General features: G+C 46.2%; 1 protein-coding gene across 1 annotated transcript; it reads right to left on the reverse strand.

The window, feature by feature from the left end:
- Positions 1-14,378: 14,378 nt before the first annotated feature.
- LOC119100594 (procathepsin L-like) lies at positions 14,379-27,625 on the reverse strand. The gene is made up of 4 exons (XM_037223677.1): positions 27,605-27,625; positions 27,180-27,320; positions 26,590-26,649; positions 14,379-15,284 (listed from the first exon to the last, which is right to left on the reverse strand). The coding sequence occupies exons 1-4, from the start codon at positions 27,623-27,625 to the stop codon at positions 14,379-14,381; spliced, it is 1,128 nt and encodes a 375-aa protein (XP_037079572.1).
- Between the last annotated feature and the right edge of the window lie 44,464 nt (positions 27,626-72,089).

A 72,089-nucleotide genomic window follows, 5' to 3' on the forward strand; every position in this document is an offset into this window, starting at 1 on the left:
CGAAAATGGAAATGTTGCACTGCAAGAATATGAAAGCATATAAATGCGACGTAATAGCTTAGAGTATCTAGAAAAAGGACAGCATAATTTGATATTCTTTATGCATGCTAATGCCAACTAATTTCTTTACCCGAAGCGAACTTTTTTTAATGCCAGCACAAGGTCTGGACGCTTACGACGCCAAAGTCCAAGACGAGCCCCAACACATGTCTTTCTTATCTCATAAGCCAAACGAATGTGACAAAACAGGAGGCATGTGTTAAAGTGATGCTGTTAAGTATGACACTTTAAAGACGGCTGTTGTCATTGAAAATAGTGGTTCGTTAGGACGCAGCACAATTTTTATCATTCGGTCCTCGTACGTCGCCAAAACCGGTGGCAAATTAGGGTGGACTTTTGGCCGAGGGCATTTTTCCTCATACAGCGCCAAACAGTCCATTACCAGCGCCAGTGCCATTTCTGACGGAACGTGGCACGGGACCCAAAACGAAACTATCCCGACATGACACTTTTTCTTCATCATTTGGGGAGGAGGAGGGGGGGGGGGGGGGACTGCGTCGGAGCAGTCCGTCATGTCAAATAGTAAGGTCATGCCGAGGGTCCATGGAACGGCGTCTCATACGGCCTATCATGTGGAGACGCCCGCCCCAACAAGCGAGGTGAGCGCATTCTTTGTCAGTATGGCCTCGATTTCGAACCTCCGCTTCCAGGAGCGTAGTTTATGAAGAAGGCTGTATCCTGCGACCTGCAACCTATGTGAGAGAACGCGCGCACCCACGAGAAATGGTCGCTTGGACGATGTCATGCTGCCTGTAAGGACATTAACAGCTCCGGGCTCCTCTTGTCGGGAGCATTTGACGTAACTGTCCAGGCATGGCCATGTCGGACAGAAATACAATATACGATGTTTACTAGTGACATCATAACGCGATCAGCTGTTTTTTATAGGCCAGCAAACAGGCTTGCATCGCAATTATATATCTATCAATGCAAATCTCAAATGTCTTATTGTTCTGTAGCTAGTGTCTTTTTAGTGTTTGTAGAGTCCGCAATAAGCGCGTTTTTCCATGGGAGAAGGATATTTCAGCAAATTTCACCTACTACTAAGCGTTGATGACTTGACCAGGGTTCAGTTGTGAAGAAATCTTTCGAATTACCGGATATGATCGGCGACAAAGATGGGCACATTTGCAATCGGGACAAAATCGCGAAACTGGAGACAAGTTACAATGGAGCACCCCGGTCAGGCGGCGCACCAAGCTCAGTTTGGTTTGAACTCCCCAACGCTGGCGGCTTGAGATTGAGTAGAACACATTGGAACGCTGACGCTTTGCTTCACGAGCAATTACATCACCAAATACTTCCAAATAGAGCAGTTTCAATCCGAACAGTTTCTAGCACGTGACAGAGTATACTATGAAAAAACACCACATAGCTAGGTTTTTATTGGCCGTGGGAATAACGGCCTGCATGGGCCCTTTGCGACAGAAGTGATCAGTTTGTAAACGATGTTTCAGCTGTTGTCTTTTGAGACAGGTGACTGAGAACTCTGGTGACGCGGTTGAGGCCGAGGCTCGCGATTTGCAATGTTTTGGGTCCCTGGCATAATGAGAGGCTCCTGTGTTGGTTAGCGGCCACAGTGTCTAGCAGGGATCTTATAGCGTTAACTGCCCCGATTCGGCCACAAGCCGCATTTGAGTGGCCTGAAGGGAAACCGACAGGCCTCTCGAGATCAAAGACCAAGTGCTCGATTGAAAGTTGACAGGGCCAAAGGGCTGACTGGAGGCCTTGTTAAGGGCTCCCGTCCGTAGGGCCGCGATCTCAGATGTCAGCTAGAGAACCTCTTGAACACCGATTGAGGACATCTGAGTCAGTGTGTTTATCTATTTCGGCCTGAGATCATCAATACCTAGCAGCCGGCTCCATGTTGGTCTAAGTTCTGGGGACCCATTTTCCAAGCAAGCGGACTAATTGTCTAGTTAAGAGGGCCATCACATGACGCAGAAGTCTCAGAATCGTAATCCGAAATAATCAACTAACCTCGCTAAGCACGGCTCGCTACATGGGACATTGACCACGAAACCCCAGCCATTAATATGCGTGTCTTAACTACAATCGCGTAGATTTTGAGGCATGGAAGGGTTGTGAGGCTGTGGAGCCCATTTGTGATACAATTCCTAACTGATCCGCTTGGCCATTACAAGGACTGGAACTGTGACATCAGGACAGAGTACGATCCCGCCAGCGCGCTGCCGTGTGCGGTGTCGTACTACTGACGTCTGTGACGGCTGCTGCTGTCCCTGACCCAGCCAACTCGCCAGATCCTACCGCACTAACCGGTTCACCAGCTGCCGTAGCGCTCCTCCCTCACCGCTCCCTTTCCTGCTACTGACAGTCTTTTGCGGCGCCTTTCCACTTCCGCAAAATGCGTCGTGTGCCAGCCCACGGAACAAGTTTAATTTTGCTGCAGTTCCTCGGTCATCTATCAAGCATTGCTGCCATCTCTGCAGAACCGAGCCTGATCTCGGCTGGGCGACCGGTCCCCGCTGACCTGGCTGACGCCCGCGGGGGCGAGGGCGACCCGGGACGCCCGGCAGCCGCGCCGGGCGACAGCATTACCCGGCCAGCGGAGCGCGACAAACGCGCCGCTGATAAGACAGCGGGCCTGCGCCTGACGCCGGCTGTCGGCCTCAGGCGTCGCTGTCTGAGCCGGCGGACGCGGCGCGGAAATGGCCGCGCCAAGGTCGTTAGGGAGTCTGGCAACCCGCGACGGTCGTCAGGGAGTCTGGCAACCCGCGACGCGCGAAGGAGGCGACAGCATCCTCTGTCGCGGTGCTGGCGTTGGTCTGGGGTCAGCCGGGATGCTATGGTAGGGCATGGGCTCTGTGGTGTGCCGTGGTGCGCACTGCTCTTGTGTTGTGCTGTGAGTAAACAAGCCTTGGCGACATGTCAGGATATACTAGACGACGCGCGACCGGCAAGGACCGGTGCATTAACACGCGCTCAGGTGGGAGATCAACTTGTTACCCTCAAAGGTTTTTCTGGAATGGTTTCCGAACGGCGCGACGTAGCCGCGCCAAATTTTGCAGTAGCTGTGGACAATTGAATAGCGGACCGTTTGGCACAAATTTAGATGTACTTTGTACGGTCGCTGACCTATGGCAAGTCAATACCAGGCCATGGTTTCAGCGAAGACAATTTCTAGGGAACCCTCTAATTTGATCCAACAACGGAGTGTTGGACGAAGCCATACATATCTGAGATGCTTTCTTAGGAAACACAACAGTTGAATAAATACATTACATGGCCCTAAGGTCAGGTATGAAGGTCACATCAGGGTCAAAGCCAACCTGTCTTATTACTCTAGGGCTTGCTCTAGGGCTATGGGATAGTTGCTGGTGCTCATTTTGAGTTTATTCACAGCAAAAACCGCATTATACATCTTCCATGAACTTCTTAGAGGTCAGAATAGGTCAGTCGTTTTAGGAACATACTGCCTAGCGTAATCTTTGTCGCTTAGTCAAATGCAAAACTTAAAGCATCCTTGTATGTGTTTGGTCGCCTTGACCTCCAAAAGCTCAAACAAGGTCACTGATCTTAAATGAGAATGTGACCTCTTGCTTAGAAACGGTTATCTACGTTCTGGTGACGCCTTGGAAACCAACTTGGAACTTGATATTGTTTGACCTTTTTCACCCAAAAGTCATGACCTAGGAACCTGAAACTTTGACCTAAGTGAGTTCACGTACAGGGTACCACACCCTGTAAATTTAGTGTATCTAGCTTTCTTAATTCTCGAGATCTTAGCCGAGATCTTGACTCCTCCCCACCCGAGCAAAGGGTATCCAGCCGGCCACCCGGGCGCGTGTTAATACATGCATGCACGCACATCTGCGCGCATGCCGCGAGTCGCCCACGTTTCATACACTCTGCTGTGTCGAGTCAGGCAGGTGCATCACGTCAGTTTCTTGGGAGGATGCGCTTCGCTGCGTGCAATCGACAATGACCGGGATATCGGTTGGACAGCGCTGGCTCACTCCACCGCCTCTGGAGCTGCAGAGCACCCGGATGGAAGCAGTTCGCACTGCTTTTCCGTTTGGTTGCTTCGCCGCAGCTACAGGTGCCATTATGGAAAGATGACCAATTTTCCGCTCGAGAGGCCTAGCCCGCAACGGCCACCGCGCGAGTGATCGTTGAAACCATGGGTCGCAGTTCCATGCCGCTTGTGGTGACAAGATGTGTTCTCCTTAAGTTGTTGTTGGCATATATGCAATGATTTGCTAGCGGGGAGTTGGATGAGACGTGTTGTTTACGAAACGTCGCAAATTTAGGAGAGTGTAAACCCGGCTCATTTGATTTATGCGAGCAACGTAAAATTTCTTGATCGAAAAAAGGCCTCACAGCACGAGAAAGATCCCGATACAAGACTTCGTGACGCAGCGCCGCATTAGCGCAAGTCAAGCGACACTTTGCGAGGAGAAGTCTACCGATAATTTGTATGAATAGACAAAGGACAGAACGGGCAAACATACTGGCAAGATCCTTGCTTGATGCGCTCATCTTTGCATGTGATTCCATACGCAAAGTAAGACTCAGCCTGTTCTCTTTTTTGTGTGTTGTTATTAAATACTGGTATGGGATGTAGACAGCCAGGAACCGGTCCTGAATACAACACTTTGTGACCTGAGTTGGGAAATTTTGACCGTGGAAATTGCATAGTCGCAAAGGCCATGAGCCAGGAGCAGTATAGGAGCAGACCAGGAGCGGTACAGGCCATGCCCACCACGTTGTGCGCGAAAATGTGTATAACAATGCTGTTATAAAGAAAGAATGTCATGATGAACACGAAAGCCATAAACGCACTTTTGGTCCGATTATGACGCTCGCAATGACGCGTATCACTTTCATCATCTATGTAAAAACCGTGTTCTGGGTGTATAACTTTACTCCACACTAGTTCGTAAGAATGAATTCTACTAGAAATCATTCCAAATTACTGTGAGTAAGGCCAAACGGGTCGTAACGTAATCAGAAATCGTGCAGCTCCAGCTGGCTCACGAATCTGACAGGCTTGCATCTTCGGAAACGCCGATCGTACTGCGAGATAACATTTATCAGCGCAAAATTGACCCTCACCTAGGGAAGAGGGCGGGGGCTGATGCACCTTCTTCTCCCTAAGATTTTCTCAGAATGCGTCAACATTTTCAGCAACCTGTGGTACATTTATTACGCGTGTCCGACAACGCGTCTCTAGCATTTTATGGGTTATGGGTAGCAGCGGGTTTTAGGTACACTGCTAGGTACCCACGGGCGGCTGGTATAGGCATGAAAACGTTTCAAAAGTAGGGAGGTCTGTTAAGATATATTTCAGGAACATTTACTGGTGAGGCAAGTCTGGCGATCGGAGGAGGCGTACACGAGATAGTCCGTTTTAATCCAGAATACTTTGGGGTAAGTGAACATCCTGGTTTCTTATCTTTATGCTGTATAAGCATATGTTCTGTTCTTTTCACTAGGGAACGATTTTATTCATTCACGCCATTCGGCAAACAGATGCAACAGATTCCTAAAGTTTACGTTAAAAGAATGAGGCCACCATTCTGCACTTTTCACGTACTTTTATCTCAGACGCCTGGAATTTCAAAATTGATGTCAGTTTTCTCGAAGCTCAGGATTTTGATTTCAAGTCACCGCTACTGCGGGAGAAATTTCATTGGATTCCTGGCCCAACACTATCAAAATAATTCACTTAACTTCCGTGTCGTTTTCCAACGTGAGTGTTCTGTTATGTTTGCTACATACTACGCCATCAGAATGTTTGTGTAATGAAGGAAAAAGAGCTCCAAACACTCTGTTTAGACGGAGCATATACAAACATAAGGCAAACATGCTATCCGCGAATTCAAAGACACGTTATGCTATTGCTTTGATTTATCCCCCATGGCGCTCACTACAGCGGCTCTCTTCAATGCGTGCTTGGGCTTTGGGAATGAGAGCATCACCCGGTCCAAAGTGACGCACTAGTTCCAACTTTAACCATTGCGCTTCTTGGTAACAGGCCCGTGCCGCCCATTCGGCCAATCACAAACATTATTTTATTTACACCAGTAGAGGTGCCACGGCGGTTGTCATAGCGACGGCTACCATAACAACTACATGGAAGAAGCGCAGTGCTGCGTTAAACGTTAACAGCGTAATTTTAGATTCTAAAAAGTTAAAACTAATACCCTTGCTATTATGCCCAGACAGTGCTGCAGTAGCGCTGCGCAGTGATATCACTGGAAGTAACTGGTCCTGAGGTATCACTAGAGTATATTTTTTCAAATATGCCCTTGGGCTGGGACACTTCCCTGCAGTTCGCTTAAACCGAAGAACATAAAACACAGGGCGTCGGGCCAAAAATGCTTTCGTGTGTCGGTTGCCAGCTCCGTATGCTGATTAGGTCGTCCATAGCATGCTGAAACGAGCGCATAAAGACTCCTTAATTACGCTTTAGCCGCAGCTGGTCACAGCGCTGAAACCTGTGCATGGTATTTAACACACACGCCACATTGATATGGCCTTACCCTTTTGGGGCTGATCCATAACAAGCCGTTTTGTGGGATGTCAAAGTGTAGCACTCAAAGTACAGCAAAGCATTTGCAATGTACAGCAAAGCCTTTGGGCTGCTTGGTCTAAGTGTATGCGCTTCACAATGTACTTGAAACTTGAGCGGCGAAGGCAGTTAAACCTCAGGTTGTTGATGATATTATCGCAAAATTCGCACTGCCGTAAGCTCAAACTTCTTAAGTCTTCCAGTTGCGTGTTATTTGTGCGCCTGGGGACATACACACTTGAGTAATTTAGTAGAAACACACACACACACATACATGCCATGCCAAACACACACATACATGCATGACTGAAAGTCGAACCGTGAAAGCACTGGCGGTCTATATTTGCTTTGAGAGTTTTCGTCAACTTTTTTTTTCAAATGGCCGTCCTGCGGTAGGATTGAGCTGTGCAAAAACAACAAACATCGACATATATTCTCATAGATTTGGGCAGCAAGATATGGCAGCCTGCTATCGTTGTTTGCATTCGCAGCGATTCCTTACTTGTAGAATGTCATCCGACAATTTACCTGAAGCGACCTGCAGCCCGGCCGCGCCACCACGCTTCCATCCCCCCCCCCCCCCAGCGTTACGTCATGCCCCATCACCACTCCTCGCCCCTCGTGTCTTGCCGCTCGCTCTCTGACGACGGCGCGGCCCAGCCGACTCAAGGCCCGGTTTATTGGTGTCCGAGTCGTCTGACAAAATAAAAACAGCGTGCGCGGCCGCCGGTGTTTGGCGTCTGCCGATAAACGGTGCGGCGGGGCCGCCGCGGCACCCTGCCGCCCGGCTCCGAGATATTGCCGGCCGTCTGTCCGGCGCGTGCCACTTGTCCCGTCTCGCCGGAGAAAAATACCGCCCGACTGCCGCGGCCGACCGAAAAAAGCCCTGCCGCCCGCCGAGATAAGCCGGTTCGGTCCGACATTCGCGGCGGCGGTCCGGCTGGGGGGGGGGGGGGGGGGCACCCCGCTCCCGGTGATACCTGCCGACAGTGACGCTGTCCGGCTGGGGGGGGGGGGGGGCCGTACCTGCCGACAGTGACGCTGTCCGACCGGGGGTGGGGTGGCGGTGCTTGCCGACAGTGACGCTGTCCGGCCGGGGTGGGGCGGCAGTACCTGCCGGCAGTGACGCTGTTCGGCAGCGGCCGGTGAGGCAGTGCCTGCAGACAGTTGACAGTCGGACCACATCCGACAGGTCGTGTGCAGATGGCGCCAGGGTCGGGACCTTCTGCACTGCTCCCTGATTACGCCACATCGCATCCGACATTAATTCGAGTGACGAGTGACGCATGTCGACATGACTTGACCAGAAGGTCGGGCGCCGCCGGCGGTGCAGGCGATGTGGCAAATGAGCGATATTACCCTGTGTATCACTGCAGGCGATGCTCGCGTCCGGGTCCATCGGGCGTCAGAGCTCGGCCGGGGTCATTGGAAGGACGGCCGGCCGGGATCACGGCCGGGGTCACGGCCGGGGTCATTGGAAGGCCGATGCATCCCGTTGAAGCATCGATAAACACAGCTATCTTCAGCTTGAGCGGAACAGCCTAGCTGTCCTGCCAACTGTTGTTGAAAATTATTTTGCGGGACGATGTTGGCTCGGCGTAATAAAATGAACTGGGCGTCACATGTAGTAACAACAAAATCATGCTACTGCGTCCTTGGGGTAAGTTTTACGAACAAACAACTGTATGGTGAACCGTATCGTATTTGAACACGAGACATTTGTCACGGAAGTTTTAGGTTGTGGATAGCCGATTACATAGGCAGTGAGCCTGGGTGAACGTTTTCAACACCCGTTTTTCGTTTCACAAATCCTCTCACTCCAGAGAAGCACATAAGGTAATGGAGTGTTACCCTTCGGCCAATTTTAGCCACACGCTCACGAATAACAAAGTTTGCGCCTACGTGCGTGCGCACGTGCACGTGTGTGTGTGTCGAGGCTTGCAATTGCTTCGGCGTGTCACGTGATGTACTGCGGTGCCTCGGCGGCTGTCCCAGCCTGTCGTCAGTTTTTACGAGCTAGCAAACTGTACTGGGTTATTAGATAGGTATTATTTATTTTGATCACTTGTGTGTGTAGCTGTGTTATTAGTTAGCTATTATTATTAGTAGCATGTGTAAGTTGTTGGTACTCGTATATTACTGTTAGGCCTCCTGGCACAGGACGACGGGGAAGCGTGGGATTTCCTCTTTTTTAGCCCACTCTCTATCCTGGCGATAGTGATGACAATGACAATCTTTTCGAGACGTCCTCACTTTTGAGAAAACCAAACCTTTTGCCACAAAGCAATTCAATACAGAATGGTAAGAAACCGTTTTTATTGCATCAGTGTAAGGTTGACTGAGCACAGAACCGAAGGAATATAGGATATGTTTACACGCATGTCATAAAAATGTATGTTAGCTGGTCGGAGATATCAACCATGTTGTGCTGTCTATCCCTTAGCGTTGCGCGGGAGATTAGACAGAAATGGTTCATGAGAGCATGCATTTCTTTTTACAACACACATGCTGATCATCGTGTTTCTGTGTATACCTTCAACGTCAAGTATCTATTCGTTTCTGTGTTGTTAAGTGTTTGATAATGTGTGATACCATGATGAAGTGCGCCGTTGAGCAGCATATGAATGAGGAAAGGTGTTACTAACCTCCTATCCATAGTAACGGAAGCCTGAAGAAACGCCACTTTGCATACCAAAAATATTTCGAACTTCCAATTTGTTTTTGGATTGCAGCCATAAGACTTCTGCTGATGAATAACGGTTAAGAAATATACCTCAAGATTTGTCATGCGTGTTGAGCATTATAAAAATAAGGATACAAACACATCTTTATGTTTCCTACAACGCTTAGTAGCTCACTTCACTACATTTAAGTCAATGGATGACCTTATGCATTTACAAATATTACATTGTCGTGCACACAAGTCTGCATATTTCTTATTTTCATTTATGAAGGCTACCTTGTAACGCGATATTGACAGTCTTCTGTTGAGTATAAATTTATGTTATTGCAGTACTTTGGTACGATTCTAGTAAGTGATTAGTAACAAAGGCTTAAAGTAACAATGTATGCGTCTGAAATCATCCTCAAGTTAAATTTCCTTTGAAACCGTACTCTTTCATATCTGCCACCCCTCGGTGTAAGAAATGGTCGCCAGTGAGGAAATGATTTCTGGTCTCAAGCCATTAGTTGTTTAGCATCGCGCGCGGGGCATATTTTTCAATGTTATTGTAAGTGCAATCGATTCGAAAGGCGGCAGCTGAATGAAACTGTGATGTTGCAGGACGCTCGGACGACTTACATGGGTTTAGGGAGACACATTGTCGCTTTTTTGGAATGAAGCATTGATCGTTGGACGGCGTCTGACGTGCCCTACCATGCTGACTTCAGATATCATATTCTTGTGGCCCAAATAAAAAGTGTTAAGTCCGCTAAACGGCCTTGATTATAACGTAAGTTGACAGGCGCATTTGCGGGGAACATTACGCACATAAATAAAAGAAAGTAATAATTGCCTTATTCTCCGAAGAAAAATCAGCAGACAGGAGATATGGATGTTATTCTGTCATTCTGTTGACAAGCTATCATAGTCTTCTGCTATTCGTTTCGATATAGACATGTTGCTGAAATATTGACGCATCCATGATTGCGTTTTCCTGGTTTTTCTCCGGGAAATAAGGCTATTACTACTGTAAGGCCTTGACTTTCATGATATTGCATTTTTTGCTTGTCATCATGCATACAAAATACGTTGATTCACCAACCAAATTAATTGCATTGGTTTTCTATCAGCTCTATTTATATGCCCACAGCGTTTGGCGTCCGTCAGCTGAGCTTTTCTGCTTGGTGGGCCTGATATCCGCCCCTATGTCGTATTGTCGCTGATTCCAAGCATAGATCACGCTATCATCAGAGGACTTCTGCAGAAATTTTTACTTTAAGCATAACTCCCTAGACGTATATGAGCTTGCGTCTTTTTCACTTGCATGATAGTGATAATGTCAGTGTCACGACGCACAACGGACTGTGGGGTGACTACCCCCGCCCCCATCCACTATCCCCTGTTGATTGCTCCTTTTTTGCAACGCGGTCACGTGACCAACATGCCACCCAACACTCCCTAGAAAAGTTATACGCAAAGTTGTCCCTTGAGAAACCTGCAACGAACGACGGCACGGTGTATGAGCAACAATGGTCGTGTTTGTGGGTTAAGCAGGTAAATAGGTGACATTGAGGTTCTGCTTTTGATAAAAGTCAAAAAAGTCATTCCACAACAATGTCAAGGCCATTCAGAGGTATTCAATTGCACACCTCTGAATTAAGGTCCAGAATTAAATTTCACTTTTAGTTAAGTGATGAATACTTATATTGTCATCGAAAGAATGACATTTTAATTGAACAGAATGTCTAGTATCTTGCAAATTGCACAAATACTAAACCATTTCATACCAATCCAGAGGTATCAACGCTCTACTGGCAACAAAAATGTCACATTCAAGCTCCGCATGCCTAGACGCATTAAATGATATCCGCAAAACGCGGTTCCAACACAGAACACACTTACCCCACTGTGCAGCAGAAACAAAAAAAATTATCACAAAAACTCTGGTACAATCTGCACGCGCCTTCTAAGCCTAAGTGGCAAATATCGCACTGATGACTTCAAACAACTTCATCTATGACAAGGAAAGCTTAGAGTTTCATTTAGTGCGTGAATACGACCTGCCAAGAACAAACAAGCCATCTGAGAAACACGAAACATTTTCAGCACATGCATGGAACATTAGCAAGCCTTGTGACAATACTTTGGGTACTGAGAGAAGCGAAATTGTGGGTGTATGCATGATGATATGAATAACATGCAGTTTGCTAAAGTGTTCGTAAAAACGTAAGAACGTGAAGTCAGGCCATGACACGTCTAGAAAAGTATGATTTTGGCGATCACGTGCAATATTTGAACACAACATGCCAAGATACCTCAATTACTCCTGATCATGCCTCCAATCTCATTTTTTTTCTTTTTGTGTGATCTTGCATTTAAGATTTGAAAACCAGGCAGGAGTATGTTTTGCTGGAGACAGCACACCACAGAGTTTTAACTTCCAAGGTAATGCTGGAGAAATAAAAACAACTTCATGGCTACACTATAATTTCTAGTCACCTAGTCAAGTACCCAAAGTTGAGTTTAACACCATCTTCAAATTAAGCACGCTGCTTCAATGATTCATTCTATAGTGTCTCAGGAAAAATCGTGATGGATCTTTATCTATGTTTAAACATTTACAAATAAAATAGCTTTCGTACGCGGTCCCGCATAAGCAAGAAAGGGAGACCTGGTAGTATATGGCATTCTGTCAATAGAGTTATAGAATGACACAATGGTATTATTCCCCTGAGTGGAAGAGGTGTACCGCCGGCACGTACCAGCGGACAATTGCCGGCGCGTACCAACGGACATGTCATATATTACCTGAGATGGTTGTATTTATGCAGAGGGCGTATTAGATGGGCGTCATCCTGCCTTTATGAACTGGGTGCTGCTGACGTTGTTGAGTGGCATGTAGAGACATGTTACACTTAACATGGAGTCTAACTTTGTTGTATAATGTGTTTATGTCTCGAGGCCATTGCAGCCAGAAACGACTTCGACCCCTGCAATGTGGTGTTGCTTGTGAGCTATTGGCTAAGATAATCGTGCAATTGTTGATGATGTGATAAGCTTTGTTTGTTCTGGTGTTCATGTAAAATTGCACTCCCAACAGACAAGTTGTGTGAGGCACCTTAGGATCCATTGATTTATGATACTTTTTGCACATTTTCCGAATGGAAATTAACAACTAACTAATGTCAAATACATCCGAAATAGCCAAATTTCCTGTAATTTATTGTTTTAAAGTATGCGATGTGGAAACAGACTAACGTGAATTCACGTCATAAAACTTCTGGCAAGTCTAACCGCATCATTCTTGCTTGACAAATCAGGGAAAAGTGGATTAGTGCGCGAATTGGATTTGGAATTGTCGGACCAGACTGGACCGGATCCTAAAAATTAAATACGCAAAGTTCTCTAGAAGGAAGTGGGCCCAATTCGGGAAAAGCCCTGCTTGGGATTTTTGTGGGTCAGTTTAGCCATTCCCTTGCTCAGCCCCTCGCCTCCTAAAATAAAGTTTCAAAAATACAGCCTGCACTTCGGGCCGAATCGGTTAGATTCAGAGAAGAAGATAAAGGAGGAAAAAGAAGAAAAAAGAAGGAGCTGGAGCCTCATACCTGTTTAGTTAATGCTAAGAGAAGACCGCCTTCGTATTCGTACTCATGATGGTCACTGATTTTCCTTGATCTTACCTATGCAGTGGCTGCTGTATCAGAAATTGCATGTAAAAACGAGAACATCATTTTTTATCGCGGTGAGGCATGTGAAATTAACGTGAATTATTCCGTCTCATGAGGACGACATCCTAGGCACCGCAACATTTCGATGAATGATCACATTGTGAAGAAACAGCTGCATGCGTCGCACAAATACCACCAGAGTGTCCCATTTAGTCCCAGTTAGGATGGCGAGTGTGGATCGACACTCTTGGGCAACTGCTCTTGGACCATAAACTATCACGTGCAAGAAAATATTTTCCGAAAAACGCGCTGTAGGCGTGGCAAACTTTAAACCCTTGTAATCAATTGCGTAGCAAATATTTTGACGTCACAATCTAGATGTATCTATTGCTATCACTGACCTACGGCAGGTCAAAGTCAGGGTGTCTGTCAGCGAATGCAATTTTCAGGGAATCGTGCAATATGGTGTGCCAGCGGAGTGAAGCATCAAGTCATGCACATTTTTGACAGTTGCTTAGGCAATAAGACAATTTAACTTAGGATTACGAAAAATTCAGTTGGCTTTGGTTCACAAACGAAGATGAGACTTTGGAAGAAGATGAGACCAAATGAATCTCTTTTACTGGAGAGCTCGCTTTATCGGATAACTCCTGATGTTTATTTAGAGTTGCTTAGCAACAGAGATCGCGCCAAACATTACCCATGGAATTCGTTAAGGTCAGAGTGAGTAACCGACCTAAAAATGTTCGTCTCAACGTTTTATGTTTAGGCACATACAGGCTAGCGTACCCTCAGGAGCTTATTCAGCTTCAAAAGTTCAACACATACTCGTGGGTTTTTATGACCATGACCTTATAGCGGTCAAACCAAGTCAGTAACCTAAAATACACGCCACTGATCTTTCCTTAGAACGGGTGTTCAGGTTTAAAGCATTTGTGTATGTACGTCTGGGACACGTTGGACGCTGGAGTTTTACCTGATTCCTTATCTGACCCGGAGGCCATGACCTAGGTACCTAAATGCTCGACACAAGTAATTTCGCATGCAGGTGAGCTCACCCTGTGAGTTGATGTCTCCAGCTCCTTTAGTGCTTCATATTTTAGGGGTTAAATTAAGTCCCATCCTAGCGCGTGGCATTAAACCGGCCATGCGGGCACATATTAATGTACAGGGGGGTACACTCGGGCAGCATCACTTTACTAAAGAGATTACACCAGAACTCGGGCTGCGTGCGGGCGGTGACGCTTGTCTACAGTCATTAGTTGTCAATATAAATGTGCATTGTTGTTTTGTTGACTACAGTGCAACCAAAAGTCAGCATTTGAAGGCTTCAAATGCAGCTGAAGTGTTTCCAGATTTGGTCTTGACGCATCTATTGGCATATAAGGCATCTATTTGCACCGCTCGTTAAGACGACAGCGCTGGTTGCAAAGCCGCAAGGATCGTCGGACACCTAGACCGTGGGGTAGCAAGCCTGGGTGGCGATGCCGCACTGGTTGTCGTGGTTACGCAGCATCTTGACGTAGCCCTGCTCGCCCCAGTTGGCGCTCCAGAAGTTCTTCACGATCCAGTAGTCGATGCCGCTGTCGGTGCCGTAGCCGACGACGAGCACGCCGTGGTCGAGATGCAGTTTGGAGCAGCTGGGCTCGTTGTAGATGCCGCCTCTGTACAGCTGGAACGACTGCTTCGACGCGTCGATTGACACTGATACAGGGCCGTGTCCGGCCACCGCGTCCAGCAAGTGACTCTCCGAGCTGATCTTCACGCCGGTGTGGCCCCTGACCTGCGCCACGAAGCAGGACGGGTTGGCACGGCAGCTGCCGTCGGTGGCCGTGTACGGGTACGACATCTCGGACATGATTCCGCCCTTGTCGTGGATGTACCTGAAGGCACTGTCCATGCGGCCGCCCTTGCAGCCGAGGTTGAGGTAGAGGTGTGAGCAATCGACCAGCTGCTGCTCGCTGAGCGAAATCAACTGGCGACCAGCCAGCGCCCAGGCGCCCTCCAGCGAACCGGTGGCCGAAAAGGCCCAACATGAGCCGCACGCGCCCTGGTCCTTCACCTCCGTGACGACGCCGTACTGGCGCCAGTCAAGCGTATCCGCTTGCACGCGGCCCGAGTACTGGTGCAGCCGCTCTGGTATGGTGACGTTCCCCGGCTGCAGGCCCTTGTACAGGGCGTTGAACTCGTCAATATTCAGGTCAGCAAACTGGTTGATGCCCACAGTGAAGGTGTGTAGGCCCTGCTCACACTCAGCCATGTGCTTGGCCACGAACGCCCTGTTGTCAGCATACGCCTCCATGCGGCGCGCCTCCTCGCTCGGGCTTGCGTAGGATTTGCCGTAGGTGGTCTTGAAGTCCTCTCACTCCGCCTCCTGTACGAAGGCCGCGGCAGAAGCCACAACGGCGAACACCAGAAGGAGCTGCATGGCTGCGATGGAATGAAGTGTGCACCTCTCAGGTGGCGCGTTTCTAGTTAAATAGGGCCCATATCTGCGATTAGGTGAGAAATCGCTGTCTGTATCGACAAAACTGAACACCTGCGTGGGAGAGACCGCGCTCTCAGATCCGCTAGCGTATATGCTATATATTCAATCAAACCGCAGACCTTCGCTTGTTTGGTTCTCTGACTCGGTCTTGTGTGATGCCCCATTAACGTTTCGGAGGTACCTTTCATTTCCACTCAATAAACATTAATCGATGGGTGATTCGAATATCCTTAAAGGGAGCGTCCCATATTTGTGTGGGGTTTTGAGTTGAAATAGACACTTTGAAGATCATTTCGCGCAGTTCACAGCTTTGCCCTTCTAAAAATTTCAACCCCTCTAAATTCTGAGCTACACGTTCGCGAAGATGTGCAGACTATGTCAGTGTATGAAATGTGTATGTACGGTGTATGTCGGTGTATGCATGAGATGTGCAGACTATGATCAATTTCGCTAAATGTCTCCCAAATCCCATCGCAACGCTCAATGCTGTGCGCTTTTGCATTACGCCCATATTCTTCGCGTAGGCGTAATGCAAACGGCCTATAGGGCTGTTTTTAGATTCAGTCGCGCTCGGGCGGGGACGCGGTCAGTTGGCCCCTTTTCTCAAACGCTGTTCTAGAATAACTTCGGAACGGCGGGACAAAGCCACGCTGCAATTTGTGTAACGGCTAGAAATAAAATTTTGCTATGCCAGAATAGAAGCACTGTCATATATTTTTGGTCGCCATACTCTGCTTAAGGTTTAATGAGGCTACTGACATGACATGAATGCCATGGCCGATTTGCTTTTTTAAAAATATATCTAGGCTAAAAGCGGTTACATGAAGATAACTGAAGGGTCTCAGACACCGATCAGGTGTCTGATCTTGTTTAATCTTATTTGACCGAAAATCATAACCAGGGACCTCAACATTTGATACAAATGAGATCATGTACAACTACACTTGGCCCTGTTGATTATCTCCCATTATTTTTGAGATTTCAAGCGGGGTCAGGCTGCCGTCTTAAGTGCATGTTGAGCTACGTTTGAACGGATGATTTCTCTTGATGGAATGTTGATTTATGGAGCGTAATCGGAGAGTCTCACAGAGCGTTTTTTTAACAGCGTAACTAGGGATAGATGTTTTCTTCCACCGTAGCCAGCGGGTAACCGGGGGAGAGGAAGGTGTTGAAAAATGAGCAAAATGCCAAACGTAATATATCGACTGTCCCCAAATGTGTCACACTCCACATCGGCTTGTAACAATTTGCAGGTTGGTGTTTTGAGGTTTATGCCTCGTTATTGCCAGATTTTTCACTCCGAAGTTGGCCGGTAATGTCGTAGCGATGATGGCCGTGAACAATCCGGCGCCGGGCATCGCAGAATGGGCACATGTTGTAGGCATGACTGCCAAACATGGCTAAGGCTACCACACATGAAGCATGACAGAAGCATAAAAAGAAAACGCAGATGCAGTCATTCCCACGGAACAGGCCGTGAACTCTGGTGGTGGTCCTGATATAAGCTGTTGACTAACGGCGGAATCATTTTCACCCAGCAGGAGGCGGGGTAGACCACTAAATGTACTTGGTAAGATATGTGTCCAGGCCTCAGAAATGAAGCCCGAAGTGATAAGAAGCCGTAACCTTATTCGTGTAAAAGCATGGAGCTTATTTATCCTTGTGTATTCTTTTTATGGGCTAATTTCAAACCAAGGTTGAAGTACGCAAAGCACTGTTCTTCAACCATAGGCGCGGGAACAGGGGGGGGGGGGGGGGGCAGGATGGGTGCTTACCCCCAAGTTTTAGACTGGGGGGCGACGCCTCTCCTAACTTTGACAGCACCAGGGATCAGTTTCCGTGGTAATTAGTCCCTGACAGGGATGATCGTAAGGCTTTCATATGACAAATTAAGTTACTAAGAAATTCTTGGAAAAACCCGTGCTGGCTGTGCTTTTCCTTCACAACATTCAGAACAAAGCCTTGATTTTACCTGCTTTCAGTTTTTCTTCTTCACGTGTCTTCCGTGTTTTGTGGAGTGGGGACAAATCTCCAACTTGGCGGCGTTTGACTGCTTTTGGTTTTCTCGTCAGTCATGCATTTACCGACGGTGAATAAATGCTCCGCCATGGTTTCCAGTAACGTTATGAATGGTAGACATTGCGATGGCCGTGAGTTTGTTTCGAAATGAAACGCTCAGAACAGCCGATATTGTTTAGACTCTTCAAGAAAAGAACCTCAAGCGCCAGGAACCAACATTCTCTTATTCTAACCCCGAAGTTCTAAAGGGATATGTCAGTACAAAAGGTGCCCACGTTTGACCTGTTCGATGCTTCGAGTACATATATTTAAGAGGACAAAGTGTGAGGTTTGGTGTCCATGGCCTGACAGGCTGCCGCACCTTCTGTGTTCTGGAATATATTTATTTGATTATATCGGTTTCAGCTAGAACTTCATGTGTGCCATGATGAACCACTCTATTGCCTCTTCACTGAGTACTTACCAATCCCCTACTACCACTAATCAATACTTGGATATCATGTGTCCTCAGAATATTCGGCAATGCCTGAATCAAAACGTGTGCGTGTGTACGCGCGAGCGTGCGTGCGTCTGTGCGTGTTTGTTTGTGTAATGGCATAATTTGTATGCAAAAACTTGTCGCTTGACCTTGGATAAACTTGCTGGAAACTTTAGATATTGAAATTGTCTCTACTATCAATGCTGGTGAAAAGCACACTAGCTTAAAGCTCTTTAAATCTCTAAACTGTTTAGAACTTATCTTAATATAGCAAACCCCTATCCTGCATTCTGCGAAGGCGTGGGCAGCTCAAAGATGAGTGTAGCCATGCGATTCTGTTGAGGACCTATACTGCAGTATTCAAAAGAACATAATACTGGATAATCTGTCAGGTCCACTTAGCTGGGACCTCAATGTCTTTTGTCCTTTGCGAGTACATTTGCAAAAAGTACTGATTTGTTCAGCTAATGTTTTCTCTGAAGCATGTATGAAGTGAAACTGCACCGACAGCTGTCCCTGCACATGTATTTCTGGCATCACCAGACCAGTCAGATCTGCCGAACAATTCCACATGCCATAGACTAGGAGGGGGAAAGGTAGCGATGGTAGGCATCAGCCACATTGCCAGGGTTGGTAGTGCTGGAGTAATTGATGAATTTGTGGAATTGGTATTATGAGGGAGCTGTTCACGTCATATAAAAAAGCAAAGTAGAAGTTAACGTTTCCTTAGATAAGCTCCGAGTTTCATCATGTAAAGACATATGAAATGCTCTTGACAGTGATTCCAATTTCATGCAAAAGACAACATGTAAACCCCATGTTTGCAGGCGCACATTTCCGTGCAGTGTTTTTCGTTACCCAGCGCTGGGCGGTAGGCACTTGATTAACCATCTGTAAGGAGAAGTAGTTGACCCCCGCGCTTGGTAGCGGGTAGTCAATGAGACCCACCTAAGGTTTTCTAAGGACATCCCTCCGGCATCTCGTGCAATCGTGTCTTAAGTTTTATTAGGCGTCTAAGGAATTAACTGCATTTATTTCAAATCAAGAAAATGTCTGTAGCTTTTCTGGTCTGTTAGTAGCGACAGCTTTTTAGGAACACAGGCACAGCATTCCACGGCTGTGGCGGGTGGCGGGCGACATCCAACGAAGCCACAGATCACGCACGGCGCGACTTCACTGTTACATTATCACGCGTCCGGGTGGCTGGCTGGATACCCTTTCGCTCGGGTGGGGAAGTCAATGTGACCCCCTGAGATCACAGGAACTAGGAGAGATAGCGACACCAAATTCAAAGGGTGCTTTCACCTGTACGTGAACTCGCTTACGCACAATTTTGAAGTTCCTAGGTCATGAACTTCGGGTCAAATAAGGTCAAACAAAATCAAACCCCAGGCTGGTCTCCAAAGGGCCCCTGGAAGGCAGATAACTGTTCCAAGCAGATCACATGCTCGTCTTAAGTCAGTTGCCTATACAAGACCACTTTGAATTTTGCACTTGAATACGCGACATAGATTTGGGTAGGCAATATGTTCATAAAAACAAAATATTGACTTGGGTCATCCTAGGTCAGTGACCTATTTTGACCTTAAAGTAGTATATGAAAGGTTATAATGCGGTTCTTGGTGTCAATAAATTCGAAATGAGTGCTGCAGATTATCCTATGCAGTAAGCTCTCAAGTACTAAAGCAGTTTAATTTTGACCTTGGTCTGTCCTTTATAAGTGACCTTAGGTCAATGCAATTTGTTTATTCAATTATTGTGTTGCCTGAGAAAGTGTCTCTGAGATGTATGGCTTCGTCTAACACTCCTTTGTTGGATCAGATTGAACGACTCTTTAGAAATTGCCTTCGCTGAAAGCATGGCCTGACTTTGACCTGCCATAAATCAGTGACCTCAAAACGCACATCTAAATTTGTAATGTCAGAAGATCCGCTGTTTAATTTTTTCGATAGCTATGCAGAATTTGGCGCAGCTATGCCACGCCGTTCGGAACCGATTCTAGAATACCTATGTGGCGGGGTCAATTTGACCCCCCCGCCCCCAACCTAGCGGGTGTTAACAGAGCCCAAAATAATAAGTATATGCTGAAAATGCACACAAATGTATATCAATGTGTTCAGAATTACACAAGGAACACGTCTGTTAAGGTTTCATCTTGGTGCATTATATCATTATGTACATATGGGCATGTAAAACCAGTGTCCTAGAATTGCAGACTTTGGGTGTAAAGCACACGCTATAAGGAGGAATTTTTCACTCCTTTTCCCCATATTTTATGTGAATTTTCTACTCCTGCCTGACATTGTCTAATCGCACATGCCAAACCCCTATTTCCCTTTCTGAGGTTTTCAGATGTCATCCAAAACCGAGCTCACTTGAAACCACCAAGCATAAATGAGGTTCCGCAGAACCTGGACACCTATGGCTATGTCCTGTCTCACCTACATCTGAATCATGTCTATGCATGCAGAGAGCAAGGGCGCCAGGTACCTCCAAGCCCAACAACCCCAGCGACCCCAGCCGCTTGCACACATTAAGTTTGGTTGGTTTACAAAATGCATCACAATCTGCAGCTGTGCGGCAAGTGCAAGGTTTTCAAGCGTCCCCAATTTTGTTGGTCTCACCACCACACCATGAAAGCAGAACCTGGTGCAAACACCAGCAAGGCCTGGTAGAGAATTTTACTTCACGCATTTCTTTTTTCCGAGGAAACTTGACCACTAAATTGCATCACCCCCGAATGGCATGAGTGAAAAGTCCAAGAAATGTCTTCTAAATTAAACTTACAAGATGAACATCACCATTTAAGCACTCACATTAATAGATTTTAGGTCAAATCAGGTGATTACAAAATTTTGAGAGAAAAGTACCAGTCTTTAGAGTTATTTCGTTACTTTTGTTTTGCTTTTTGTTATCATACCAGTGTGATACCACTTTATTCTACCCTCCTTTTCAATTGGCTTTAGAGGTACCATCTGCTGTTTAAGATGTTGGCCATTTTTTTTCTGCAATATGCTCCAACTGTAAACTTGTACGTATTTTATACATAAATTGGATTAATTCGCCAGCCGCCCAAACATGCTTGATATGCACCCAAGAGTATACAACTCACAGAGAATGAAGGAGACAATATGAAGTACTGAACTTATTTTACTGCCATTTTTGCCGTCCTAAACGTTCGGTTAACCGTTTTCTTGGTTCATGACGGTGCCCAATAATGATACATCCAAGCCTTCCGAGTGTCTAACTCGCCAGGTTGCTTGGCAAGGCCATTGTAATGCTACCATATACCTCGGGGCAGACCTGGCGCAGCTAATACAGAAGTGTTTGATGGCGAAATTCTGCCCTCTGGAGATGTTTATGTGCACCAGTTAATTGTTTCGCATTTTAATCTCGAAGGTTGGTGGGCATGATTTATATTTATATTTGGTGGTGAGTCGGATGACTCGGTCTGCCAGCAGACCATGCAAAAGGTATTGAATTTTTGTTTTGGGGGGAGCAGGAAGAAGCCAGTAAGTCTCCCGTGGACCAAGTAATTGCTTACCTTACCTGCTTTCAACACATGATTGGTAACCAGAGTTAGCCATTTTCTATTTAAGTGCATCGAGTTTTGTCATAAGACAAATTATGGTGCCACAAGGCATGCAATGAGCTTATTTTGTTCCATATTCTTGGTTATTTGCCCCAACTTCCTTAAAGTGGTCCCTCATGGCTACTTTAACCAGATGTTTTCTATAGTTGTCATGGTTTGCTGACCGGCAAGTGGCTGTACTGTATATATGCACTATATTTTTAACGCAGTGATACTCTAAGCTGCATAGCAATTGTGATGTAAATTAAACATTGGTATGGAAGAAATGGTTAGACCACCCCATTTAAAATGTGAAGCCAGCATCTCAAACTTTGCCATTAAATATGAATAAACAAGCCCACATGGATGCGTTTGCTGCAGCTGAAAAGGCAAGCAGCAATACTGGCATGGTCATCTAAAAGTTACGTTATTCTTGGAGAAGAGAGATTGTTTTGTGGAGCGTGCCCATTATTGCCCTTGACATAGGTTAGCCATGACAATCAAAATAAGTTGTTCAAAGTGATTTTAAGTGTTTTGATTTGTGTGTTGTCAACTTTGTCTTATGTCAACAAGCATACGCAAATAAACTGAATAAAAATGCAAGTTGAAACCAACCAAAAACTATCTTTAAACATCATGTTTTTATCACAAGTGCTGCTGTCAACAGATAGGTGAGTTGAGATGATGTTCATCTTATGGGCTACTATAAGTTAGGTTAAGTTGGTCAAGTGCATGGTAAGTGGCAATAGGAATTGTGTAAGAATCGGTAATTCACAACTGCTGCTGTGATACAAACAGGTTATACAGGATGAGATGATGTAAGGCCTCTGTAGGTTAGGCATAGGCTAGTTTGACCCTTTGAATGTCATTGCGACCAAAACGATACAAGACTGCTCTGCGTTTTGGCATTTGAATAAGCGACAAAGATTATGTTAATGAAACAAAACGTCCGACCCGGGTCATCCTAGGTCAATGGGCTATTCTGACCTCCAAGAAGTCAACTGAAGATGCATAATGCGGTTCCTGCTGTCAATAAATTCGAAATGAGCACTAGAAACTATCACATACAGCAAGCCGTAGAGCGATAAATCAGGTTGGTTTTGAGCTTGGTCTGACCGTCATACCTGACCTTTGGTCAACGTAATTTGCTCATTCAATATTTGTGGTGCTTAGGAAAGTATCTCAGAGATGTATGTATTTGTCAAACACTCCGTTGTTGTATTAGAGTGAATGGTTCCCTAGAAATTGCCTTCGCTGAAACCATGGGCCGACTTTGACCTGTCATAGGTCAGCGACCTTGCAAGGTACATGTAAAATTTGTATGTCAAGCGATCCGCTATGCAATTTCCGACAGCCATGCAAAATTTGGCGCGGCTACACCGCGCCGTTCAGAAACCATTCGGGAAAAGCCCTCGGAGGGGGGTCAATTTGCCCCCCACACTCGAGCGCGTGTTAATGTTATCTGTTTCACTTTGATGGCGTAGGATGTTAAAACGAAGTAGCTTTGTCAGGCTCCTGATATTAAGTCCATACCAACTTGAACGATATGTTTTTGTTTGCTGAAGCATCAGTCACGAGCTCATAAGTTCCATTTTTTGTGAATTGATTTTTTCACTCCCGCACGGTCTTTTTGCGATGGAATTTTGCACCCCCACCCTAGTTTAAACGCGATTCTAGCTCCGTGTGTAAAACTGGAGTAGTTTCATGTTCGTGTAAAATTAAATCAAAACGATATTGCTTTGTAAAGCATTAAAATTTGACCTCGCATTACGGGATCAGTTATTGACAGCAGCAAAACGTTTATTACCAATGGCGTGATCTCGTTGAGACGAATCCACCGCTTCTTTTTCGGGAGCCCCTATCTTCGGTGGCTTGGAAACGGTAGGAAAAGGGGGGAAGGGTAGAATATCCCTGCTCCCCTTTTAAAGCTGCGTTAGAAAAAACGGCGAACCAGGTTGTTTGCGGTTTTATCTGAATGTTTTGAAAACTTGTTCTCTATTCTCCATCTGTGGGGTGGTCCCTCATGCTGCTGCTCCATCTGCACAGTCCTCTCTTCATGGGATATACGGTCCTCCTGCTCCTTGTCCTGCGGTATCGTTCATTTACTAGGCGACTTCTCCTTCTGGCTCTACCCCTGCTCTTTGTCTTAGACGATCCTCCTTCATTGGAACTCCTGCTATTCCTCCTGAATCGTGTTCTACCTGGGGCACAGCTTCCCTCCCGTCCCTCTTCCTGTGTTGCTCTCCATCTGCAGGGCGGCCCGTACTCCAGATCTTCCTTCTACACCGTCCTCCATCTGCAACACGGATCTTCCTCGTCGTCATCTTTTTGCAGGGTGGCCCCTTCCGCCGGCATTCTTCTTGCCCCGTCCTTCCTCCGCGAGATAGGCCTTCCCCTGTTCCTTGCCCCGCAGTTTCTTTGTTCTGCGGAGTGACTCCCCCTTTCGCTCCTCCTGCAACGTTCTCCGCGTTCTCTTCTAAAATTGGTCGCATTTTCTTAAACCGTATCGTTGCACCCTTCGAAACGCATTTTTGACTTAATCTGTGTCGTTTCTTTTACATTTTGTCGCGCAAAAGTCTTGAATGACGAATTCTAGTGTCACTGTGGTAAGAGGCACAGACATACATGAAATTGGGATCCGATCACTTTTTGGGTTTGTGCGGTCAACACGCATATGTTCCCAGTTACTGGTGTGCTGGCGCATCGTCATGATGCATACCGTTGTTAGCGTGGCTCAACTCTGTTCTACGGGCTTGGGCTCAACTCTTTTGCGCCGAGCAGCTAATGGAGGAATTGAAAATGGATACAAAAAACGGTGGATGTATTCGATGAAAGTGTGTGCACTTTCCCACGGTTTGCTTGATTTCTCGTCGGCGGCGACGGGACCATCAATCGGTGACATTTTGAAGTCGCTAAAAAGCGAAATTGTAGCTTTTTGGGTGAACTTGCTATTTGAGCAGATATATGCTCGGCTTGCACGACGATTATCGGCGCAAAGATGCATTGTACAGTCTCGTGTTGGCTGCATGAATTGCAGGCGGCACATGTGTCGGCGTCCTGAAGTTGGATTCACGCCTCCACTGGCTTTGGCTACCGAGGTGTAGCATCAAACGTGAAAACGGTCAAAAACGGGGATTTTTATCGCCGCTATGCACGTTGCACGTGCAGCGTCATAGTGACATAACGCGACTCTCTTCTAAATGATCTGTCGCCGCATGTTGATTTGGCGCCACTTCGACCCGCGTTTGCCGAAATGCGGCCGCGGTCTCGAACGGTCACTCGCCGGTTTTAACCAAGGCGTCTTTTTGCGTCGCCCGTGCTCAACCAATGGGATAAATGCCATCTCCAACACGCGCAATGCGCCACCTGTTGACCACACCGGCACGAAACTCAGTATAGCACGTCCTCACGTGCGCACGTTCACCATGTCAAATTTTCACTTTTATACGTCACGTGGTTTGACGTGCTCACGGGGTCAAGCAAAAACACGACTCACAGGCGCACGTCACGCAAATAGTTCGATGGTAAAATAAATAACAAGGCTGTCTAGTTACTTTGAGTTCTGCGTAATGATAAATTCAGAAATATGCAATGGCCGTAGTGCATCGGTCCAAAGTACGGTCATCAACCCGCACTGAGGGGGTAACAGCCTGGGGAGGCCTAGAGAGAGTTAGAGGCGGGTGCGTGAATTCGTTACTTATATATAATGCCACCTCACATGCATTTTTTCACGTCGAGTTTGCTTAAAGGACAATACAAAATAGGTAGAATCATGTGCATAGCACGCACTAGCTGTACTTTAGGGAGATCAGCGTCGAAGAGGTGTGCAGTCTGACGTATTGTAAGTGCGACATGGTCGCGATAGAATGGTATTGGGAATCAAGTTTCACGGAATTGAGAAAAGCACACACGACTTAAATAAATTTGTGTACGTAATGGAGACCAGTTAACGCCTAGATCATGTAACTAGATCATGTAAGTGGGAGTGCGTGTCGAATTAGTAGCGCATGGTTTGTGTTGGATTTTTCGCACTTCGTTCCAAATCACCGTTAAAATAATCTCAGCCCCGGTGACCCAAAACCATTTTCTACAGGTCTTGTATAGCGATTGCTCCTATTTCAGATCCTAGTCCAGGCATGGCCTGATCCCCCGTTGCTGTTCCTTCTGGTCTATCTGCAATGCACCATTTGTTTTTCAAAACTCATCTCCTAGTACTGCGCAGCAACAAGTCGGTGGGGGAAAGAGGAAAACGTTTGAAAAGAAATGGAGGCAAACATTCACATGGGTTGACAACAGTATGGAAAGAGGTGCAGTGTTGTGCTCAGCATGTCGTAAAGCGTCTGTGGAAGGTCTACTGCACGCACAGAAACGTGTTGAGGCAATTTTCCCCGAAAGGGGGATTTCGTAGCTGGAAAAAGGGAAGTGAAGAAATTCAAGTGGCACGAAATAAGCCACGGCCATCGACATGCGACATTGAAGCTCCACCTGAAGAACTCCCGCGAAGTGGAGCACGGCATGACTGCGGGGGAGCCAGGGTCAAGTCACCCGGAGGCCAACTCTGATGTTTTTATCCGCATGGTACCTGAGAAGACAAGGGTCCCTTTCTAGGGACATGAACACGAAGGTGGGGCCTGGCGACCATATGAGCTCGAGCAAGCGCTGATTGACGAACTGAGTGACGTCATGCAGTTTATCAAGAAGCGAGACAACTTGATGTCAGATACGATTCAAAACGAAATCATGGCTATGTTTGGCCGCGATGTCCAGGAAGGAATCTTCATAAGATCCAAAACGCATAATATTCGGGCATGGTCGCTGACGGAACCACAAATGTCAGTGGCATCGAACAATTAAGTGTACGCTCGCAGTGCGTGCAATATGACACCACTTCCACGAATGCTGCCGTGGGTTTCTATGATGCCCCAAGTAGCTCATGCGAGCTTCTGACAAGGATCGTTCTAGATGTTCTGACACCATTCAACGTCCCAGCGACGAAGCTGTCAGGTTTCTCGTTTGACACAGCCGTGAGCGTGCGTGGAATTCACCAGGGCGTACAAAGCAAATCGAAGTCCCTGAACCCTATCGCTGTGAACGTCCCGAGTTCTAACCATAGCCTGGACCCGGTCCTCCAAGAAGTTGGCAGGGAAGTGCTCATGGTAGCCGACTGCCTGCAGTACGTCAAAGATGTCGACAGTCAGCGAATCGGTAAAGCGTACAAGTCTGTACGAGTCGCTGTCCCGCGAAGCAGAGGTGATTCGAAAACCCTTGGGGATATGCGCCCCAATGTGGTGCGTGCGAGCGACGGCTATGAAACGGACGCCGGATCTATACAATCACATGAACGAGTTGCTCTCGAACGTGAAAGAGGATCGTTCAACCCGCGGTGAGATGAGAGCAAAAGTGCCGAGCTCTCCCAGAGGGCGGAAGATTCTCGCACGTACATCTCGCTGACACTAGTGCTTGCCATTTTCCAGCCCCCTGAAGTGGCGGCAGTGTCCCTGCAGAACGCCTCCAGCGCGGCTTAATTAGCACTGCATCCGGTTCACCTTCCCAAAAGCGGTCTGCAGCGCCTGCCGAGCGGGGGACTGAAGCAAGAGACTGCGGAAGTTGTAGCAAAAGCTGCTGATCTGGGCCTAGCTGCGCCACCACCCAGGAAGCGCACAAAAACACCTGGGAAAGTGCGGTACGACGGCCTGACGAATGACTGCCAGATGTCGCCCAGCGAGGTCGCGCGACTATGCTCGGAGGCATTGGGCGTGCAGAGGTCGGCATCGCCGTGCTGGAATGCCGCTTCTGCACCCCAGGTCTCCAGCTCGCGGAAAATCGTGAACAGGCGGTTCTGGAAAGTCGGATAGGCTACCAGCTGTTATCAATGGACGCATTGAAGCTGTCGCCGTCCGTCGATCATGAACGGCTAAACCGTCAGCTGTCGGTGATGAGTAGTCGCATTCCCGAATTACCAATCTCTATCGCAGAGGTGTACGAACAATTATTGGCGATGGATGACCCGACGAGACGGATGCTCAGCGAGGCTGAGAACTCCTGTCCCTAATGCTCAGTCTCCCCTGCACGGTGACCTCGGCAGAGGGGTCCTTTTCCATGCTCCAGACGTCTGAAACCTACCTGCGCGCCAATATTGGACATTTTCGCCTGACTCATCTGGCGCCCATGCATGTTCACAAAGAGAAGCTACACAATCTTGACATCAAGGAGCCGTGGAGACGCTTCGTGGAAAAGCTCCGGAACGGATGTCAATGTTCGTTCGATGCTAGGTAACTTCCACAGGCATGAAGCCGCTGAAAAATTGTCATCATCTACTTATACATATATATATATATATATATATATATATATATATATATATATAATACTGCTAGTAATGTAATGCAATGTATGACTTTAGGAGGGTTAGGCGTACCGTACTCCGGATGTAATTTATCCAAGTGCACTACACACACATATGAACGCGCACAAAATCAAGCGATGCCATCAATCGAGCAGTATGCGTCAAATAAGCAGCGCGCATCTCTGTCGCAGGCCGCCATCCCGAAATTTCCATTGAGCATCTGGACGCTCGGCGCAATGCTGAACATGGAGCATTACATCCATTCCAGTACGTATTCGCATATGTCATTTGTTGCTAACGCTAGGCTGAACCTGGAATAATTTGGAACAATCGCAGTAGTCGGAACTGAGGAACTAGCCCTAGCTCTGGGATCAATCTTCTCCAAAAAATGGCAATATGCTGTTCTTTAACTAAATTTCAGGTTCAACATAAACGGCTGCATAATGTGTAAACGTCTAGAAATGTATGAATATGATACAAACACAGTCAGTACTAATGTGACCTGTTTGCGTACAAGCAGGCTGCAGAGCCCCATGTCATGTCTCTTAATAATTCGTGCCCTCTCAACGAAATGACTGACACTACAAGAGAATGCTTTTGTTGCAGTTATATCGTCAAGCATCCCTTAACACGCGCTCGGGTAGGCTTGGGGTCAAGTTAACACTTCCCCGCGAAGGTTTTTCCCGAATGGTCTCCGAACTACGCGGTGCAGGCGCGCCGGATTTTGCATAGTTGTAAACAATTGAATAGTGGATTGTCTGGCATAACAATATAGATGTGCCTTGTAAGGTCACTGATCTATGACAGGATAAAGTCAGGCCATGGCTTCAGCGAAGGGAATTTACAGAGGACTTTTCAATCTGATCCAACAACGGTGAGTTAAACGAAGTCATGCATTTCTGAGTTACTTTCTTAGGCAACACAAGAATTGATTAAGCAAACTGAATTGACCTAGAGTCAGAAGGGAAGATTAGACCAAGGTCAAAACCAGCCTGTTTTATTGCTCTAAGGCTCCACGTATGGGGTAGCTTCTGGTGCATATTTCGAGATTATTAAGAACATAAGCCCCATTATACACCCCCCATGGACCTTTTTAAGGTCAGAATAATTCACTGACCTAAAATGACCCAGGTCAACATTTTGTTTTTAAGAGCATAATGCCAAACATAGTCTTTGTCCTTTATTCAAATGCAAAACTCAAAGTAGCCTTGTACGGTTTTGGTCACCATGAACTTACAAAGGTCAAAAGAGGTCACTGACCTTAAATAATCATATGATGTTTTGCTTAGAACAGTTATCTAGGTTCTATGGGTCCCCTGGAGACCAACCTGGAATTTGACCTTGTTTTACCTTATTGGACGAAGGTCATGACCTAGGAATCTCAAACATTGACCCAAGTGAGTTCACGTATAGATCAACATACCCGGTGAATTTGGTGTCTTAAGCTCTTTTAGTTCCTGAGGTCTGAGGTGGGTCAAACTGACTCCCACCACCCGAGCGGGGGATATCCAATCGACCACCTGGGCGCGTGTTAACTCGATGTCGTAGCAGCACGAGACCATAAAACAATGCATTTGATATACGAAAGAAAGGTCTTGAGCCCTTAGTTGTTCGGCATTCTGAGTTTTAAGCTCTAATGCTGTAAATAAAACAATAAAAGGAATAATCCCTTTCTCGCGACCATGAGGACCGTCTCAAAGCGTCGAGTTTTCTCATAATGTATACCAATGCTGGCTTGATAATATCTAGCTGGTTACGCAGAGTATATGGTCATTGAATGCCGCTTATTTAACTTAAAACTCATAGCCTATAGTAACCATAACCATAACCCATAACAACCCACAACAACAGCCATTGCCCACCCATAAGTGTTATGAGTGGAGACGCGAAGAAAATCTATATGCTGGTGTAAATTTGCTAACCAGTCATAGTCTGAGCAATGAGTGGACCCGTGGTCTGATCGTATTGAGCCATGGCAAACAATCTTCTCATGATATTTCAATAGCCATTGGCAGTTGGACCAAAAACAGACCTTCGAGGTGGTCAGCCTTGCACCGGAGCTGGACTCCATCGTTAAAAGTGCGCTAAAACCTTAAAAAACGTTAAAAGTTCACAATAGCGTGAAATCACCACATTAACAATACAAAGTTACTGAATGATCTACCTCGTGGTGCAGTAATTATAGACCAAGCCTATCATGGCAGTAATTAATTTGAGGTGACGGTGGCCTCTCAAAACTTATGGCGTTTTCAGCCCTATGATTTTCTTTCTTATGTGCCATAATCGCGAAAGACGGCGCAATTGGATTTGGGGATATGGACGTTATGGCGTGCTACGCTGTGGCATGTATGAAGGCTCGTTGATTTCTTAACCCGAATATTTGCCTTAAAACAGATCACCTATTCACCTAAAATACCGAATCCTGGAAGAAAAATGGATGAAGGAAAGACATGAAACGAGGATGGATTGTCAAACCATGTTTCGTTCGCTCCCCGACTCTGCAATCGTTCGCATCCACGCACCCAGCATCCATGGAAATTCGGTTCTATCATTGAGTTCATTTGTTCAGTCACAGATTATGGTTCGGACAGCTTTGACCAGCAAATGGCTTAACCTTTGCCCTGATTCCCCGTTTTTTGCACTACGGACTGAGTGGGGGGGGGGGGATTAATGCGACCCCCCTGGCGTTTCCAAAGTAATAAAGATAGAGCTTAGAGAAACATACCGCCAGGTTGACGTCAACGGGACCTTGCGATTCGTACTAGGTGTGATGTTGCTAGGTCAATAATTGACCTTATTATGGCAGGTGAAAGAACGGAGTTTCCAGAAATCGTTTTTTCCACTTAACGTCATACCGCCAAGACCATGTGGTATGGCGACGCAAACCTTACACAAGCGTGTCTCTTGTCCGATTCTAGCGCAATGAAGTGTCTATTATTTGTTTGGAACATGCAGTTATGCCATATGACTCCGTTAAAGGGAGGGGTACACATTTATATTGGGTTTTGAACTGAAATAGTCACCTTGAAGTACTTTTGCTGCCGTTAACAGCCCTACCTTCATAAGACCTAGATCCCTGTATTTTCTGAGCTATACGGCCGCAAAAAATGGGGAGAATATTTCAGGGAGAAAATGTCAAAGTTACCTTGGTATTCATGACATCATAACAACGTCATTCCAAATCATGTCATTCCGTAAGTCATGTAGAAATCAGGGTCGATACAAATGTAATGGTTGAGTCGCTCAAATCTGGCGTTCGTGAGCACAATTTCCAGGTGAAACGGTCGTCAATTGGTTATCAATCACTTCTGTGCAAAGTGTTATCACGTAATCGAACAATGACGTATCGAGGAGCATATTTACCAAACGGAGAAATTGTGTTGTCTAGAACAGCCTTTTCCAGTTAATAGTAAGCCAATAGTTATAAGTGAGGTTGTTTCATCATATCTGATGCTTGCTTTAATATCTTCAAATACGAGACATTCCCTAAACACGCCCCTAGGTGGCCAGTCCGGTATCCTTCGCTCGGGTGGGGGGTGAATTTGAGCACCTGCCCCCTCCCCCCGAGATCTCAGGAAGTAAGAGAGCTAGATACACCAGATTTGCAGGGTGTGCTGGCATGTACTTGACCTCACTCAGATCAAAGTTTGAGGTTCCTAGGTCCTTTCAAGGAACATCCAGATTTAAAATACCAAGCGATCCGCTATTTGATTGCACACAACTCTGCAAAATTGGGCGCGGCTGCGCCGCCCTGTTCGGAAATCATTCTGGAAAAACCTTCAGGGGCTCAATTTGACCCCCACCCGGGCGCCTGTTAAAGGTAACAATGTCAGCTCACCGCGCGCTCTACGGTATCGTCGGTTGCCGAACACCCGCCCGCCTATGCGTTGATCACCGTGCAGTGCTTCTTAAAAGCCGCCGCTGCTCCGAAACCCGAAAAAAGGGTGGAACACATATTTGATGTCAGAACACGCTCAATGAATTTTCCATACCTTACTGAAAACTTGGACCCGATTGTACAAAATACCGGAGATGGATCTTCAAGAAGCCTTAGAAGAGGTTGGATCAACCCCTTTAAGTATCAGGGCGGAGGTTAAGTTAGAATATCCTTAGGCAGCACATCCAGTGAGTTCGATCACCTGTTATAACGCCGCCACTTGCAGCAGCATGCATGCTTCTAGGTAAGCGTCAATTGCTTTTAAAACTTTCAGGCAACCAATTGAGTTGGACTTCGAACGAAATGGGATTGCCGATGGAGTTTGTTTCGATGTTTACAGAAGTAAAAAACAACAACGAAAACGCGCACAAACGCCAAGCATGCCTAACTCACAATCTGACCAAAGGCACCCATGCCTTAGACCAATGACACCAATGGCACCAATGTGTGAGGCGAAACACACATTTATTTGCTGTATAACTTCAAAAATGGATACTGAGGCTGGTTTCAGGATCCGAGATGCATTTGGAAATTACGTGGACGGATTTCCACATCCAACATCGCCAAATCCATTTAGCACGTTACGATCAAGGGCAATGAAACTATAATATTCGTGTCGTCCATACCTGGCGTTCATTAGCACAACTCACAAATAAACATGCCGTTAATTGGCTCCCAATCACTGTCGTGCAATGTACAATGTTGTAATGGAACAATGATGCGATGAAAGGCATATTTGCGAACCCGCGTCCGGCCGGGGAGGTGGAAGTTACTTCTCCTGCGGTTTTCGAGCACAGGTCAACAACAAACGCTTGCACCTGTCAATCTATCAATTCGGCATCCTTTGAACAGCTCAAAAGTTTTGATGTATTCAGATTCGTGACTAGCTCAGGTCAAAGAGGTCAATCTCTTAAAAAAACATTGACCACCCATATCTCCTTGCGAGACATGAGCTATTGCTAGAACCTACAACAGTAATGGAAAAACAGTACCTACTCTTGGTATGTTTCAAATAAAAAAAAAACAGACAAAGTCAGTGGCCTGGAGTCAGGTTGATTTTTGTCATTTTTCTTAAATATTAAAATATGTACGTGTTTTGTGTGGTGTTCATGTTTGTAATGAGGCAAAGAACACTAACTCACATATTCAACCACCATATGACCACAGAATATATAACCTTGGCCCAGATCATGCTTTACCTCTATGGGCGCCTTTTGTAAAACACCTGCTGACCTCAAACTAGACAGTATTGTAAAGTTATTTTTGACCCAGAAATGTAATACTCTGCTTGAGACATGTTGTGATGTCATTCTGACGCATGATATAGTCACAATAATTCATGTGAGAACATGCATGTTCTATCATGTCATGCAAGGTGAATGACCTATGTTGTCAGCGACGGAGAGGCTAGATGAAAAAGTGCGACGCGTTTGACCACCTCCTCGTCGTGTTTGTGCAGCTGATGATGCATAATTCCATCCACCAACGTGCCTGCTTTCATTTTGTTACGATTGCATTGCCCAACGTCGACAAGACTAGGGATAATGTACACAAAAAACTATGCGATCTTGAGTATCTGTAGATGCACAAAACCTTTTTGATCACATAAGAGCCTAGCACTGGTTGTATAGAGCCGGTGAACATTTTACGTTCTTTCATTTGAATGGTTTATGAATTTAACCTTAGTAGAACTGAGCTGACCTCTACGTTATCTTACGTTGTGGGTTTTGCGTATCGAATTATTTTTGTCTCACTGCCGCACATAACAAAATAAACTTAGCCAAAAGCTCATTGTTAAAAAGGATCGTTTTTGTCGGCTACTGGTAGACCAATTTTGAGCGGTGACCTGATCTGACCCTGACCCTTGTGGGGAACGTAATTTTTGGAATTAGCTCCCCACAATAATACGCTTATTTCCGTATCCTCAATGTCTGTATTGAGGTGCTAACATATATTTTAATCGCATCGATCAGAAAACGGTGCTTGACATTTAGTGACCTCTGAGCATTTCACATTTGACTTAGGGTCAAAACGTTAGCGTACACTATTCATGATTTGGCAAGACCTTTAAAACGGTACCTTTATTTTTCTCGTAAGACGTCTGAAAGTTGGAACTCCCAGGGAAGGAGAAGTTACTTACTTAGGTGAATCCCTTTCCCTTACTTCCCCTTGACCTGGACTCAGAAATTTGGCGTGCATTATTTATGATTTGACGAGACCTTTGCAACAGCACCTTTTTTCTTTCGTAAGACGTCTAAAATTTGGAGCTCCCAAGGGAAGGAAAATATTCCCCTGCCGAGCATGGTTGTTTCAGACCCCTGGCTAGGGGTAGGCCTTAAATAGAAATTGTGCTGTCTAGATGACTCTTCTCCACTTTTAAGTAAACAGTGGCTATAATTGAGCTTATTCGATCACACATGTTGCTTGTTTTAACATCTTTACACGTGGAACGTTCCGTTCAGAGGGTTTATCGTATTACCATTCCGGTAATGGCGCTATTCTTAGTTATTCTTTTTTAAGTTATTCGATTACTAGTCTTACTTCTGCAATCTTCGGTACCAATGTGCAGCTTGTTGTATTATGTTGTATAAAATGTAATTCGTATTTCAATCTTGTAGTGCTTGCACAGTGTGGATCACGAGCCAATTTCACTGCGTCATACCCGAAAATTGTGCTCACTTATGCCCGATATGAACGACTTTACTATTATATTGTGTTTGGCCTTGAACGGCTCACGGCTAATTGGGGGGACGGTATTTGATTGCCGTTTGTGAGGCATTATGCATGTCTGAGCGACCTTGAATTAGTCTCACAAAGTAATCTGCGCACCTTCGGCGGACATGTATTTCAGAAAGCAAAAGGTTTTAGGTCTGAAGAAGGGCAGGGCTGTGATTCGTCCTAAATGATCTGCAAGGTGGCTATTTGAGTTGAAAACCACATACAGATGTGAAAAACTCATTTTAAAAGTAAGCTTTCACCGGTTCATGTTGCGATGGATTTTCTATTAGCATCTGCTATGGTGTGTGTTGAAGATTGGATGCTATGTGTTTGGCTTGCTTTTGTTCCTAATATGCTTTGGGAAGCCAAGGTTGCGAATTTCTTGGCCCAATTATTGCTGGTGATGTTCAATGCCCACTGCTTTCAGTGTTTTGCCACAACTAAGAACCAAAGGGGCCAAAGATTTGACATACTCAGACCCTGCAACCATGATTGGACCGTGCCGTGACCACCATAACAACCATGACTTGGGTGGTGGTGTGTGCCAATTTTACGTCTTAATCTCGAGGAAGTGCCTTATGTAATAAGATGACCAAACGTAGGATTACGAGTAATTCCATTGACCTTGGGTTAGATGTAGGGGTCACAACATGACCAAAATGGAGCCGTTTTTACTGGAAATGTGCTTCATGGGGTAGATTTTAACGCTTTTTAATTATATTTGTCGAAAGCACGTGAACACTTGCTGCATTTTAACTTTATGTAGGTCGGGGTAGGTCACTGACCTTTATGGCCTGCATCAAATTTTACTCTGAGGAACATGTCGCCTTGGTTGGTCTTGACGCTGATTGTAAATTCAGATTTTGGTAGGACCATTTTGACATTCTACAGGAAAAATAAGTTCGCTGACCCAATATGTACATTACTGGCCGTTTACTTAGAAATGTGTCTTCGTCAAAACTGGCTGCGTGAGGTCTGTGGACATTCGGACACCGAGGTCATATTTAAATTTAACTGACCTTATTTGGCTTCACGATTGCGACCTAGCAACATCAAAATTGACGCCGTTTTCTCCACAGAAGGCCTTGTCTGCGGTGCAAGTTTAGTTTTTCCAGCATTCTTAGTTTTTAAGGTCTCAAGGGCGGGGCCGAGTTAACTAGTCCTTCTCCACACGTGAGCCAGTCGTCTTTTACCGGCTTCCTGGGCGCGATTTGATAAAAAGATAATTCAAGCTCAATTTGATCGTACATGAGCTGGATGCACTTCCCATCCCTGTCAACATCGCAATATATCTTCGACATCAACAATCATGCTGTCACAGACATATAAGAATATCGCAATTATGCATTTACAAAATATGTTATTTATATATTTTGCATTAGGGAAACAGACACGCGTACATGCACTGACAGATGGTAGATAGTCATATCGCAGCGATACGATCAAATCCATGACTATTTCAAGTAGATCTTGCTCTGTGGAGGAATACTGATGGGGCTAAGAATACGTGTAGAGGACTATGCAGATTTCCCTCAGGCATGCATGGTGCCGTAGATCCATTCAAATTATGCCATCCCATTGGCCGTGCGCGAAGGATGACCAAGAAGTATACAATCGTCGAATCATTCACATCTGGCGCTCGTGAGCACGATTTTCAGATATGGCGGACGTCAGTTGGCTCTCATCCAATGTTGTACAGGCTGTGCGAGTTTCAGTCACAACTGACGGCTTATGCTCCAAAATACACGAAGCTGGTGTGGTTGTACGTCCTTTTACCGTGCAATCAAATGACTTAATGATAGCGCTACAACCGAGCAATAAATGCAACCGAGCAAATGAATACAAGCAAGCACCTGAAAATCAAAGATTAAAATGCAGCGACATCACGAGAAAGGGATGAATGTCGAGCGCACAACGATATTTAGTTTATCAAGTGCCTTTAGCATCACCACGGCGACCTCTCAGGAGAATGAAGCACTAGAAGTGAGTGCTAGGGTGGCAATTTCGCACGGCCAATTTGGCAGCACTTGACGTGATAAAAACGTTCCATGACGCAAGCAAACAATGACGTATTGAGGAGCATATGTTCCAAATCGATAATTTTGTTCTTGTCTAGTAAAACACGGGATGCCCTTTATCTGGATTGCCCGGATGTACTTTTACAGAGCTTGTATCTATTACCTATCTACATGATAAGGCCTTACAAATCATTCCCATAGACAAACATAATACAGGGAGCCTAAAATCATGCTTGAGAAACTGAGAACTCCATGCCGAATTTGAACGAAATACACGCAAGGGTCCTTCAAAGCGGGGCTCATGCTTCTCTGCCCGCTACATGAAATGTGAACGTCCCAAGACATTGGCAAACCCTATTTGGATGTGTTTCCAAACACAGGTGGCTCCGTTCGAGCAGGTTCAGACGCCGTCTGCATGATAATCATGTTCACGCCTTTCATGATCTGACTCGTCCCACGCCGCACAAGACCTCCCACTGTAATTTACAAATTCCGGGTAGTTCGGACCCCGTGTCTGCAGCCTTTCGTGGATGTCGTAATGACTGGTGGTCGCGACCGACGGGTTCACGGCCCACGGGAACGGCGGATCTCCCGCATCGCTCTCCCGTGGGCGTCATGACGTGCGCGCGTCTTCAACATGCACGGGCCGAAAGCTGTCTGGCGTCTGTGTGTGCGGTTTTGGTTCACGCCGGCGATATGGTGGCCTATGCGACGTCGGGCGCAAGGCGGGGTCGGAGGGTATGCGATTAATATGCATGTAGGGCTCACAGCGCCTGTGACGGACTAACATTTGGGCATGACTCTAACTGCAGTTCCAAAGTGCTATGATGTTAACATCTGCCAAAAGGCCCAACGTTGTCAGAAGAGGCAGGACTCGAGAGGTACGGTTACATGCTAGCACTTTTTTACTTTTAGATCTGTCGGGCTCGAGAATGGCGGCACCTACGAAACCCCGTCTAATCTAGCGTGCAAACACTAGCCCAATGGTTAAGAAATGTGTCAATGCATTGGGATCACCTGGTAACTGTCACGTTGCTGGTGTAAGTAACTGGACACGGTTGCATTTCGAGAATACAAGTCTTTGGCATGTATGAGTACGGCTGTATTAAGTGATACAAGTCATTGGAAAGCATGGCAGGCACAGTGTGGTTTCTTGAATGTACTGGGGGTGTATGCTAGATGTGGGGACGGTAATGCAGCCCATGTGTGTGTGCATTGTGAAACAGGCGAAACGTTACCGTTGCGTTTGGTTTAAGTATCCTCACTCAGCGAGACTTCTGCATATGTCATTGCAAAATACCTGACAAAACAGTTCAAGGTCTACGCACATGTTGGGCACCAGGGCTGTGACAATGTAGTGGTACACCGTAAAGGGAAAAACGTACACGGATATGGCTGGTGAAGGGAATGTTTCGCATCTGAATATCTTGAAGCTAACATCAGATATAATGAAACAAGCTCATTTAGATGCATTGGCTATCTTTGGATGGAAAAGGCTGGCTTAGACGACAGCAATGTTAATGTTAGTAAAAATACTACTTGATGCATTATTGTTTGATAATGTCATTACACATTGCACAACGCTGATTGAAAGCCAAATGACGGCCGTTTTATGTGCAAATCGTGCTCATGAACGTCAGATTTTAACTACTCGGCCGTTATGCTTGCCTTGGCCCTGATCGCCGCATGAAAACTGGAAAGACAGGATGTGAATGACGTTTTGATATCATGAATGCCAAGGTTGCCTTGAAACATTCGCCAACATAGTCTCGCCATCTTCACGAGCGTGAGGGTCAAAAGCAAGAGGGACTTAGGTCTTAAGAGAGGCAGAGTTCTGAACTGCCCCGAATGATTTTCAAGGTGACTATTTTAGTTCAGATCCCCATAGAAATGTGCAACACTCCCTTCTAGAGAACGCTGCTGCTAGGGCTCTTTTGACCAGCGAAGAGGACGCATATTGAAGTCGAAGGGGAACAAGCCAAGCAAAACAGAGGGATTCCTAGAACCTGGAGGTGGCCCGGGTCACTCGTACATCGTATCTTATTCATCAAATGTCTAACCAGAACCAGGGGTCGATCATGGTTCGGGAGATTTTGTCGTTGCGGTCCACCAACTACCTGGCCACCTTGCTCACGACCGCTGCCGGTCATCGCCGGTCTTCTCATGTGGCAGCTTCTTGCAGCGGCCTTTGCCGTCGTTTCCACGTTTGTTTGCTTTCCTTTCATTCCCGTACCGAACTTCGCGGTCTTACCTTGCGTTTAGTTTCGTGTTTCTCCTCGCCGCTATGGGAAGCGAAATTAGAGGAAGACGAGGGTCGCGGGCGTCGACTGTGCTTGGGACCTGGCTGCTGGCACTGATAGCCCTCAGTGACGAACGTACTGATGCCGGCCCTAGTGCGTCCGTGGCTCATCCTGCTGCTGATCTGCACAGAAATATGGAGCCTGACCTTTGATCGACCAGTGTCTGAATGCTGCTCATGCCGACCTCTGCACATCTCCGGCAAATTAGTTTGAATCTGCCTCTGCCGGACCATCTTCAAGAGCCACCGCTGGCCACCGTCTCGCTCTGGAAGATCCCTTTGTCTCTACCGGACGGTCGGCGCGAGCTGTCTCTGAGCCCTCTGCCTTCTTTCCATGACAGCTCGTCTAGCCAGGCCAATGAGCCAGTCTTTGCCCTTGCGGGGTTGAAGCTCCGCCAAGCGGTTCACAAGCCAGGCCCTCAAACCAAAGTCCTCTTCAAAACCACCGAATTCTGCGGAAAGGCTGTGAGTCAATGCACTGAGCCCGGAACACCACCAGAAACACGAGTTTCGCTCCATTGATGCATTTTATGACGGAAGTCGACATTCTAGATGGTCTGCGAGCAGAAAGGGTAATCACGTCTGTCGCCTGTCGGCATTCAAAGAACTCGGATGGACTTCGTGAGCCTAATAGCCCTCACCTTCGAGAAAAGCAAGTTCTGAAATCATCATAGCTGCCCATCTGGGTTGTTCCGTGCAAACTTGTATTCAAAGCCAGCTGCGCAGCTACACCTGCCAGGAATTTGGTTGCTGAAGCAAAACCTCCGGACAAAGGGACCGGCGCCATGATTGTGGTCAAGCTCTCTATTGAAAGCTTTGCCTGCTCCCCGGCCAAATGTCTGCATTTTTGTCGTGCAGTACACGACACATACTCGACGCAGTGTTCCGAGTGAAAGCGGGAAGAGGACATATGCGCAGTCAAAACCGCGACTAGCATTTTGTACCATCAGGCGCGGTACAGCGTCGAGGCAAATTGGTCTTCTCCCTCATCTAAAAGTAAACACAGAAAGCGAAAGTGGAAGAAATCAGTTCCGGGATTTAGACTGATACCATTCAGCAACTACGTCCTGTCAAATTTTCGCTTATCTCACCTCCGTCTTGGTGGCGTTCAATTAACACACCCGAAGCACTCCTACCGTCCAGTGTACCCTGGACGGGAGTTCGGAAGTCGCCGCCCGTGCCCTGCCGGCCCCAGACTGGCTGTCGTCCCGGTCCTCCGGCTACAAATGGCTCTAGAGACACCAGAGGTCCCAGCCCTCTGGTTACGATGGGTAGACAGCCGGGTAATCAAACCGGACCATAAACTTCCCCCCCCCCCCCCCGTCGCCCTTCTGCACACCGTCTGCCGCCGCAAAACCCCATGAGGAGCGCCGGTCACGCCCGCCAGTGAGAGCGGGTCGGACATAGCCAGTGGCGTACGGTCGTAACATGTAGAAGTGTAAAATGTTCAAATGTAAAAGTCAGTATGAAGTAGAAAGACGTTTCTAAACCATTGTGAGCTTCCCCCATGTTCTCGCACGTTCATGCTGAGTTTCCGCGACTTGCAGCACATTGTGCGCGTCCCTACTCGCGTACAAGGAAGACGCCCTGTTTCAAGAGGAAAAATCGTGTGGGTGTGCCCCCCCGCAATTTTGAGAAATGAATCAGTGTTTAGCATACTTTTGCGATATCTAAGACATGCATGCCGATTTACCCAGTCCACCAGCAATCTTTCTTAACACACACTGGACTGCTTGGCTGCCTTTTTCCTGGCTTTCTGTGTAAAGCGTATTGCTGAACATTCTGAATCGTTACAGGAGAATCCCATGTATGCAAATGCATTTTTGACATCCGATTTGTGCATGTGATATGCGAGAGGAAGTAAAATAGACCGGTCACAAATCAAAACGTGCCCATCATATGCCAAAATTTTTGCTGGATGCAAGGAGTGCGTAGCTCACATCAAACAGTTAACTGCTGGGTGAGAATGCATCAATCTGTACTAGCTGGCACCTGAAATTGGATGAATTGAAGCAGCCTTCTTAATTTGAAGGTATTACTAAGCACATTGACTTGGCTGACTGACAGAAGTGAACAGAAAGTTCCACCCGGTAAACAGTAAGTGTAGTGTTGCCATTAACTTAATGTTCTTAATTTTCTCCCACAGTGGCCTGGATTTCCAAAGTACTTGGTGTTCTTTCTACCACAAAAAGCAGCTCCTGCCAATTTTTTTAAATACTGAAATGTAAAGTCACACACCGGGTGAAAAGGAACTGCTGGCAGCATGATGAGAAATGTTGTCTATGTCATGACGGGGTAGACTAATTGATTATTATATATTTGAGTTACCTTAGCAGGGATTATTATATATTTGAGTTACCTTAGAAGGAATGAAAGCTCCAGTTTTCCATAAGAGCACATATGAATGCCACCCATTTAGATCAAAGTGTCGATGCGATCATGCTAATCAGAAATGTGAACATGATCACATTGACGTATTTCACATTTCACATCAGAAATGTGAACAACATCAATGATGCGCATTAGAAAATTTGTCTGTGCAATATGTGGCTGAATTATGTGGGCTGTGTACACCTTGTTAAAACTTGAAACCACTATTTTATTGGTTCAAAAGTTCTGTTCTGTGCTGATGCCTCCATTGAGTATATCAGGGACCACTTAGTGATGATTTCCATCTGATTAGCTTTGAGTCCATTTAATACTTGTGAGATGGCAGATTGGAGGTTCGGTCTCTAAAGTTTGACGTGCAAAACTCACCTCTTAAACAGTAACCAGCGGAATCCAGGCACACAATACATTTGGGAATATCTATCCATGATGGATGGCATGGATGAGTTGGCTAGATAATTGCGCATCAGGAAGAAACAGCAGCAGGTACATATAGTATAAGGAACAGGGCATTTAATTACCTACCAAATATTTTATCGATAAGGAGCGGACAAATTAATCTATCTTCTCTCCCCCCCCCCCCCTCCTGTCATCGGGCTTGTGTTTTCCTGTTCCCGGCCCCTCGGCGACAAGGTTTCTATACACTGCTACTTGATGCAAACTCTAACGACCAGCGCTCACTGACAATATTTGCCCGTTTGTTTGATTGATTATTTATTGACACATAAGTACTCGTGACTATTGGCGTGGTGGTCACAGCCAGTTACAACGTGTGTGTTCAAATGTAAGTCCCTGCGGAGCAAACGTCGCGTGGTGTCCACCGCGAGAGCAAATTTAGGGTGTAGCGGGCGATGTGGGACTTCACACAGTTGCCAAACATGAATCCGTTTTGCTGAAGAAAAGTTAACTTGCTATTTTGACACCGGCTTAAGTCAACTTTCGTACTAAAAAGAACCGAACAACACTGAATAATGGAAAAAATTGACAGATGCTCCCTTGGAAGAGCAAAAGACGAAATATGTGATGATGAACCAAAGCGACGAATGTGCTGGACTATGACAATGTTCTTGCGCTACCCTAAAAACTTTGTTTTCCTTGGCATTTGAGCGGCCAAGAACTTTTAATCAAGCGAGAAAGGTCCGTGAAAGACGTAGGGGTTATAACAGTTAAACTCATGACTATCATCGTTACTTCCGACTCATTTGGTGCCTATCACTTGACAAGAAGCCTCTTCGATGTGAGAAATGTGGAAGTACTTAAAATTGAAGAATACGGCATGCATACCTAAATGAAACAAGATGTTGAGTCAGGCTAGTTTAAAACAAAGAACTGCATCGTCCATTCTCAAATCGTTTCTATCGTTCCTTCTCTCGTTCCTATCGTTCCTCTTGAGGCATGTTGCATCTTTGTTGTCACCATTGCTCATGAAAATTGTCAGCCTAAATCGAGGTCCGCGCAGGTTCTGTATCCCAGCCACTTTCTGATGGATACCAGGTCACAGGGCCATCGCTAACTATAAACTCGCTTGCTTTTAAAGTCAGGTTTACTATTCTGCCGAGGGTGCATTTTCTCCTATCATTGTGGACCTTCTCTGGATGTTGAATGTTTTAAACCCCCCTCTACGACGCTTTTTACAACTTTCGGCTGGAGGAACGGTCCAATAATGCATTGATGATTTAACTGACGCTCATTAAACCTGCTATTAAAACTTGGGCACCTTAAAACAGGAAGCATGGGTAGGAGGGAGAGGTACTAGGCAGAATCCGCGTGACAAATACATACCTTAGCCAGATATCTATTGTCTTACAGGGACGCTGGAACACGCTTTAGATATTGCGGCTATCTGTTTACTGTGCAGCTTCCTATCTTAAAACACGTCCGGAATATCATCGACACATGTTTTCACTGCGACGCTCTGGCGCCGCAACGGTCTTGATTTTACCTTACCGATTTCACCCAGCAATATATCCTGGTTTGTTCCGTCTTGTGTTAGTAAGCTCTATGGAACGTTTTAATTCATTTCCACCACAATAAGAAAACGCGGTTTTCCTTGATATGTCTCCGGGTCATTATCATATATAATCGCTTTTAAAACACAAAATGGCCAGTTGAACACAGGCGCATCAATTACAGAAAAGTAAGGGTGATATTATGCGTATTCCTGATTTATTGGGCAATGTGTGAATGAAAACTGCGCTGATGTAAGTATTGATACAAGGCTTAGCAAGGCAAGCCTTTATCATATTCCTCGCAAAGAAAGAGTCAGCATGGGATAAACATTTAAAATACAGATCGGATTAAGGCGCTCGAAAGTGCGTCCAGGGGTATGCAAGTATTTTATTCATCCCACAACATGTTGCTTGAATGCAACTTGAGGCAGCTCAACACGCTGATGGAAACGTTTGCCACTTAAATTGTATTTGTTTATCACTAAGTGAGCTTAGAAATCGGTCACTCATATGCGTATGCATTACGGATGTATTATTATCTGAAGCTTCTCCAATTACGTACACTTGCATGCAGAAAAGCAGGAACATTCATCACTTTTAAGAGGGAACCATGCCAAAATGTGAGCCTGAAAACCAAACTTCATCTTTAACTATTTCGGAAGGAGGTCGCGTCGAAAATCGCAGGCTGCTGATTTCGGCGGCCGTTGTGTGACGCGTGACCGAGTCATCGTGTGAGGCGTGACCGAGTTATCCTATGACGGGGACCAAGTCATCGTGTGACGGGGACCGAGTTATCGTGTGACGGGGACCAAGTCATCGTGTGACGAGGTACCGAGCTGGCGTGTGACGGGGACCGAGCTGTCGTGTGACGGGGGGCTAAACTGCCGTGTGACGGGGTACCCAGTCGTCGTGGGATGGGGAACTGAGCTGTCGTGTGACAGTCGTGTGGCGTGTGACGGGGACCGAGCTGTCGTGTGACGGGGGGCTAAACTGCCGTGTGACGGGGTACCGAATCGTCGTGGGATGAGGAACTGAGCTGTCGTGTGACAGGGAACCGAATGGTGTGACGGTAGACCAAGCTGTCGTGTGACGGGGACCGAGCTGTCGTGTGGAGGGGACCGAACTGTCGTGTGACGGTGACCGAACTGTCGTGTGACGGGGGACCAAGCTATCGTGTGACGGGGACCGAGCTGTCGTGTGACGGGGGACCAAGCTGTCGTGTGACGGGGGCCGAGCCGTCGTGTGGCGGGGACCGAGCCGTCGTGTGGCGGGGACCGAATCGTCGAAGCAGACCGCTCGCGCCCGTGTTTGTTCAATGTCGCGCACAACTGGCTAATTAATAGTCTGATTAGCGTGAGTATAGCGAATTTACGACCGGCCGCAGCGGGCTCGTACGTCTTCCTGAAAGGCTCTGTAACCATAAATGAGCCAAGGACAGGTAAAGCGCCGGCTCGCGTGAGGCGAAGGAGCGACAGCGGAAGGCGCCCGAGCTGGCCTCTGGGTATGGGGAGGGGGGGGGGGGGGGGGTACCCGCTCCACTGCACCGGCTCCCACTTTTACTGCTTACCTGCAGCCTGAATGCTTCCCTTCTAAAGCAGGGCAGGTTACGAACCGCCAACGTTATTTCACGATTTTTGGATCGTCCTTGGTCTGAAGCACAGGCAATTTCAGTCGTCAATTTTGGACGAAATCGAAATGTCGGTGCTGGGACCATGACAATGGGAACGTTGCAGGCTACTCTTCATTCAATTTACTGATTTTCTCGGCCATTGAAAAATGGAACCGCGGTGCCACCGGAAGAGGCCTGACGAGACTCTTGCGTGCGGTGAGAAATTAATGCTACGTAAAAGTGCAAGATTAATGCCGCCATTCTGAATGTTGCAAGCGATGGTGGGCTCGACAAAACGCATCGTGCCCACGCGCAGTTTCGCGGTGTCATGGGTGATTGGCCGGTGCAAAAGCAGCCGGCTCGGCGCAGCGCGGCGATCCCAGCGCTGACCACGGACCAGCTCTGGCTTCCGTACTGCGCTACATCCGCAGACTACGGGCCAACCCTGAATTCCGTACTGCGCTAATCCGTACCGTAATCCGCGGACCACTCGCCAGCTCTGAATTTCGTACTGCGCTACTCTGACTTCCGTACTGCGCTACATCCACGGACCACGGGCCAGCGCTGAATTCCGTACTGCGTCACATCCGCGGACCACGGGCCAGCTCTAGCCTCCGTACTGCGCTACATCCGCGGACCACGGGCTAGTTCTGGCTTCCGTATTGCGTCTCATCCGCGGACCACGGGCCAGCTCTGTCTCCCGTGCCTTAACACGCGCCTGGGTGGCCGGCTGGTTACCCGTCGCTCGGGTACGGGGTCATTTTGACCCCCTGAGATCTCAAAAACATGGAATCTAGAGACACCAAATTCACAGGGTATCTTAACTTGTACGTGAACTCACTTGAGTCAAAGTTTGAGATTCCTAGGTAATGACCTTCGGGTCAAATAAAGTAATACAAAGCTAAATTCCAGGCTGGTCTCCAAAGTGCGCCAGAACCTAGATAACTGTTTCTAAGCAAAAGGTCACACGCTCATTTGAGGTCAGTGACCTGCTTTGACCTTTTGAAGGTCATGGTGACCAAAATCATTCAAGACTGTTCTGAGTTTTGCATTTGAATAAGAGACAAAGATCACGCTAGACAGTATGCTCCTAAAAATCAAATGTTGACCTGGGTCATTTTAGGTCAGTGACCCGTTCCGACTTTCAAGAAGTCTATGGAAGATGTAGAAAGCGGTTCCTGCTATCAATAAATTCGAAATGAGCAACAGAAGCTACCCCATACAGCAAGCCCTAGAGTAATAGAATAGGTTGGTTTTGACCTCGGCCTGACCTTCATACCTAACCGTAGGTCAATGCAATTTGCTCATTCAATTGTTGTGTTGTCTAAGAAAGCATTTCCGAGATGTGTGGCTTCGTCAGCACTACGTTGTTGCATCAGATTGAACGATTCTCTAGACATTGGCTTCGCCGAAACCATGGCCTGATTTTGACCTGCCATAGGTCAGCGACCTTAGAAGGTACATCTAAATTTGTTCACCAAACGATCCGCCATTCAGTTGTTTAGAGGTATGCAAAATTTGGCTCGGCTGCACTGGGCCGTTCGGAAACCATTCCCGAAAAACCTCCGGCGGGGTCAATTTGACCCCCACCCCACCCGAGCGCGTGTTTAAAGAGCATATTGTCGTGGATCGTCGATTGATGTCTCCTATCTTTTCGTTTGCAACACAAAGGAAATAGCTTCCGCTGATATATTGCTGCACTTTTTGGAATTCAACCACACTCAGAGAGTACCGTTCATATTATTACGGTTCCAGGCAGGACGAAAAAACTGGAGCCGCATTCCATACGCACCAATACCAAGTATCATTTCACATTTCCGACTTTCACTACGTTTACACAGCTGAGCTGACGGCCATTCTCGCTACAGTCAGACGGTGTTAAGATCTCTAACACCGAGCAAACCATCGCCTGGACGGACTTTTATTTTATTTCCACTCTTCATGCCTTCAACACCGAGCGCAACACACCACACCCACTCATTGCCGAAATCCTGAGCATCACCGCATCACTCACTCACCTAAAACATCTCTAAGTGCTTTGGATACCGACCTATGCGTGCGGTTTTGGGAATGGGACCGCTGATCGCCTTGCCTTGATCAGTTCACAGCTAAACCCAAGAAATATGCTTCCTGTTCCTAACAAAGGGTACCCGCATTTACAAACTTACGGTTTCGACTCATTCTGCCACGTGAATGGGATTTGCGGCCTCAGCCACACGCGCATCCGCACGCACACGCACGCACATGCGCGCGCGCGCAGGTTCGCACACGCTTGCGTCCCATTAGACTGTCTAACATTTCATGACATCGGCGGTCAGCGGCCAGCTCTGGTTCCCTTACTGCGCCACATCCGCGGATCGTGGGGCTCGCTCTGGCTTTCGCACCGCGCCGCATCCGCGGGCCGTGGGCCAGCTTTGGATTTCGTATCGCGTCACATCCGCGGGCCGTGGGCCAGCTTTGGATTTCGCACTGCGCTACATCCGCGGACCACGGGTCAGCTTAGGCTGCCGCGAGGCCCTGAAATAGCAGGTTGGGCGGCAGGATTATACAAAAGCACATTAGGCCTCGAACTGGTACAGGCATTGCGATATTTTTTGTGAATAACAATGACTGCCTCTTCTGAACTATGGCACGTTAATGATATTTTGTTACCATGTGACCTCTGCCTAACACTGTCATGATCTGCAACAGGATAATTGGATAATAGCATCCTTAACAGTTCAAAAATGTAACTTAATGTGACAGTTGTACTTTCCAGAACTCCTGGCACATAGCATAACTGCACGGAGGCATTTTACCCATCCATTGCCCATTAATCACGCTGAATATTTGTGTCCAGGTACCCAGCTACACTGACGCTTATGTAGTCATACTCACTGAATTTCGTCTTAAAATAGACAAACAACCAAAACTGTCGACTGTAGACCTTGCATCATGTCAAATCCAGGCTTGTGATAGAATGTCCAGAAGGGTAAGGCTGGTTTGCACTCAAGCGCAATTTTATTTGGTGTGCCTCTTCTCTACTTTTCCAGTCCAGCTTCACCATTGCATTGTATTTCACACTGATGTTTGTAGTTTGCAGGGTTTCTCTTGTATAATTGCAGGCATTGTAGTAAGAACACGAATGATTCAGTACATGTCAATGATTGTATTTGAAACATTCAAGGCCAAAACATACACAAAAAGCTTTTAGCATCAAGCCATCAGTGCTGGTCTACGTATTGTTACCTGCCGTGTTTTGGTGTCATAATCATTATATGTGATGGCACACATATGACCAGATGTGTTCTTACTACAACAACAATAATGTTAACACAATCTTGTTGGCGATGTATCCGTGTCCATTGGCCAGGGGCACTGAGCGAGTTTGGGGGGGGGGGGGCTTGCATTAAAAGGCGACGCAACCCAACCCCAATTCATGTCAACAAGCGGATTTCTTTCCATTCAACTGAACAGCACGCTACACCCCTGTACAGTTGCCGCACCTGTTTAACGTAAAACGGGGAGGCACCAGTTATTCGTATCACTCAAAAATAGCTTCAGGAGGATCGCGTGATGACTGATAGAAAGTCGCCATGACGGCTAACTCGCGTCCGGTGGCCAGCTGATTGTCTTTCTCTTGGATTGGCATCCATGTCAAACCCTGAGATCTCACAACCTTAGAGAGACAGAGACACCAAATTCTGAGAGTGTGTTAGCCCATATATGAACTTACTTGCGTCTAGATTTGACGTCCCTGGGTTATGATATGCGGATCAAATAAGGTTAAACAAGATCAAACTCTAGCTTGTTGCCAAAAGTGTCCCCAGACCTCCTTATACCACCGTTTTGAATTTACATACCTGTTCTCAGAAAAATGTCACAGATGCGCATTTATGCGTCTTTGACCTTGTTGCACATCTAGAAGGTCATGGTAACCAAACTCTTACGAGATTGTTGTCATTTTTGCATGTCAATAACCGTGAACAGCTACGCTTTGCGATTAGTTCCTAAAACCAATGTTGACCGAAGTCCTTTAGGTCAGTAACCTTTTCTGACTGTTAAGAAGTTCATGGAAGATGTCTGTTCGGCCCCTGATAGTGATAAGTTCGAAGTGAGCACCCGAACGTACCACACCATACAGCAACCTTTCGAGTACAAAGGCAGATTATTTTCGACGTTGGTCCTGCCTTCAGACTTGGCCCTAGGTCAATGCAACTCGCAACAATTCTAAATTAATTTGTTTTATGGCATAAAAACTACCTCAGAGAAACATAGTTTCGTCTAACACTCAGCTGTTGCGTAATAATGAACAATTCCCTAGGAACTGGCTTCACTGACAGTACGTCATGACTTTGACTTACCATAGTTCAGCGACCTTACAAGGTATATCTGTCTTATACAAAAGAAAATACGTTGTTCAATGGCCTTGCAGCTTTGCATTGTTTGGCGCAGCAACGTCGCGCCGTTAGGTAAATATTGCGTATACGGCTACGGGCGGCCTAATTGACCAACGCCGTATCCAGGCGCGTGTCAAGCTAAGCCTACTGAAGCATACGAGTCGATTTACTCAATCATATAATTTGATGCCTGGCCTTTCATCCCCGGTGCTAACTGTAATGTGACTTTTTTTAACAAAACAAAAAACAGGTATCATGGAGGTTCAAACTTGTATTTGCTTACATCATTTAACACAGGTGTACTGCTTCTAAAATAATGTAGTTGTATGGCCAGGCACTCTTGTTTCATCGACTTAATGGACGAGGTTGAGTGTAGCAACTTGAAGCAATCAGGGTGAAAAATCATGAAATGGCTTAGTGTGCAACTATAGCACGCAAACAGAACAATAGCTTAACAAGCGCTCGGATGTTTTTTCTGGAACGGTTTCCAAACGGCAGAACAGTTTTCCAACGGAAAATTTTGCTTAGCTGTACACAATTAAATAGTGAGTTGTTTAGCATCAAAAATTTAAACGTACCTTGTAAGGTCACTGAGCTGTGGCAGGTCAAAGTCGGGCCATGGTTTCAGCGAGGGCAATTTCTAGGGAATCGCTCAATCTGATGTAACAACTAAGTGTTAGACGAAGCCGTACATCTCTGAGATGCTTCCTTAGGCAATACAATAGTAGAATGAGCAAGCTACATTGACCTAAGGTCAGGAATGAAGGTCAGACCAAGGTCAAAACGAACCTGCTTTATTACTCTAGGGCCTGCTCTAAGAAGAAGTTTCTGGCGTTCAATTTAAATTCAATGAGAGCAGGAACCGAACTATACATATTCCATGGACTACTTAGAGGTCAGAATAGGTAACTGACCCAAAATGGCCTAGGTCAACATTTTGTTTTTCGGAATATGCGGCCTAGCGTAATTTTGTCGCTTATTTGAATGCAAAACACAGAGCAGTCTTGTATGATTTTGGTCACCATGACCTCCAAAGTTCAAAAAGGGTCACTGACCTCAAATGAGCATGTGACCTTTTGCTTAGAAACAGTGATTTCGGTTCTGGGCACTTTGGAGACCAGCCCGGAATTTGACCTTGTTTGACCTTATCTGACCCAAAGGCCATGGCCTCAAAACCTGAGAATTTGATCTAAGTCAGTTCACCTACAGGTCAACACACTCGGTAAATTTGGTATTTCTAGCTTATTTAGTTCCCGAGATCTCAGCGGGTCGAACTGACCGCCCCTCCCCCCTCTCCCACCCGAGGGAAGGGTATCCATCCGGCCGCCGGGGAGTAAAAAACGAAATTTTGAAGGATACATTTTTTGTTCGGGCAAGAGCTTCCACGAGCGTGATGCCTGGATTTCAAAACTGCAGAATAGGCCTAAGTTTGAATTAAGTTTGAAAAAGCTAGTTATTCGAAACGGTACACCAGTATACAGCAAGCAGGACAATTCGCTAATTGATCGGAATCTCATAAACTCACTAAAATAAATATTTGTCCGGGGACCTCAATGACTGTCACTTCATTGTGAATATCAGCTTTAAATGGACAGAAGCATGACGTTATTTTGTCGCGGTACCGTTTTTCTTTGGTTTGAACAGCTGCCAGCGGCCCATAACTAAACGGGTTCGTGTTTTTGGTCACAAATGCTTTTGGCGGCAAATGCATCTCGATGCTGACATAACCATGTTGTTTAAATGTGGTCTGATGTTTTCCTGTTCCGAAATGTGAAAGACTCAGTCAATTAAGTCAGCGTTTAAGTGTTAGCGGACTCAGTCCATTAAGATTTAACGTTTATGATAAAGTATCCTAACCATGAAAGCCTACATGAATGTCCTGCCAAGTTGTCCGCTAACGCGAAAGTATGCTACAGAACTGCACTTCAATTTGCCGTTCAGGAAAGGTGCCTGGTATTAAATGGATCATGTGCCGTTGGTGAACGATTATATCAGTACAGGAAATATTCCGTATTTAAAGATATTGTAACCAGCATGAGATATGATGAAAAACAAGCTCATGGATGACCCTTCGTCTACTTTTAAGTGGAAAAGACTGCTCTAGATGACACTACTTTTCTGCTTAATAGATGTGTTCCTCGATACGTCGTTGATTACGTCATTGTACCTTGGTCAACATTGATTTAGAGCCAGTTGACAGCCGTTAGTTTTGGAAATCTTGCCCATGAGCTCTAGCTATACCCGAATCGACAATCATATTAGTCTTGGCCTTGATCACCACATGGCTAATGGAATGGCAAGATTTGAATGACGCAATTATGGTGTCGTGGATGCCTGGGTGACCTTAACATAGTCTCCCCGAAATAGTATGCTCATATTCGCGGGTGTGAAGCTCGGAGATTAGGGGGGTTTAGGTCTTAAGGAAGACGGGGCTGTGAAATGCACCGGATGATCTTCAAAATGGTTTTTTAATTTCAAAACCGAAAACAAATGTGGAGCATTCCCTCTAAGTCTGCAACCAAGCGGCATTGACAACACGGAAGGCTGGCCGAAAACAGAGGCGGCTAAACAGCCCAAGAAGTTAATATCCGCGCAGCAAGGCTCGAGTATTTTACCTCTGGCGTGTAAACAAGGGACGAGCGATTTGTCATCTGCGGCGAAAGCCTGCACCGGACTTTGATACAATTGCACCCAAGAAGCCACAAAGGAAAAGGAAATAGCCAGAAATTAGCATGAAAGTATGCCTGCTGGTATTGGTGGACACCGCTGTTTTTTGTTAGCTCTTATTCGTTTGGACATATATGTATCTATATCTATCTATCTATCTATCTATCTATCTATCTATCTATATATATATATATATATATATATATATATATATATATATATATATATGTACATATATATATATATATACATAATATATACGCATAGCGCATACACATGTATATCTAATGAATGTATTTAAATGAATGATAGAAATCATACTGACCTATTTACAAGTGACAGAAGGTTTTTCCAGCGTCACTGCCAGCGCATCTCGTCCCCCTGGGCCTCACCCCAGCCGCCATCTTCGCCATCTGTTTTTTTCGCTATGACCCGTCTCCTTCTCCTGTGACATTGCAAGATGGATGGGATTGGTCTGCGCAGATCAGAAAAACAGACCGGAGAGAGCGGCCGGTTAATGTCTCCCCAATAGACCAGAACCAATTTATGACCCGCCTTGTGTGGCGCGACGGTCGTCGACTGCTAAGACCTTGCGGACGCGGCTAGGCGCATCACCAGGGCCCTGCTGCATACCTCACGGTGAGGTAAACAGACTCGTCCCTCACGGGGAGATGATGACTGCAAGTTTAGTCATTTGGTGTCCGACTGCTGCACGAGTTAGCAGCGGGTTTCGAGAACTGCAAAGTGACTGGGGGTGTCTTGGGGATGTGGCTGGCGCGTTAGACGCCACAGGTGCGCTGACGACGCGGAAGAAGTACAGGGGAGGCGGAGGGCAAGGATGGCAATCATGACACCTACGGATGACGACTTCAGCGGAAGAGCTGACAGTGATCTATTATATAGCACAACTAGCAGCTTTACTTTTTGTGCAATATAAAGCTGAATTGTGTGTGATGGAACCAAGAAAGCACAATTTGCTCTCTGCACTTCGCAGAAACCGGAAATGTAGCTATAGTATAATACGTCGAGGACAAACATGGAAGTGCGTCATAGAGCTATTTTGACACGCACCCGTTGCACGCTACGAATAACTCGGCGTTGCCTTGAAGGCGCGCGTTCGTCGCTAGCACTCATGTGGAGATATGCCAACAAGGTTTCAAGTCTGGGTCATTTACAACTCTGCTGCAGCCTCTTAGGATTATGTAAAACTCTTAAAACACTTCCTGGCACCTGTTGAGCTCAGACCTGGCAGTCTATCACCCCGCTGAAATTCAAACCGTAGCTGATGCGACTCCAAAGGAATTTGTTACAGTCTTACGCGACTTTGCAACAACAAACGGAGGTAGCGCTTAGGAAATTTCACATTACTGTTCATGACTGATGGCACGTTGACTAAGTACTCTAGAGAGAGTCGCGGAACGGTCAGAGCCACTGGGGAATCAGTCTAACTTAACCAAAGCTACAGACGGGAAATCCAGACATCCAAATGTGCCAGCACTATGTTTTGCGCGAATTTAGAACATTTCTTTCTCAAAGGAATGTGTCTAGTTTCTTTCGGGTTTCCAAAGAGATAGTGGCACTGACAAATATGGTTTTCCTTGCAGATATTTCAAACACGCTTTTGATATTGAAAGCAATGGAAAGTCTATCTGAGGCTTCTAACAATGATAATTGAATTGTTTTTCTCACCCATGTTATCGATGACAGTATGCGTTATGCGAGTACGAACACATCTTTTGTATAGGAAGAATCGCACTAACCAACAGAACAGAAACAACAAGAACATTAGACAACTAATGAATCATCCGAGACAAACTAAAACCTCACGGAAAATCGTGCTTCCATGATATTCCAAACATAGATTGTTGTTTTGGTGCTAAGCTATTTCACTTCACCGACAACAGATAACGTCACATACGATCACAGCGGCGGCGAAACGAACATACTTGTTCAACTAGGAAAAAGCATGACTGCGTAAAATTTGCCCTCGTTCTGAGCAAAAAAGATCTTGAGATGCTTGAATGAAGACCCGAAGCATGCTAGAAGCCAATTAGTACAGAAATCTTGAAAGAGTGCGACCTGACTTTACCATAATCTGAGCAAGGATTAATGTATATAATGGTGTTTGCTTTCCCTTGGAAAATTGGGTGTCAATTATGAGATTTCATTCAGTGTCGGTGGCGTAGACCGCAGCTGCCATTACACCAATGTCGGGACAATATTTTTTAGAACAAGATATGTACCAGCTAGAGGCTGATGGCATAACAATAATAAACAGATGTTATGCTTGTTTTATAACTGAACGTGTTGAAACTAATAAAATGCCAATGTTCACATATGCCATGCCGGCCAAGACAAGAAAAACCTGTAAAAAACACACTCATGGTGTGAAATTTCAAAACGTCGTAAGATCACACTGCTGCCATCTCACTTTATGCACAAATGTGCCAACGCTTTAGGTCGTCTAAATATAATGCTGCTTTATCAACATTTGTGAACATATAGCGCTCAGTTGATGAACCTCTACAAAATAAACTGCTGGCTTCCACTAGCAGTGAATAATGACAAAATTCCTCACCGTATTTTTCCAATATACCAAGCAGCTATTAAACATTGTTCAATTGTTCTCATTTGCAAGACGTCTTTTTCTTAAATCAATATGCCTTGTTTTTCATTCCATTGGACAAACTCTCATTATGTTGTGAACTTTGTAGATGGCTGTCACAAGTCTAGTGTGACACCATGGTTTGTATTGATTTAAAATGCTATTGTTTTAAATGAAAGTTGCACAAGTACCTTAAAATGTGCCCTCGTTCCAACTCAAATCTACACGCACTTGTGTAGCCATCTCCCTTTGCACCCAACTCCTGGACACCTTTTGAACCTTCTACATTTTGCAATAGTGGCTAAGACAGACTGATGAATCATTATCAGTAACCTAATCCTACATGTTTCCTTGAAGACTTTCCAATAGTCTGATCCCACATGACTTACTTTGGAAGTTGAATTGTATTTTATACCTTATAATTATAGAGATGAAGACTGGTTCTGGAGACATATTAAAAAATTAAAATATGTTATAGGAGCGCCGAAGTCCCATTTGACTGTAGCGTTGCAGCGTGGTGCGCGCTATATATTGCAAGTTTGTTTGGTATACTTTCGCAAGCTTTTCTTAATTGCTAATTAGGGACTCTTGGGTCCTTGCAAGAAGAGTGCATGTGATCCTGGAGCTTTGTTATGCTTCGTTTGACTGTAAACTGCTTTTGCAACAGTCTGTAAACCTCTGCAGCGTTTTCCGAAATCCTCTTATAGCAGCGCTTGCGCCTTGGGAGACTACTTACGGTGGTTTTACGGGATGGTCTTTCTATGCTTGGCTGTAAACCACCCTTGGCAACGTCTTGCAGCGTTTTGCAACGTCTTGCAATAAAACCCAAGATTTCTCTTCGAGAGCTCTGATGCCTTGCGACAACCCTGAAGGTGTTCCTAGGGCGCTATCTGACGCTGTTTGGCCGGAAATCACTTTTGCCACATTTTGCAATATTTTGCGGCAATTTCGAAAATGTTTCTTCAGTAACCTTTTTCGTTAAATGCTAATAGCGTCATCATATGTGGATGCAATCTGCCCCTCTCGTGAGACAGATTGGCACGTATTTCACTGCGGAGGACGAAGGATGAGGTTGAGCCTAGCAACACTATGATATTTGTAGGAGTCCATGGAGTGGTTCTTCCCCTGCTACACCTGACTGACACGACTTGGGTTGCGAACGCCTAGTCGAGCATCTCGCCTCCTCCCCCCCCCCCCCCCCTATGTCTGTCTGCGGCTTCAACATACGCTGACTCAAAATGCGGTATATTTTGTCCATCTATCCGTATGCTGAGTTGCCACTGCTTGTACTTGTGACCGAGTATCCGAACGTGATATGTGCCTTAATGTGTGATGTGTGCTAGCTTGAAATTGCTAACATGCGTAAATGATGCCTGACGCCTGATGCGCGATGCAGGTTTAATTGAAGTCACGTGCATGCATAATTGATGTGTGATGTGTGATGCCCGTTACTTTAACTTGCTTGCGTGTTTGAGTGAAGCGTGATGCGTGATGCCTGTTGACTTGAATTATCTTGCATGTACACGTATTCTTGCGTATTCTAATTCTTATACATGCACTGTACCGTGGCAGTGGCTGGCCAATGCTTCTTTTTTAATCCCCTGTGTGTTGGTGTCCGGTAAAAACTGTGGCTCGCTGTTTAAAAAATTAACTTAAAAATCATGCTGCATCATCGGCAGACAATTCTGAATTCACTTCTGCTATTGCTAGGATAAAGGTATGTTGCTTAAATATCAACGGATCTATGTCTCAATTCTCCCATTTTTTTATCCGCGGAATGAGGCTATTACTGCTGTTTACCGACTTCCATTCAATTATATGCCTTCATCCCCCTATGATCATACGCTGCATTCATTAGTCGGATCCCTAATGAACTTCGACCCCACAATTTTTGCGCTGCAGTGCCCTACCGTGGCACAAAGAATTGGCGTGGAGCACTACTACCTAATTGGCCGCCAAAAGTGAGGTTCATAGGAACCTTTAGCACACGTTTGCAATGTTAATTCCTGCTCATCCGGATAGGCCAAGGTCTTTCACGCAAGGCGTTCGGGTTCATTCAGATCAGGAGTAAAAGCGAACAGCCTTTCCATCCGTACTGGATGGCTCTCATCCTTACTGTCTACCCCGTACCGCCCTTGCACCTGTGGAGGGCCCCGCCCCTCACGCCTGGATTTTCCGACTGGTTTCTTCTGCCGCCCTCGCCGAGCGTAACATCTTCCGTAAACGTTTTTTACGAGAAACATGTGACGACTGCGTTGAGTCATACCTTTTACAAAGTCTGATGGACAGCGTTCCTGCATAATGCGAGCTCCTCTGACTGCCTTCCCTTCTCTCTTCAATGAGATCGGCCTTTCGACGTGGTCACGTCTGCCCTGACGGTCCAAAGTCCCACCTCCTTTGTCCGCAAAGTTACCAATGTCGATTAAAGCATGGGCATGGAAGCCCTGCATACATAGTCGTCGTCATTGGCCTCACGCGCCCGCTAGGCTGTTATAAGGGTGCCCAGGTTGTGTCTTCGGCGTCTAGCTTGCTTGACGCACACTGATGTTCTGTTTCTAAACAAGTCAAGCCTTGGTTTTCGTTCGGCGTTGGTGGTTTGGCCCATTAATTGTCAAGAGTCTAGTCATGGTTTTCATCAATCGGTGTATTGTCGTCCATGCTTCGATTGGTGTGGTTAACTTCAACCAAAGTGAATTCACCGATGAAAGGTAACGGAATAAATGAACTGTGTTCCAATATGCTAAAGACATTTCCACCCCGGCTGAAAGTTACGTTGGCTTTGACATTTTTCTCAAATCATTTTAACCAAGGGCTGCCAGTCTTTGCATTAGGGAGAGAAATCTGATTGATTTTTTTAGATTCGTCGCTTCCTTCCACAGCTCTCACGTTATTATTGTCTAGCAGCAATGGCTCCCATCGCTTAGTTATCATGGGTGCACGAAACGCCTTTCAGGGGTGTTCCAAAAATCCCATTCAAGTGCAAGTTCAGTGATATTTTTTCGAATTCGTTGCATCGTCCAGACAGTAATGGGCACATAATCCTAAACGGCTGCTAATCGTCACGCGTCATTTAATCGTCCTTTGTTATTTGACGTAAAGCAGCATTAAATACATCCTTGTCCAGATTACCCTATCATGATTAACAAATCAAGAAGCCTAGGTAACCGTACAATGCTCGAATAAGAGCTTCCGGGAACCGCTAGTTGGATCTGACTGACTGACGCGCTGAAGCCATCTCCAAAAGTTAAGCAGAACTGAACCATTGGCTCAGGAAGCCATACTGAATCAGCCACACGGCGAAGAACTGCAAAATTTCTGTCGTTGCATTCACCCACCGTCTGGCATCCTATCATGTGCTCGTTAGCTAAGCTACTAAAATGTAGGAACGGAAATACAGACAAAGCTCAATCTTGTCCACAGCGTAGTCCTGAAAGCAAGCCTATTCTCTGTGAAGTGCAATCCTGAACAATCAAACCTGCGTACTTGAAGTGCGTACTGAATTAATCGGTTTAGGGACCAGTAATCAGAATATCATTCCTTTGCTGACAAATCCTACAGACTTTAACGACGATCGTGCTCCGAATTACTCATGGAAGGCTTGTCGAGTCTCACAGCAAATAAACTGAACAATTACACAGTTCTTCTACGTAACTGTGATGGGTGATATGGTGACTGTGATGTCCGAGGGGTGACGCCTGGCCGTGAGGTTGTGCTATCGTGGCGTTTTGCTGCATGCGGATTGTCTGAGCGCTCGGGCTCGAGCTCGGCATCGGGCTCCGACCCTGCCTGCGGGACTGGTGGTTGTACCAACTGGATGCACTCCGGTCTGCTGCTCGGCTCTCCACGGGCATTTTCTTGATCGTTCGCTGACTGTGCGCCGACCCGGTGCCGCGGACACGCGGGCGGCGCGAGACGTGGTCCTGTCGGAAGCCCCGCTCCCCGGCTGCCTCCCGCTACGGACATGCTTTTAGCACTTGGGCGTCGAGCGCCAGTTATCCCGGGCCACATGCTGCGTTTCCACCGCGTGTCTCGCCCTGATGATCTTGTTTTTTGCCGGGCCTCGCAGCTGCCCTTCCGCCGCCGTCTGTGCGCTCAGACGCCTACCCCGGCCGGCTAACCTGTTGCTGGCTCTCTGCCTCACATGTCGCGACCCGGCTGCTATGCAAGGTGGGAAGGCATTACAAACGGGGGAGCGGAAAATGTACTAGGAACAATACTAACAAGACAACAAAAAATATTCACGCGATGTTGGTCAAATACAAGCTCCTCCTTACATGACTGCCTTCCAGCCTTGTTATCATTTCATATAAAAAATATCGCTTTCTTGACATAGACAGCGCAAATTGCTATTTTGACAACTGCTATTAGATGTAGACCCACCAGCACATACGCCTTGCAACTTGTCGCGCATTGAGCTGCTACTGACATTTCCGCAAAGTCGGGTGGGAACATTAGTTGTGATACAGAACAACGTGTCATATGGTGTGTTGCCAACACCATATTAAGATTTGCGCACAGACATTTCACCACAGTTCACATGACCCGTAACTTTTCAAGAAACATAAAGCCCCAGCACTGGTAACTGTGGATGATCCAAAATGCTGTGATATACCGCACAAGCCGAGCCTGTGTGCCTGTTACTTTAGAAAAGTTTTAGAAATGAAGTCACAAAAACTTATAACCAAATCTGGGGTAAACGCTAATGGCCTGGTATCACCAACAACAATACGTGCCTAATAGCCTGGTATCACCAGCAGTAGTACGTGCCTAATGGCCTGGTATCACCAGCAGTAGTACGTGCCTAATGATCTGGTATCACCACCAATAGTGCGTGCCTAATGGCGTGGTATCACCAGCAGTAGTACGTGACTAATGGTCTGGTATCACCAGCAGTAGTACGTGCCTAATGACCTGGTATCACCAGCAGTAGTACGTGCCTTATGACCTGGTATCACCACCAATAGTACGTGCCTAATAGCCTGGTATCACCAGCAGTAGTACGTGCCTTATGACCTGGTATCACCACCAATAGGACGTGCCTAATAGCCTGGTATCACCAGCAGTAGTACGTGCCTAATGGCCTGGTATCACCAACAGTAGTACGTGCTTATGTAATTGCTGGCAACGAAGCCACATTGCCTTACTCGTCTAAGTATATGGGTATTCAACTTGACATTCCTGCATGATTTGTGTTGTCTGAAAGCCCTGAAAATAGAATAAAAACAGTTGAAATGAATGCAATTTCATTAGCTCCAAAGCTCTCATGCGGCTTTCAAGTTTCTCTCACGTCTCCCCTTCAAAAATTGAGCGTCATTAGCATCACATAGTCAGCTGACTTTACACAACATGATCTGGAGTTCTCTCAAGACGGAGCCATAAGCCCTCACTGCCATTATAGTGCAGACAATAAATAAAGCTACTTTAAGCAACCTACAGTGCAAGAACATCCAATGGCAAAGTCGAATAATTGACCTAAATGTGTAATCTTTACAACAAATGCACTTGACTCCGCATACGCTTCATCTCTGCTTGACAATACTGCTACCCACGTGCTCAGAGTAAAAGTGTCTAAAGACTCAAACGGGCAACAGCATAGGTCACAACAAATAACCTGATCAGAATGGCCTTTGTTAGCATTGTAATGCCTGCTGATATGTAAGACCTGACATAAACCAGGGTTGTCCCGAGCATGAGCAATTTCTTTTTTATTTATGTGATAGTGGTAAGACAAGTAAGCCAAAGCAATACAATTACATGCAAATATGATGCATTGTCTGATATCAAATTGTGTGGCACGTATCAAACATTTGGTGTGAAAGGGTGTCTCCTACACCTAATCAATTCACCTTACCATTAGTAATAGAATATCAGTTATGGTTTTATTGACCAAACGGGCCAATTGAGGCCTGCACTGAGTTTCTTCCCAATGACCAGTGATGGTTAGTTACCCACACGCTCGGGTGGGGGTCAATTTGATCCCTCCGAAGGCTTTTCTAGAATAATTTACGAACAGCGAAGCACAGTCGGAAAATTTGCATAGCTATAGGCGATGGAATAGCGGAACGTTTGGTATCAAAATTTAGATGCACCTAGTAAGGTCGCTGACCTATGACAGGTCAAAGTCAGACCATGTATTCAGCAAAGACGATTTCTAGAGAGGCGTTCAATCTGATGCAATAACGGAGTGTTAGACGAAACCATGCATCTCTGAAATAGTTTGTTACGCAACACAATAATTCAATGAACAAGTTCCATTCACCTAGGGTCAGGTTTGAAGGTCAGACCGAGGATAAAACCAACCTGTTTTATTACGCAAGAGCTCGTTGTACTGGGCAGTTTCTGGTGCTCATTTCAAATTGATTGATGATAGAAACCCCCATTATACATGTTCCATAGACGTCTTGAAGGTCAGAGTACGTCACTGATCTCAAATGACCGAGGTCAACATCTTGTTTTCAGGGACATGCTGCCCGGTATAGTCCTTGACGCTTCTTCAACTGTGAAACTCAAAGCAATTTTGTGTGATTTTTGGTCAACGTGGCCTTCGGAATGTCAAACAAGGTCACTGACCTTAGATGAACACCGGTGGCCTTTTTCTTAGACAATGCATCTATGTGATGGAAGGGCCCATGATACCAATGTGGACTTTGACCTTATTCAACTTGACTTGACCTGAACGTCACGACACGATAGGAACCTCATATTTTGACACAGGAGAATTCTCGAACAGACCGATACACCCTGCGGACTTGATATCTTGGGTCCCTTAGTTTGTTCTATACATGAGGGGGTCGAATTGACCCCCACAGCTTTTACTTGCATGCTGGTTAAAACTATATTTGAAGAACAGGCATATGCAGCAAAAGCTTCAAGAAGGGCATATCTTTAACTGCCCAATAATACGTAACTTGCAAATGAATGGACGCAATGCCGACAAAATGGTAAAAACCCTAAGCAATAACCAACCCAGGAAGTGGTTCGTTCGGCGGCGATCATATTATTCAACAAATAATCTTTTCTCTGATAACAGTCTCCGGAAATATTCCATTTCCATTCGACAGGTCCTCAAATTATCCCCTAGTTTCCCAGCGGGTCGCCATGCATAGTAAATGGTCACTGCTGAGCATAGCGAAGGAAAGATTCCTCGTCTTGACCAAGCTCTGAATGTTTTCCGAAATTTGCCATCGGCTTGAAAAATTTCTGCGAAAGTTGCCTTTGCTCCTAGTGTAAAATGCAATTGCCAAAAACAAGTGAAATACTTTGGATAATTCTTCAAGATTAGCTGCCGGCCGAACGCGGCGCACCCTTCAAACTCGATGTAAGCAAACGCATTGCGGATGAAACTATTGTTCGCCCAATTGCTCTCGTCTGGTGTGGTAGATTACACAAACAAGCACTCCAGGCGATGGCGTCAGTCAAAACAATTATTCCATCCGTGGTGCTAACGCTTCTTCTCAGTCCTTCCTTAAAACTATAAACAGATACGTGTTTGCCCATTGGTCGTACTCAGGGTGTTTGAAATCTGCCGTCAGTGCTGACGAGGGAATACCCTCATGGGAATACCATTCGCAGACGCTAACGGTACGTTCGCGATATGAGTGGTAAATTTGTGTTGAAAAACGTATTTGGGTCACCTGTAACTTTCTGCTGTCAGCAACAATTTGGGCCAAGTGAAATATCTGGTCAATGGAAGCGAATTTGTGGAAACAAAGGATACCAATCTGTGTAAATCAGCATTTGCTTCAACCCTACGTGTACACTGAAAAATTCCAAGTCGATTGGACACACCCCTTTAACACGGGCTTGAGTGAGGTTTAATTTGACCCACCTGTCAAAGTTTATTTCCCAAATATTTTTGAATTGCACGGCGTAGCAACACCAAACTTTGCACAGCTGTCGGCACTTGAATAGCGGGTCTTTCAGCATTACAAGTTGTACCTATCAATGTCACCGACCTATGGCAGATTAACGTACAGACCGTGGCTGTCAGCGATAGCAATTTCTAGGTAAAGTTTCAGTCATATGCGACAACGAAAAGTTTGACGAAGCCATACATGTCTGAGATAATGTTTTAAAGCAATAAGGTCATTAAGTTTAAGGTTGCACAAATTCCGTCGTCCTTGGGTCATGTATGATGGTCAGACTGAGGTCAAAACCAACCTGCTTTTCCGCTCGAGAGCTTGCTGTATGTGGTAGTTCGTGGTTCTCATTTTGAATTATCAGTCAGAGGCTGCAACATACAGCTCCCATTAGCTTCTAAAAGGTCAGAGCAGGTTATTGACGTAAAGTGACTAAGGTCAACATTTGTTTTAGGGAACATACCGCCTAGCGTAGTTCTTGAGGCTGACTGTATTGCAAAAATTTAAATCACTTCGTCGGATTTTGGTCACCATGACCTCCGAATGGTTCAAAAGGTCACTTACCTAAAACTATCATAATGAAGTTTTGGTTAGCACAGCATCTGTGTTCAAGGCGGTTACATGAGGATGTTTGGGGGCAAATTGGACACCAATCTAAAGTGTCACCTTTATTGTGAGATCGAGTGTGACCTTACCTGACCTCAAGGTCATGACCTAAGAATCTTATCTTTAAAAAAGTAAGATCACGTTCAAGGCAACCTACCCTGGTACCTTGGTGTCTCTGGTGCTCATAGTGTTCGAGGTCTCCGGGGGGGGGGGGGGGCTAAATTGGCCACTTCCCCCCCCCCCGAGCGACGGGTATTCAATCTGCCACCCCGTCGGATGTTTAAGTTGTATTAATGCAGAAAGTTTTCACTCAGTAACTGTTAGTAGAGTTTGAAGCCTGTGCCTCTCTCCCGACACCAACGCCTGGCGTCATGCTCGCATGAATATATGAGCTTTTCCACCGCGGCGTGAACCTCGCAGCCGCTGTTAATCGGACTCGAGCGCCCCCGGAACACCCCTGTCTGCCGCATAGCCACTCTCGCTGTCCTGGCCGCATGAACTGCGATATAGACAGGCCATCAAGGGTGAGATGCCAGCCGATTCGCTCCCGCGGGACTGCAGAGGCCGGCCAGCGGTGGATTGGATGGCTCACGGACGGGCCGCCGCCGGCGCGCCGTGCTGGGGGAGTTTGCCGCAGGCAGCCCGTAGCGGACGGTGGCAGCAGCTGCCCGGCTGCGCTTTGTCGAGCGCCTCTGCGCGTTTATTGCCGCCCGTGCGGCTGAGCTGTTTTACTTCCACGAATGGCAAGCGTCGGGCAGACATGCTGGTTCTCTTGAAGATTATGCTTTGAATGTAACTGGAACGAGTGAGGCTTTAGGCTGAGGACTTCTGTCGTCTTGCGTTTGTCACAGGACACGGGACGAGCAATTCGGCTCAGGCTGAAGCGGTGCGTGATAGCATTGCCCGCTCACAATCGCTGACAAACATGCAGCAAAGGTAGTCAATTTTAGGAGGCTGCCGATAAGACCTATCAGAATTGTGCTATTATTCTGCCACTGCAGGTTTGTCGCCTTGTTTAGGCTGTCGAGCAGGTTGTTCAGGTTTCAGCTGTTTTCTCCCTTGACGCTCTAGAACCATAAAAACAACTTTTTGGTGGTCATAACTGCTCTTTCCAGTGGTACGGTTCTCCAACACCACAACCAAGGCAAAGTTCAAGGGTGCAGGAACAAGACACTGGATCAGGTGTGATTCCTAAACACTTGTGAAACTAAAGAATTGGTCTGACTTGTGAACAAATCTGCCTTGAACAATGTTTGTTGCATCATGTTAACTCGCCAACTTGGAGCTCCGAAATGTGTGTGTGTGTGTGTGTGTGTGTGTGTGTGTGTGTGTGTGTGTGTGTGTGTGTGTGTGTGTGTGTGTGTGTGTGTGTGTGTGTGTGTGTGTGTGTGTGTGTGTGTGTGTGTGTGTGTGTGTGTGTGTGTGTGTGTGTGTGTGTGTGTGTGTGTGTGTGTGTGTGTGTGTGTGTGTGTGTGTGTGTGTGTGTGTGTGTGTGTGTGTGTGTGTGTGTGTGTGTGTGTTGCTAGTTATCAAACACATATGGTAGGCCAATTTTAATCATGAACAAGAAATTGTGTCCCACAAGTACAACCTCTTGAGTTGTTTTACCATGAACCCCCGTTGGGACTTTGTTTTGAAGGGAGCCTATGGTGTACTAAGGTGCTATAACCAAAACACTGCGCGGAAATTGAAAGAAAACCTGCAATTTTGATAGTCCCGCGGGTTGTGCAAGTGTGGGATCACACTTATTTGACATTATAGTGTGAATCCGGCGCTTGGGTGTGATCACTGGTGGTGCGTGCCAGTGGCTTGTATTGGTCTTGATGTGATGGGGAGTGTGCGTGCGAGGTGTGTACTTCTGAGAGAGGACATTGTTTTGGTATTGTTTAAATCTATCGACTCCCAATAAAATGTGATGTATTGATACCTATCTATATCTTTAGGTTTGCTTTTGAACATGGCAAGGTAGTGGTGTAAGCAAGTTGAAAGAAACACCAGCATCCACGCAGGGGTATTCAAAGGCAACTTCCTACTTCATGATGATCTCGGCAATATTTGTTACCCATTGAGGTATTACAGCATATAATTAATCCATTGCACGCCAAGAAATCAGTAATTCATTTAGGCAGTGGAGACAAGTCAGCACAGCTCGTCAATGCACATGATTGGTATAAGCATGCATGAAACAGCTTTGCAAAATTGTCTTCCACTCAAGAATTCCGAACATATAGTTCTGCATTATTATGGATACATACACTATTGCCTTAACAAAGTCTGTATGCTGGCAAGCATTGCTTGTGTTTCATCATTGTGATAGTCACTGCAACTTGTGTGAGGTGCCGGGTGCTGAGGAAGGTGGAGAAGTATTGCTGTTGGTTTCTTGGATAGCAATTAATACTATTTTATCATGAGCCTTGTGTGCACCGGCAGCTTAATCATTTCCTTGCATTTCGCCCATCTAACCATAACTACATGCGCTTGTCAAGTCTCCAGTACTGTGCAGTCAGCAGGTATACAGTGTCAGTTTACTACGTGTGACATCCTCTCGTTACGCATGTGTTATTACTTGTATGAACAATATTTTTGAGTAAAGCAGCCTGATGGTTGCAGCATGTTGCATGGCTGTGGAAGCGGGAGACGTGTTTGCATCTTTGTCACCTATGTTCTGTGGATTCCCAAAACAAACTGAGCAAGTGATGCCACTTATTGGTTGTGTAATTTGCTGAAAGTGATCTGTATATGGTACATGTGTTTTTGGTCACTCAGATGCAAGATGGGGAGTTAATACAAGAATGCATATTTGACCCATCTTTTCATGATGAAATTTATTATGAAAGCAGGAAGGGTTGCGGTACAGAAACCATATCCTTGTTCATTATGGCATGCCACAGTACAGCACTGAGGTAGTGCCACGATGGCACTGTTGATTTGTCCCAGTACACAACGTACCACATTGGTTGACTACTCTATGTCAAGCCTGTAAGAAAACAGCTTATAATTTATGAATGGCTGGTAACAGTTGATTTAACAACGCGAAAGGACTATCACCAGCGAGAATGATGTTGCGACACAATGGTCATAACATGGTTAACTAATAATTGCATAAATAATCCTACGCAAGAAAAACATCCTTGGTAGCCTCTTGGTCAACCTTACCATCTTTACCACAGAAATAACAATGCTTCGGCAATTAATTCAAAGCAATATTACAGACTCGTAATTTGTGCGTGCAATTGCATTTCCAGTCAAAAATAGTAAAGAAAGTAACTATTGCGCACATCACATCATACCAATGTCAGGACTACAGCACTGCAGGCAAGCATGGGTCGACAATTCGGTACTGACATCGTCAACAGTTCTTGGCAGGTTTCGGTAAGATATTTATGACGCTATGTGACAGTCTTCACAGCGTATCGTACCTTGATAATAATAATCTGCCCTAAAGCCAGTGATCGCTACGTTGCGTATGTCAAACAGCCCACCAAAGGCTTTCTTACGACCAGTACCAAAACAAACAAACAAAATCCGCAAACATGCCATTCACTAATCCGCCACCGAACACGACGCCCGCGACGAGGATGGCCGGTCCCGTCAGCTTTCGTGCGTTTTGAGGTATTCTTTAGGTTTGGCTGCCAGATGCTGCGAGGTATTGCTGTCGTTACAAAACCATTCCATGAACGCCATCAAACCAGGGCGTAATCGGGTGCACTTTTACAAACTTTAAAATTTGGCACGTAGGCTCGTTTTTGAACCTTGAAAGCTCACCAGTAGTAACAAGTAAGCGTTTCTTGCCACATCTGATGCTGGTCCCAATATCTCCAAATGTGGAACATTCTCTTTAAGGTGTCAGTCACGTTCAATGGATGTCCATAGGCTTGTGCACATTTGGGTGTGATCACACAGCATGCCGTAGAGCTATCCTCAAAAAAAAAAACATCGGAAGAAGGGCTCGCATCGATCGCCTCTATGAGGGAGGGTCCAGGGAAATCTATCGGAGGGTCCAAGGGAGTGTTGTATGTTTAAATGGGGTTTTAAACTGAAACAGGCATCTTGAAGATTTTTCCGTGCCATGCACAGTCCTGCCCTTACAAAGACCTAAAATCCTTTAATTTCTGAGCTACGTGCCGGACAAGATGTGCAGACTGTTTCGTAAAGACTATTTTAAGGTCATGCAGACACGCATGACGCCATGGCAACATGACTCAAGCTCTGGCATCAAATAGGCCTTGCGGCGTTCAAGACCGGAAACAAATATATCGTCTAGCCCTTCACATCTGGCGTCCGTGGGCACGATTTTCAAATGCACAGGGCATCAATTGGCTCTCAACAATGCCAAGCAGGTTGTACTAGTTTCAGTCACGAAGCCTGTCTTGTGCTGCATAATGTAAAATGTTTCACATCGTTTGTTCATTTACTAGTTATCATGGACGTAAGATTTATACTCGAATGATTTACGAAAAGCGCCGTAAACTGGTAGGAAAATACAATTAAGCATCTTAAACTAACGGATAGATATGCAAGAACATTTCGAGAAAGGGTCAAAACACGAGCACTTAACGACATTCGGCTTAGCAAACACTCACAACCCATGCTATCATCTATCGACAAGTTTGTAGCACTACAAGTAAGTGGTAATTTTGCATGACTCGTTTGGTAGCACCTCAACATGGTTCAAAAGTTGCATGGCGTAATCTATCAATGGCGTATTGGTGACCATATTTACTAAATATATAAATTGTGTTGGGTAGAACAGTCTGTTCTGCTTAAAAGTCCACCAATAGTTGTGAGTTTATGTCGCTATGTATGATGCTTGTTCCAATATATTTAAATGCGGAGCACTGCTTGTGAGACGGAAAGGGCTGTGAAGTACCTTCAATGGCCTTCAGATTTACTATTTCAGTTCGACAGTCCATACAAATGTGGAACACGCCCGATAACAGTGGGTATGTTCCTGACATTGGTGTGATGCTCGCGATGCCTGATTAGCATTTTTATGTTGGGGAAGTCGTGATGAGAACATTATCACCCTCGCGGCATGGGTCATCGCACCCTTCTACCTCAGCCGCCTGTGTATGGGATATCCCTTAGTGAACCACCGTGCATCGGGTGTTTGGACGCGGGAGCACGCATTCATTATGATTGTTTTAACTTTTGTTGACGGTTTTAGCACAGATTTATACTGTTCTGCTGTATTCACTTGTGTCAGTTTTTTTGCAAAGCTGTGTTCACCCGTGAGCATGGACACAGCTTGAAATTTCTATTTTTGGACAACGTAATGAATACTTGCTCCATAACGTCGTTTAGCCAGCAACTTCCTGTATATAGCAGGTCGATTATTGTCAGAAGTCGCCTTAGACCGCAAAAAGCATAATGCAAAAAACAACCTTCGTTCCAGAAAAGGTCTTCGTTACTTAGTGATAAGCCAAAACGCCGCCACAAAGATCGATCACCGAAATGCAGCGGGCTCCACATCAAATTTGTGTGAATCTTTGAATGTGTACAGATAGTCATCAAATACCTTCAAACTTCGGAAGCTTCGGAAGGTCCCGGGGCCCGGACCTCAGCAGGTGCGATGAGCGCCTCACCACCGCGGGCCAGCCGCCCGGGGCCGCGGAGGCAGGCAGCCCGGATAGCGGCGCGGCCGGTCTGTATTCGGCCGGGGCCGGACACGGCTCCCCGAAGACCCGGCGTCGCACGCGCCGTCCAGTTTATGTCGCATCTTTATTGACCGGGGAAAAATTGGATGAATAAAATGCAGCGCGGTCGCGTCGTCCGTTGCGGCCTGACCGAGCCGGCGGCAGAGTGACCTGAATAAGTAACGCACGTGTCGCGCGCCATCACCTGTCGGCGGATGGCGAATTTATACCGGCTCCTAGCTCTCCATGGAAAGCCGACGAGCAAGGTGCTCATGTGGCTTCCGGTGGTGGTAGTGTGCAAAAAAGCATCTGAGGTCAGGAAAATGCATCGTATCTAGTGATCGTGCTGATAGACTGCATGATATATTGCGGAAGTGTAGTCAAATGCATTCGCTATGACCGAGTTTCTTGGGGGGCTATGTCTGGCCTTAAATTGACACTAAAAGACTGGTGGCTCGTTACCGAGTGGTTAATGAACTCACCAATAAGTCGGAAGCGTTTGAGCGAAAATTTGAACAACTCTTCTTTGTTTTCGAGTGTCTGTCTGCAGAGCAAATAACACTGCAACAGGAAAGGTTGTGACAATATGCCGCGCGAGCCACTTGTTATTCCTAGGACATAAATTTACATAGTTCACCTATCCATTTTCGGAATCTTCAAGAGGTGAAACCTACGAAGTTGCTCCCAAAGTGGGCACAATGCGGGATATGGCCCACGCACTTCTTGCGTTTTCTGCGTTCGTCATATGCCGGTAAAACCCCGCAGATGAGTGCTTCCCACTCCGTTTCGTAAGCGCATCCTCTCCATCGTCCTCAGCTGATAGTGGAGGATGTGCGGTTTCTGGACAGCGGCGTCTCCGTCCCTGTTGGACGCTATGTCCGGGGCGGCAGACCGCAGCCCAGCCTGGCCGGGCTGGGGTGGGGTGGGGGCTTGCGACGGTGGACCAGATTACCCGCATCGGTCAGGGGCGGCAGCCTCAATATCGCTGCTGTCGACGGAGACGCGCGCGCGAGGTTGCCCCCGCAATCGCTGCGCCCGGCTCCTCCCCCCCCCCCCCCCCTCCCAGAATGTCGGCTTCGACGAGCTGCCGAAAGCTGTCGCCACTCGTTGTCGGCTCGCCCACGAGCGATGGGCTTGTTTGCCGCGGGTTTTTACGGCCAGAAGTTGGGGTTTTGCAGGCCGCACTGGCTGGAGGAGAAATCATCTGCATCCCAAGTGGGCACAGAACGCAAACACCCAAAGTGCTCTGAAAGCTTCGTGGCACTGGAGATGACGACTGTGTCCCATTGCGGCGGGCAGGATAGCCCCAACCCCACTCTGGATATATATATATATATATATATATATATATATATATATATATATATATATATATATATGTCAGCCTATGTTGCACATTGTGTTGCGTCCTTCAAATTTTGTTTGGATGGATGCTCATATTGATCGGCAAGTTGCGAAGCGAATCCAAGCTGTCTCAGCACCGCTGATAAGTAACTGTTCAATTTTGTAGCTGACTATTCTGTCTGTTCATTTTGGTCGTGTTGACAAACATATGACTTTAAGGCGGATTATTGCGTCCTGTGTAAGTCTCAATGTTATGAATTGTTCGCTTTAATAAAGGTAGCAGGCTCAAGTTCAGCATGAATGATTATCGACGTGCATAATGTGGCAGCATTGCTTTTAGCACTTCTCTCCCGAGGTTTCACTTGACAGGTACATCAAATGGATATGCGCTATATTTTTGTTTCCGAGCATTTTGAACAAAAATACACTCGGAGACATGCACTCGCACTCAACCACGCCCGCTTATAGGCATACCACGCATTAGACATATGACTGGAAATGATTCAGCCACAGAGAAAGACCGAATCATTAATGAGAATGTGCTTGCTAGAAACTAGCCGGCGCCGCTTCCGTCGCACAAGCGATTAATCACACTGTGTTCGCTGTCATGCAACAACATGACTAACCTTAGCGCCAATTTTGCTGCCGTTGCACCCGCGCTGACGATGAGTTTTGCCATGCAAATGCCTTTCTGCATGCAAATCGATGGCCGTGATCTTCATGCTTGTGAGCTGTATGTCTTGACCCGAGTAACAGGGAAGTAAATGTCACTGATAGCAAAACACATGCTTAAAGCGGAGCACTTTTCATCAGAAGTGCCGCCATCTCATACCGTCCAAATCGCGCTCGAGTCGCTCTTGTCGGGACGTATTCAACTGCCCGACTATCGGGACATATTTAACTACCCGACTATCGCGACATATTTAACTACCCGATATCGCGACATATTCAGCTGCACGGTTCACATATGGGAACTGCGATTTATCTCTTTCAGGAAGTAGCCTATACTTTGCAGGCAGCCCGGATGTTTGGACCTTTGCACTAAATGTTTTTTTTTCAACTGCAGGGGATTCGCCATGTGCCTGCAGATTGTCACATGGCGGGCGTGAGCAAACAAAGCGGGGTAGTTTGTATTTTCTTACCAAAGTTTTGGATGCCCCATTGTGTTTCATGCATGGCTGGGTGAACTTGGTGATCGTGTTAAGAGACCAATGTGATGAATTCATCCGATGACATATGCTTGCAGCCATGTGAAAAACATGTGCCAGGCCCAACAAGCGTACAGGAGCCTACAATGTATTGAAATAATGATGACAATGCAGATACCACGCAATGAAAAGCAAGGCTGGGCACTTCAGCTGCACTAGACATATATTAAAACTGCAATCACGACTAACGGGAAATGTCAAGGCAGCTCAGATGCTGTATGCGGGTACTTACACTTAAAGGTCATTATTTTTCGATGGCTTTGGATAATCGTTGGTGCTCGCATGTAAGTACTCATAAATAAAGTTTGTCTTAATGTGAACAGCTGCCATTTAAGCACCATTGCAACAGCCGCGACGGACACCCAGCTTGACCATAACCCGAGAAAATCTCGACAATTGGCCGCACAGGATGTTTGTGAGGATGTTGCTGATGTGGTGGTCGTTATGAAACATTAATGGACGCGTACATGTGTGGAAATGCGCCTGATTTACCGAATATGATTGGTGGCGCAATGAACATCCTTGTAAGCCCATTATTGACAAAGTTGCGAAAATGCAAACAAGTTTCAACGCACTGGACCATGTACAACAGACCATCGCAGCTAGACGAAATTCAAAGTTTAGAATTGGTCTGTATTTGCTAACCCTTGCAGCATGAGCGTGTGTAGAGCACATGTCGAAACGTTGACGTTGCGCGGTATGAGCAAGTTGAGCCATAAGATGCCACAAAGCAAGTAGCTTTATTCAGGATAGTTTGTAACAGGTGACAGAAATACACTACAAACTAGTGTTGAGGTCACAAATCAGTGGTGAGACAGTGTTTTTTCAATGTCCCTCAGGTCAGTGTTTTTCACAGATTTTTCAGCCAAGGTTCAACTTCACATACTGAACAGTACAATGCACCAAATAACTATGTTTATTATTAGTCGTAGGAATAGTTGCTGGTCACGGCATCCTGCGACACATGGGATGAGTTTGCTGCACAACATTTGAAGCGTCGTGCCAATGCAGACAGATGAGCTCGAATGCTCGCCACGAAG

This window comes from Pollicipes pollicipes, unplaced genomic scaffold (assembly GCF_011947565.3).
Source record: "Pollicipes pollicipes isolate AB1234 unplaced genomic scaffold, Ppol_2.1 Scaffold_2555;HRSCAF=2994_pilon_pilon_pilon, whole genome shotgun sequence".
Lineage (NCBI taxonomy): Eukaryota > Metazoa > Arthropoda > Thecostraca > Pollicipedomorpha > Pollicipedidae > Pollicipes > Pollicipes pollicipes.

What these genes read in the sequence shown, in the direction of transcription:
- LOC119100594 (XM_037223677.1), bottom strand. Translation starts at nt 27,625, where the DNA reads ATGTCCAATATTGGCGCGCAG. An exon ending in TGTCCAATATTGGCGCGCAG is followed by an intron (nt 27,321 to 27,604) that starts GTAGGTTTCAGA and finishes CCGACTTTCCAG; the next exon opens with AACCGCCTGTTCACGATTTT. An exon ending in GCGACATCTGGCAGTCATTC is followed by an intron (nt 26,650 to 27,179) that starts GTCAGGCCGTCG and finishes GACGTACTGCAG; the next exon opens with GCAGTCGGCTACCATGAGCA.